This window comes from Vigna unguiculata, chromosome 1, assembly GCF_004118075.2.
Source record: "Vigna unguiculata cultivar IT97K-499-35 chromosome 1, ASM411807v1, whole genome shotgun sequence".
NCBI lineage: Eukaryota > Viridiplantae > Streptophyta > Magnoliopsida > Fabales > Fabaceae > Vigna > Vigna unguiculata.
The window spans coordinates 19,150,673-19,214,933 of NC_040279.1; the positions used below are offsets into that span (position 1 = coordinate 19,150,673).

At 37.7% G+C, this 64,261-nt stretch overlaps 4 protein-coding genes and 1 long non-coding RNA gene across 5 annotated transcripts; 3 read left to right on the top strand and 2 right to left on the bottom strand.

Annotated features, from left to right (window-relative positions):
* Positions 1-21,754: 21,754 nt before the first annotated feature.
* On the top strand, positions 21,755-23,293 carry LOC114189213. The gene has a single exon (XM_028077928.1). It carries the CDS (start codon positions 21,755-21,757, stop codon positions 23,291-23,293), a length of 1,539 nt encoding a protein of 512 aa, XP_027933729.1.
* Positions 23,294-34,486: 11,193 nt separating this feature from the next.
* Positions 34,487-35,956, top strand: LOC114189221. Its single transcript, XM_028077938.1, has 5 exons — positions 34,487-34,491; positions 35,039-35,115; positions 35,281-35,455; positions 35,531-35,660; positions 35,735-35,956. The coding sequence occupies exons 1-5, from the start codon at positions 34,487-34,489 to the stop codon at positions 35,954-35,956; spliced, it is 609 nt and encodes a 202-aa protein (XP_027933739.1).
* Positions 35,957-36,293: 337 nt separating this feature from the next.
* LOC114189229 (probable basic-leucine zipper transcription factor P) lies at positions 36,294-37,031 on the top strand. Its single transcript, XM_028077951.1, has 2 exons — positions 36,294-36,373; positions 36,450-37,031. The coding sequence occupies exon 2, from the start codon at positions 36,468-36,470 to the stop codon at positions 37,029-37,031; it is 564 nt and encodes a 187-aa protein (XP_027933752.1). The 5' UTR covers positions 36,294-36,373; positions 36,450-36,467.
* A 3,992-nt stretch (positions 37,032-41,023) lies between these two features.
* LOC114182556 lies at positions 41,024-46,355 on the bottom strand. Its single transcript, XR_003604121.1, has 3 exons — positions 46,157-46,355; positions 45,836-45,951; positions 41,024-41,193 (listed from the first exon to the last, which is right to left on the bottom strand). It is a non-coding gene; the product is annotated as an uncharacterized LOC114182556 (long non-coding RNA).
* A 1,113-nt stretch (positions 46,356-47,468) lies between these two features.
* Positions 47,469-48,213, bottom strand: LOC114182545. Its single transcript, XM_028069439.1, has one exon. It carries the CDS (start codon positions 47,950-47,952, stop codon positions 47,746-47,748), a length of 207 nt encoding a protein of 68 aa, XP_027925240.1. The 5' UTR covers positions 47,953-48,213; the 3' UTR covers positions 47,469-47,745.
* Between the last annotated feature and the right edge of the window lie 16,048 nt (positions 48,214-64,261).

Consider the following 64,261-nt stretch of genomic DNA (forward strand, 5'->3'; position numbering starts at 1 on the left):
AGGCCAAGTTAAGCCTAAAATTGATTGACTGAATAGGCCCCAGAGGGAGATTAGGTACTTTAATTTATAATTGATGGTTTTCAACCAAAGGTCTTGTTGGTTTAGGAACTGTAAGCCTTATGCCTTGTAGTGTTAAAGGCTTGGGGGTTGTGTGGTGTTAGGCTTAGATTCGATTGGGTCCATAAGCCAAAGGCTGATTTATGCCCCATGTTAATTGGTTAATGGGCCCAACGTCGAGGTAGGCTAAAGACCAATTGAACTAATAGGTCTTTCATTAGACAGGGTGATACGAAAAAGGTCGATATGTTTTAGTACCCTTGAGTGGGTTCATCCATAGAAGGGGGAAAGTTTATAATAAAGGACATGTGTTTAAAGTGTAACTGGCGATAATACATGGGGAGTTTATGAATGATAAATGCATAACGAATTTAAAGGGACTGAATGGGGGAAGTGATAAAAAAGAGATATGAGGAAGGGAAAATAGACAGACTATAACATCTTAGCCAGATATTACTTATTTAAATAAATTTAAGAAAAAAATACCTAAAGACCACATTTATTCAATACATTTTCCCAAAAGGCAGGAAAAATTTAACTTTATTATAAATGCCAAAAATGTCAAAAATATAAATTAAACTCGAGTTTACATCTCCAAATCCAATAACAAATCCAGATTACAAAACATAGTAGTAATAAAGTGTAGAAATAAAATACCCCAACTGCCTCGCTCTGATGCTAAGTCTGACCGACACCTCCTACATGATTGTCGCCAAACACACATAAATAGGGTGAGCTTAACAGGAAAAAAAATGCATTACAATGTATAATAAAATAACCATTCAATATCCCAAACACTCCTAATAACCCCAAACAACACGGTCAAATCTTCCCCACTTCCTCTGGACGTCTCTTGATCCTACACCCTTTGATGATTACATTGGTCGATACTTGCTGCCACGAGTGTCTACTCACCCCTTCGACTATAGGCCACCACCTATAGTCCACACGTGGGAATGATCTTGTTACGGCTAAAATTCGTAACACCAAGTGGAGTTTCCTAATACGAACCACAATCCATATTTCTCTCAAGACTACCAAACTCGTCGGCTAACACCAAGGAGGGCAATCTTCTGAGACCCATCCATATGAGCCATGATCTCGCGCACTCCATTGGACTTCCAAAACCACCAGGCTACAACCTTGAGTGGTCACGTGTTACCCCAACACAAGTTTCACTTGTAATTGGACCTCCAACAAATCATCGCCTCAATAGCTCCATCCAAATTAATTGTTGCCTCTATAATTGCTCTACGAAATACAACAGCAACAATGAGTGAGTTATGGTTGGAATGAGTGTGTTGTGATGAATAAATGTATGTGTGTTTACTCTGTTTTTGGCTCCTAAAAGCACTCTAGTTCTAGCTATTGCTTATTAGTTATTACAAGTGAAAATAACTACCAAAAGATCCCCTATACACTAATCAAACTAACTAACTTCACTTGCCAATTGGGTAGTAAGTCTTCCAACAATTGCCAAGGGTCACAACAGGTCACTCTATCCACTTTTCTTTGGCTCTTCACACTTGTAACTTGCTCCAGGTAGTGGCCAATCCAGCTGGTTTATGACAGCTAAATGTCACTTTCATTCCAAGCCTAAGCTCATGAAACTTCCCTTCTCGTTGACCCTTGGATCACTTCTTCTAGTCTCAGCAAATCTCTTAAAGGATCAAGATCAAATCTAGCAGCAAACTTCGTCTAGCGGAGCCTCCCCTACCACCAGGCACCACGCGAATCTAGTGGCCACTGTCACTGCTTTGGGTCTCTATCGCCTGGTGGCTCGTCTCGCGTCGCCAAGCGCTATACTAGTAGTGCAATGCTACTGGTTTTTTGGCACTCTTAAACAGGTTCCAATGCACCCCAATCATACAACACACAACTCATACTACACTACAGTTATGCAGTCATAATCCCTATGACTGAATCACAATGCACACATCCATTTACCAGCATTTCATAATTAAAACATGCATTTATACAATTATCTATGACATTTACCACACCCTTATTCTCTTACCCAAATGCAACAGGCCACACTGCATTTCTGTAAACATCATAGATTGCACCTAATAACAATAACCAAAACAGACACTTTATCACATCATAATCATAGAAACCTTTACTTTTACATGCATTTGGTCCTAATCATCACACATTTACATATATAACTAGTTGTCTTATATAAATTTACTTCATACTTCCTTTGCCAATTAACCTACTGTATGCACAAAATTACTAGATCAACCCCAAAGAACACGAATCACATAATAAAAACTATGAACGTCCCGCTGTCCTGATGTGTCACCTGGCAACAGTTCATGCGCCGCCAGGCGGTGCATACAATTCTAAAAAACTCCCAGATTGTTCTGCCCTGCGTAAACCCTAAAACCTCAAATCAACAATTCCAGCATGCGTTTTGATATAATTTTTAATGTTCCAACATCATAGAGAGTTCATGCTTATTTAATTTAGAATAATTTCCATGAAACATATTATAATCATAAGCAAAGACCATGTTTACTCATCCCTAAACCCCACAAGAACCCTAACCCCAAATTAGATCACGATTCATCCCATTTACATATAAAACATAAGTCCAAGCCCTTAATCATATCCAATTCATACATTAAATCATCCCAGACACTGAACATAAACAATATTATGGCTGCAAATGATCAAAACACCAACCAGAACATATAAAACTCAATTTCAAACTCGCGTCACCTGGCGAGCAACACACAGCCGCTAGGCGGTTCATAGAGAAAGCGCAAAAACTGGGTTCTGGAGCATGCGTTGCCTGGCGGGTCACACATGACTGCCAGGCAGTTTCTGGAAATTCTAGAAAACATGAACAAATTGTGCAAAAATTGATAGAATCCAAGTACCACAAGCATACTTAAATCGCCAAATCATTTATCAAAAATAGAAAAAAGAGATGCAGCTCCCCTAACCTGGAATTCCTTCTCCCAAAAGTGCTCTTAGAATCCTTCCTTGCACCACAATTGATCTCCCATTTGATCTCCACCCTTGAGCACTCCTTCTAGCCTTCTAACACTCCTTAGTTTTGTTTTTAGGGTTCTAAAACTCCCTTTTTAGTATCCACATGAAAATTCCTTCCTAAGAGCCCCACTCTCGTCCCTCCCATCCCTCTTAATTACCCAAAACGAAAATAATAATTAACATCATTAACAGGTGAGTTCATTGCACCGTAACTAGGGTTTCTAGGTTTTCCCTAACATTGCATAACCAAAAAAAATAATAATAAAACACAAAGAAGTCGAGGCTAAATCATGCTAGCCAAGGTTCGAACCCACCACAACTCAATTACCAAACAATGCATAAACAACAACCAATTCATGTTTTATGATAATTCTTATACCTTTAGGATTATATTATCACACACCATGGTCAAGCATATTATTAAAATAATAAAATAATAAAATTAATACGCTAATGGCATACACAAAGCTCAAACCCAAGCCCTCTCATAATAGCCAAGTACTCTTAACCACTTAAGTTACCATTGCTCCTTGTCTTCTCTCTCCATATTAACTAACTTAGAGATTCTCGCCCTCGCATTTATTAAATCAATATTTATTTATTTATTTTATTTTCCTGGGTCTTACAGTACCCTCAAACTACCAAGCGCCCCAATGACCTCTCTATTTGTGGCTATCGCCTGGCGGAGACATACCCGCCGCCAGGCACCACGCTAGTAAAGTGGGTTTTATTGGTTTAGGCACAACAATATGTTTTCTAGCTTGTCCAAGCATTGTAATCATACAACCAGAACGCCTATTTCCTATGATTACAGTTCCCATGACACAGAATTCATCTTAACAATTCCTAGGTACCAATCACACATAAGCACTCAAGCATTCCAACTTGAAAATAAGACATCACTTTAGTGTAGCTAAGAATGTACATCATATGGTGAATCTTTATACCAACATTCTAAACATACATGCAATTTCATAAACAGCATAGTATCTATACTGCCACTTTCATTTTGATGCATCACATCCTAAACCAAGATTTATCAAGCCACACAATTACAATCCCACACATAAGTGCCTTTAATAGTTATTTGACATTATTAAGAGGTCATGCCTACATTTTAAATATTTCCGTACAACAATCTTTAAAATTTCCCAATCAGGTAGGTGATCTGGTGTTGTGATTAGAACCTATTTTAACCCTTTTCTTTTCATATCTTAAATTAATTCAAGTTTCAAATCAATCCCCAATTCTAACTCATGCATCAACACACCCAATTGCATACTTAGACATCAAAATGTTTGATTCTAGATTTGTTAGAAGTATGTCCTTTTTTAATACAATAAAAACATGTTAAGCAAATAGCAGTTCTAGAGTATGGTTTTTCATTTTCAACCTATATTCTAAAAAATCCTTTTATTATTATTTGTAAAAGATCCTACATCCACTTGTTAATCACTCTATTAAGTGAGAGATTAACTAAACACTAAAATAAACTTATATTACAAATATTACAGAAAAATAAAATCTTCGGGTGCATATTTATTTTTGGTTGATAATAACTTTCATTTCATGTAACCTAAAGACCAATGCAAAATGTTGTTGGCAAAAGCAGAAGACAAGTTAATGTTGACGAAAGATTTTGATGATGATAAACAAACTTAAAAGCCATCTGGAAGACAATCTGAAGACATGTGTTTTATGTTTAAAGTTATCTTGTAAAAGTGTTTTAAAGTTCTTAGAATAGCTTAGAATCAACAGCCAGATCGTAATCTTTCTGATTCTTTTATTTTTGTAAAAACCAATGGGATAATCGATTATCACTTAGGATAATTGATTATCCTAAGCTAAGTTCATTTTTCAGAAATGCACTGGAATAATCGATTATCACTAGTGATAATCGATTATATCTAGCAGTTTGAACATGATTGTTCAATTTTTGATCTAATTTTCGAAACCCCTATTTAAGGAACTGCAGTGCTCCTTCGAACTTACCTTTTTGAGAGTCAGAGTCTTAGTGTTGTGTTTGCAAATAAGTTCTCTGGTTGTTCTTAAAAGAGCTTTGAAAAGCATAGTGTGGGTAGAGCGATAACTTTTCCTAAGAGGGTTTCTAGGAGATTGAGTGTTGTTGTTGTTGCTAGGAAAGCTATGTCAAGGTCTTTGTGTGATTCAGAGAAAGTTACTTTCATCTCTTGTGTCTTTAAGAGAGGTGTTTTCTTTTCCCTATTCTTTTGTTATCTAATTGTAATCTGATATTTTTAGTGATTGAGTTAATCTCTTTGTTTAAAGAGATTAACAACTAGAAGTAGGATCTTTTGATCTGAACCGGTATAAATACTTGTGTTAAATCTTCTTCTCTATCTCTTTATTTTATCTACTATTGCATTTAAAGGAATTGAGATTTAAATTAAACAGTAAAATTTTGGAAAAATTTTAAAGTATTAATTTTAATATTAAAAACCAATTCACCCCCCTCTTGGTTTTTGTCCATTGAGATTTAAATTAAATAGTAAAATTTTGGAAAAATTTTAAAGTATTAATTTTAATATTAAAAACCAATTCACCCCCTCTTGGTTTTTGTCCAAACGATTAATCATTCTGTTGCGCGATACCGATAAATGCTAGCAAAATTTCGTGAAATTTGGGGTATGTTTATTAAAATTAGTACGTATCAATAAACTAAAGAAAGTGAATCTTCTTGAATGGGATAGGGCCACCACACCTTGAATAAAAAAGCGAGGTGATCATTTTGTTGAAGATTACTAAAATTGTTCACACAATTTCAGTATAATGATGAAGTGAAGTTTAGGTTTGAACTCAAGAAAGTTGAATGCAATCGAAATTAGGGAACACCTGAACTGAAAATGTTGTGGCGACTTGAAGAAGACAAATTAGAGAACATGATCCGTGATGTTGGCACTAAAAATGTTATGGCAACTTGAAGAAGACAAATTAGAAAACATGATCCGTGATGTTGGCGCTAAAGCTTTTGCCCAAACTCATGTGTATGAGAAAATGTTTACTGATGTGCAGACTCCGTTGTACGTCGATTCAACCAAGTTCACAAGGTTATCATTTGCACTTATAACTATCAAGTGAAGCAAGAATTTTTTGAAGTGGGACTTGGAATGAGAGAGTGAACTTCAGCCATCTTCATTAAAGATTCAAAAAATCTAATTAAAGAGGTGAAACAAGCCATCACAGCTACCAAGCTTCCTCACAAAACTCACAGCATGACCATTGCAAGAAGAGTTTATAAAGACTTAAGAGAAGCAAGATTTGAGGGATGTGAGACTGAACTCATAGGCAGTGCTCCTACCTTGTGCAACTACACTTTCTAACTTTTAGTTCTATATCCCTTATAGGCAACTCCGCTTTCCTTTTTGTACCTCCATGCACATGGATGTCTACCAGCGAGTCCTGCAAGTTAGGAACCACAGTGTTCCCGGCAGCTTTAGCCTTCACCACCTTCTCCTAACGAAGGGCTTGAAAAAGTGTCAAGTTCTTCTTACCAAGTTGCGCCATATGCCCTGAAATACACAACACACAAATCGTCAAAATACTCCAATCAATAACAATGCTCAAAGTTACAATAGGGTGAACTGAATTATACACCCTAACTAAGCCCTTAGTGGGCATCTTATCGCTAAATTGCATCAAAGTATTCACCACCTCCTTCTCACCAACCGACAGATCTTCCCTCGAAATCACCTTATATCTCCAAGGGTTGTTGGTCCAGAAGAATGGAAACTTAGTATTACCATCAGCGGTATAGAAATGCGACCGACCAACCGGCTTTACCACAACTTTGAAGAACCCATCTTTGAAATGCTTGAACGATTGAGTGAAGGCCTCCAATTTGTTGAGACCAGGCCAACTGATTAACGATAACCATGTTATCGAACTCTTCGGCCTTGTGACAAAGAAGTATAGGAACGCTCGGGGAGATGGTTCCAAATACAACGCCATGCACAGTAATCTGAAAGCTTGCAAATACGCCCAGTTGTTCGGATGAAGCTGAGTAGGGGCAACATTCAACAATCGCAGCACTCCCATAGTGAATTCATCAAAAGGTAGACGGATGTGCAGCTGTGAGAAGTGGCACATGTACATATAAAAGAATTCTTCGGCTGCTCCTTCTCGGCCATGGCACGCGCATTCAACGGCGGTAACCCGCTCTGGAGCAATTATGTCCCTTCGCGCACCCTTTTCGAAAATAGGCGTACAATTCAACCACGATTTTAGTAAGCGCGACCATCGGAACAACGACCGCTGAGTCCGCACATCTGCCGCTACCCATTCATATCCGGTCGTCGCCGGCCAATTGCTCTCAGCCAGCTCCTCAGGCGGATCTTCCTTAATTTCAACCACCCTCTCCACTGGAATTCTCCCTACACTACCCACTTCTTCCCTATCACTACTATCACCTCGACTACTCCCGCTATCCCTAGACCGCTCACTACCCGAGTCTGACAACGAAAACCTATCGCTACTACTAGACATACCTGATTTCTCTAGAAAAGATGATGGAGGAGGAAGAGAAGATATCAGACAGCTCTATACGCACGCAAACGAATTTTTTGCAAATGAAATAGAATGAATGAAATGCAACAACATCTTCATTTATACACACGAATTTCAAGCGTCATAACCCTTTCCTGCCAAAAACAAAACTCTTTTCAATCATCGCAAAGTACCAAAATGGCGGCGCCAAACTTCCCTAAGTCAGCTTTCTGACGTCTTTTCAACTGCCACAAACCTTTTCACCTGCCACAAACGTCTTCTAGCCTTAGCACTGTTCATCACACTTAAAGGTTAGGGGACTGGTGTATCACACCTAGCCGATCTCGACTAGCATATCAATACATATCATCCTTCACCGACACATCGTATCGGCAAAGGCTGGGGGACTGGTGTACCGAACTTGATCAACTTAACCATATAAATGACAACCCTCACATATATGCCGGAAACAACCCAAGTACACGACTTGGGCCGGCATGGACTCAAACTCATAACTGAATAAAGGCTAAAGTAACAACAAAGCGTCCAACCTAGGACAGTGTGCGGCCAAGGACGACATCCGACAAGTCAAGAAGTAAACGGATTAGACCACTCTTGAAGACTTAGTAAAATGGAAGCCCCCACATTCAATAGGCCTTAAGGGCCTGGATTAGGGCCCAGGCCCACTCACAGCCCAAGCTAGAGCCTAAGTTAAGGCCCGGCCCACGAGATAACCAGACATCATTAATGCTCTATAAATACGCGTGGACCACAGTAATTAAAGGTACGCATTCATTAATCACATATTTGACCTTTTTGAGAGTTTTGACTCACTTGAGCTTCAGAGTCCCTTCTGCAGGTAACCCCTTCTGGGTCCAATCCGACATGTATCAACCGGGAAGAGGCCAACTGAGGAGATAGCGGACTACATGGTAAGGTGACGCTTGTGCCTAACTCATCTTATTTGTTTTCTCATTATTTTACTAGAAGTTTACTATGTACTTCGATGCATAATGTTATATATTTATTGAATTGTTGAGTTAGTGGTTAAAGATTAGTTTTGCATCATTTCTTCTTGTTGATTATCGTCAATCTTAGATGTCTCTATTCTTTGTGTTTTGATTTGTCTAAGTTTAGTTGTTTATCTTTGTCTAACTATTGTGTCTGTCTCTTTTTGCATCTCTTATTTTTCGTAGTTATGAAATCTGTTCTGTTCCTCTATAATACTGGTAATCTAAAATTGTTGGGGCATGTTTCTTTGTGTGATACTCTTACGTGTACATCTGTCTATTTGAATATAATTGTGTATTTTTTGTGACAATTACATTAATAGGCTTTATTCAACATCGATAAATTCAACACTTGTATATGTATTTATTTATAAAAGTTGTCACTATAACATAGAATTCGCATGTGCTTAACTATGAACCAAGTGGCTAAAGCGTTTTCGGTAATAAACAATAGAACGGAACATCTGCTGCCAGAAAAAATATGACGTTGATCATGCAAGAGATGAGATTGTATTTGTTGTTGAGTTTTATTGAATGTTTTGGATAAATATTACTATATATTTGAAGTGTTACGTACACACTCAAAAAGAGATAGTTTAATTCGATGATAAATTTGAATGTTTTTAATTAAAATTTTATTAATTTTTAATTTACTGAGTATTCAAATTTTTTATATTTTTAATTAAGTTTTTATTATTTAATTTTTATATTGCCTCGTCTTGTTTACTTCTCTCTTTTCACGTGATAATTATGTACTGGTTAATATAAAAAAAGATATTATGATGAATATAAAATTGACGAGTAGCTTTTATGATTATTCTTTAGATAATAATAGAAACAATCATATCACTTAATTAATGAAAACATTAAAATTTAATTGAAAATATGAAAATTTAGGTAGTTAATATATATATATATATATATATATATATATATATATATATTAAAATATTTAAAATGAAAATATTGAAATTTTTGTGAGGTATTCTAACACAATGAGGCATGTCTTACCTGTGAGGTATTCTCTCAATTTTTGGGCAAGATCCTCCACTGTTGCATTCCTCAATGAAGTTGATCCAGGAGGATCTGCCAAAAGTATGTTTTCTTTAATTTGCCTTATTGGGTACAAAGAATCAGCTTGAGTTCGAGGCATGGTTATCCATACTCAAAAGTCAAAATCTTTCTTGTGTTTCTTCTTCTGCTGGTTCAATTTCGTTTGCTTGTTATTGTTGTTGGTATAATTGTGGTTGTTAACCTTATAATTGTTTATAAGATGTTTTTTCTTTTTCTTTTTCTTTCTCATCACCTTTTTCTTTTTATTGTGTGATACAAATTGTACCACACCTAGCCAAACTTGACCAAATAAGTAAACAATGTGCACATCAAGGCAACCAAGTATCCAGCCTAGGCCGATGATGAAGGATTATCTTGTTTCATTTTAAGATTATTGAATATGGTGTGAGTTGATTAAGAAAGCTAAGTGAAATCCCCACTGGACATTAAGATAGCAAGCTATCTAGATGTGAAGGTTCCTTTCACAAAGCTCAAGAGAAGAAGTTGATGGATTGATTCAAAACAAAAAGGACATGGAAAGCACATAAACCATAGAAAACCAAGAACAATTAAAGGAAGAAGAAAACATAAAATGGAAAGGAAAGAAATGGTAAAAATGTGAGAAGCACGCCACTACAAGGCTAGGCTAGAAGCCATGGCAACCTTGAAGATGAGTGGATGTGTGCCGCCACTTGCTATGCAAGATAAGGCTTAAAAGTATTCACTCCCAAGGGAGGAAACTCTCACAAATGGTTGAGACACAAGAGTGTTTTTACTTCAAAATGTTCAACCCTTTTACATGTCTAGGAGCACCCCTTATATAAAAGAGTTTAGGGGCCTCTAAGCAAATAAAAGATACCTAAGGATGTCTCTACAAAAACCTAACCTAGCTTCTAGAAGCTAGGTCAAATAAGGTTACAAAAATGAGAGACAAAAGAGACAACTATGGTGTGTGCAAGGCTAATTTCGTTCTAGCACAAAAGGAGACAAAGAATGTGTCTCATATGTCTCCAAAAAGTGGCCAAAGTGTGCTAAAAACAAAGGAGACCAAAGGTACATAGGTGCACTTGCTTCATGCCTTTCACTTTATGCTTTATGTCTTTGCTTTACTCTCTCCTCCACATCATTTATGCTCCCCAATCACCATGCGCCACCTAGCATTGCTTTCTTACTCCTAATTAACCTACAAAGCAAATAAACATAGATTAGCATGTTGGCTTAAGTCAAGTCAACTATAGTCAACAAGTCAAACCTAGTCAAAGGTCAACAAGTCAACTAAAGTTGATTCAACTAAGTCAACTTAGGGAATCAAAAATAATAAACACAAATGAAAGGGATGAAGGATTAGTGAACTTCCTTTCTAAACATACTTAGTCTTCTTAAGCATGTGCCTCCATCCTTGGTTGGGGTCAATCCTTCATCAGCCGACTTAGCCTAACTTATACTAGTCTTGACCTAAACTAAACATCTAAACGGACAACCTACACCAGCATAAGCCATCAAGACAAATAGCCGGCCTAGACTGACTACTCCAGCATATCCGCTAAGTTTAGAACCTAAGCCGACCACTCTAATGAACTCAACATATTGGAAGCGTCCGCGTCCAATAAACCTTAAGGGCCTGGGTTAGGGCCCTGGCCCACTCACAAGCCCTACCTAGAGCCCAAGTCAAGGCCCAGCCCATGGAATGGTCAAACGTCATTAATGCTCTATAAATACACGTGGACCCCGTCATTTAAAGGTACGCATTCATTAACCACTGATTTGACTCTCTGAGAGCTTTGACTTACTTGAGCTTCGGAGATTCTTCTGCAGGTAACCCCTCCTGGGTTCAAGCTGACATGTGTCGATCAGAGAGAGACCAACCGAAGAGATAGCGGACTACTTGGTAAGGTGACGCATGTGCCTAACTTATCTTATTTGTTCTGTAGGAACAATTGGCGCCCACCGTGGGGCACGAGACGAACACCTTTAGTACCCGTTTTTTTTCTGAAGATGGTTTCCACCCGCAGCAGAGTTAGAGCGAACAAGCAAGCGGATGCTGGTCCCTCTGGACCTCCTAGCATCACCCCTGATTTGGCCGCCATCCTAGACGGCCAAGCAAAGATGCAACAGGAACTTGCTGACCTGAAGAAGCGCAGTGCTGAAGAAATGGAGGCGTTGAGACAAGAGAACTCCTGCCTCAGGCGAAGGATCGAGGTGGATCCCAACCTGAAGGGAAAAGCCAAAGAAACCTCTGAAGCTATGAAGTCTCCGGCTTTCCAGCGTACAAAGGAAGAAAGTGAATACAATCCCTCCCGCCACACCTTCACCTCCACCCAACAGACACCCGTTACCTCTACCCATCCCCATCACTTTCCATCTGGTCAACCGGGCCTTACCGCACCCCCAACCCCCGCCCCCACCCTCCCCACCACCCATATCCCCTACAACATACCCACCGCCCTCCACACCACACATATTCCACCATATAACCCACAATATCTTCCCACAACCCACATTCCTCCTCACAACATCACCTCCAATTTTCCTGCTATGATCAACCACCCACCCCCACCTCACATGCCCCCTCCTCACCAGCCCAGACGCCGCCACCCATTCACAGATTTTATCGCCAACACCCCTCTCCCGGCCCAGTGGGAACCATTCACCCTTGATCGCTATACCGACGAAACCGACCCTGATGAGCACCTGAAAGTCTACGTCACCCATGTCGCCTTGTACACATCCCAAGACGCAGTCTTTTGCAAAGCTTTCCCCACCACCCTCAATGGCCCTGCCCTAGAATGGTTCACAACTCTCCCGCCCTACTCAATCGATAGTTTCGACATCCTCTCCCACATGTTTTCCACCCATTTCGCCGGAAGCCGTCCCCATCAAACCACCACCATATCCCTACTCGGTATCAGACAGGAACCTAACGAACCACTCAGAGCGTTCATCGATCGCTTTAGTAAAGCCGCCCTTCATACACCGCACCTCAACCAGGAGATGATTCTCCAGTGCATGACTCTTACCCTACAACCCGGCCCCTTCGCCAACAACGTCTACCTCCACCCACCTGCCTCCATGCACGAACTCAAGCTGTGTGCAGCCGACTACGTCCGCATGGAGGAAATGCAAACACTTCACACCAAATTCTGCAACAACTACGCCGCCACCACCTCCAACCCCACCCCATAACCTAACCCACGCCCTGATACCTGCCCACGTGAACCCCGCCAACCTCGCTTCATTAGATACGCCCCCCTCACAGTAGCCCGCTCCCGCATTCTAGACGAAGCCCTCCAAGCCAATTTAATCCCTCCACCACGCAAGACAACTACACCTCCCAACGCCGACATGACTAAATATTGCCGCTACCACCGCAACCATGGTCACACTACGGAAGAATGCAAAGCACTCCAGGATAAAATAGAAGAACTGGTCCGTGCTGGCCACTTTCGTCGCGTCATCCGTAGGGATGACCATTCCTCCTCATCTCAATCCCGCCACCCCCCGCGACCTGACCACAAATGTCAACCAAATGACTCCCATCACAATAGCCACCCCACCCAACCCAACAATCAACAACCAGAGCCCGCCCGCACCGACATCACCCCTGCCGACCCCCCCTTACGAGGCACCATTAACACCATCTCTGGTGGCTTCACAAGTGGAGGCTCCACCTCGTCTGCCAGAAAGAGACACCTCTGCCATATACAATCCATCAACCATATCACCCACTCCCACCACAGACGCCGTATGCCCCCCATCGTATTCACAGATGATGACTTCCACGGCCTCGACCACCAACAGGATGACCCCATGGTCATCACCGTCGAAATCGAAAATTATGCTGTTAAGAAAGTCCTTGTGGATCAAGGCAGCTCAGTTGACATCCTCTACTGGGCCACATACCAAAAATTACAGCTTCCTGACACCGCCATGATCCCATATGATGAGCCCATATATGGCTTTTCCGGCGAACAAGTATCCACCCTGGGCTACATAGACCTCCACACCGTCTTTCGGGACGGAACCCAAACCAAAACCATCCCAATCTGCTTCCTTATTGTCAATGCGCCAACATCTTACAACATACTCCTGGGTCGTCCTTCCCTCAACACACTTGGCGCAATCGTCTCCACCCCTCACTTGGCCATGAAGTTCCCTGCCCCGTCCGGCGACATCCTAACCATACACTGTAACCAACGCTTGGCACGCGAGTGCTACATGGCAAGCTTACGACCACAACTCCCAATTCAACAAACCAACCATATCGAACGACCCCCTGGTTCCAGCATAGCCCTATCCGGCGAGGACCTTGACCCCAGAATAGGTCGGGATGTCCGCCTCGAACCAGTCGAGGACACCACTCCTCTGGAGCTCCCCAATCGCCACTCCATTAACTTAGGCACCGGTTTAAACTCCGACGAGCGTGCCACAATCACACCCATCCTCATCAACAACACAGATCTTTTCGCCTGGTCGGCCGCCGACCTCCCTGGAGTAGACCCCCAGGTGGCATCCCACAAGCTGTCTATATATAAAGAAGCCCGCTACGTATCCCAGAAAAATCGCAAGCTTAGGGAAGAACGCCGACAAGCAGCCAAGGTGGAGGCCGACAAGTTACTGAGCGCGGGATTTATAGAAGAAGCTCAATACACCACTTGGCTTTCTAACGTTGTCTTGGTGAAGAAAGCCAATGGCAAATGGCGGATGTGAGTAGACTACACGGACTTGAATAAGGCTTGCCCTCGCGACGCCTACCCCTTACCCAACATTGATCAACTCGTAGACGGCGCGGCAGGAAACAAGGTGCTTAGCTTTTTGGATGCATATTCAGGTTATAACCAAATCCCCATGGCCACAGCAGATATGCATAAGACCGCCTTCATCACGGACTATGCCAACTACTTCTATAGGGTCATGCCCTTTGGCCTCAAAAACGCCGGGGCAACTTACCAACGACTAATGGACAAAGTCTTCAGCCACCTAACAGGACACTGTGTCGAAGTATACGTCGATGACATGGTTGTCAAGTCCCCAAGCCATCATCAACACGCTGAAGACCTAGCGGCAGTGTTCTTCGCGCTACACCGATATAACCTCCGCCTAAATCCCGACAAATGCGTATTCGGCGTCGACCGGGGTAAATTCCTTGGTTTCATGTTAACCCAACGCGGCATACAGGCTAACCCTGAAAAATGCAAGGCTATCATCGAAATGCGCAACCCCACTACTGTCAAAGAAGTCCAACGTCTCATTGGCCGTCTCACAGCCATCTCTCGCTTCCTACCCAAACTAGCTGAACAAACTCAACCCATAATCCAACTCCTAAAGAAATCCACCCGGTTCACGTGGACTGATGATTGTGAACAGATCTTCCAAAAACTCAAAACAACCTTAACCTCACCGCTATTCTCCACAAACCAGACACCAGCCAACCCCTGCTGGTATACATCACGGCCACCGACTATACCGTCAGCGCAGCGCTTGTTCAAGAACTAGAAGGCACACAACATCCTGTGTATTTTATGAGCAGAACACTGCAAGATCCTGAAACCAGGTATCAGATGGTAGAAAAACTAGCCCTATCCCTGGTCCACGCAGCATGCCGCCTTCGCCCATATTTCCAAAACCATACCATAACCGTTAAGACCGACTACCCAATCCAAAAAATATTACAAAAGCCGGATCTAGCCGGACGCATGTCATCATGGGTCGTGGAACTGTCAGAATTCAACATCCGCTATGAACCTCACGGCCCCATCAAAGCCCAGTGTCTTTTAGACTTCGTCAATGACCTACAACAAACACCCATTGAGGACCGGTGGACGCTTCATGTAGATCGCTCCTCAAACCCAAGGGGTGCCGGCGCCGGCATCGTCTTAGAAGTCCCCAACGACATCCTCATCAAAAAATCCCTTCACTTTGCTTTCAAAACGTCAAATAACCAAGCCGAATACGAAGCCATCCTCACCGGCCTTTCCCTAGCCCTTAAAGTCGGCGTCAAGAAGTTAACATGCAAAATCGACTCCAAACTCACTGTAGGTCACCTAAATGATGAATTCCAAATCAAAGACCCCATCCTCCTACAGTATTACCATCTGGTCCGTGCGATTATTCAATCCACTTTCGAACAAGTCCGTGTCGAACACATACCGAGAACCGACAACGTCAGAGCCGACATCCTTTCCAAATTGGCCAGCACCAAGCTCAAAAACCGTAATCGATCCCTACTACAGCAAACACTATCCACACCTTCCATCACACACACTTGCCAAATATTAACCCACACCCCAGCTAACAACGTCACCCCCTCCCAAACCCAAAACTGGACCACCCCCTACATTCAATACCTCAAAACCGGCAACCCCCCCCCCTTGACGCGGACAAAACTTGGCTGGCTAAGGCCGCCAGGTACACTATGATTGGCGATGACCTCTACAAACGCGGATACGGCCAACCCCTAATTAAATGTGTCATGGCAGAGCAAGCCCAATATATCATCGAAGAGCTACACAAAGGAATTTGTGGTTATCATTCCGGTGCACGCACCATGGCTACAAGAGTTCTCAGAGCCGGATACTTCTGGCCCACTATAGAAGCAGACTGCCAAGATCATGTCAGGAAGTGCAAGCCATGTTAGAAGCACGACAACCTTATTCATCAGAAACAGGAACAACTACACCACATACTATCCCCATGGCCATTCGCTAAATGGGGAATGGACATCCTCGGCCCCTTCTCACCTGGCAAGGGGCAAGTAAAATTCCTAATCGTAGTCGTTGATTATTTTACCAAATGGATCGAAGTCAAGCCGCTAACTACCATCACGGCCCAACAAGTCCAGCAGTTCGTGTGGAAGGACATTATATGCAGATATGGTGTACCACATACCATTATAACATACAATGGCCGACAATTCATGGACAAGGAATTAGCCAAATTCTACACCGGCCTAGGCATCAAACACATCACAAGCTCTGTAGAACACCCACAAACCAACGGGCAGGCAGAGGCAGCAAATAAAGTCATCCTCATAGAGCTGCGCAAAAGGTTGGATACCGCCAAAGGCCGATGGCCTGAAGAATTAATAGAAGTACTATGGGCTTACAAATGCACCCCCCAATCATCAACAAACGAATCTCCATTCAGCTTAGTCTACGGCGCAGACGCCATGATACCGGTAGAAATTGGCGAACCATCCCTGCGCCAGGAACTATACGACCCAACCCGCAACCACCAAAACATGGCCTTACATCTCGACCTCCTACCCGAACTCAGAGGAAAACCCCAAATACGCAACTTAGCTGCCAAACAACGAGCTGCCAGGAAGTACAATGCGAACCTACACCCACGATCATTTGTCGTCGGGGACCTAGTATGGAGAATGGCCAGCAGTGCTAGAAAGAAGGATGGCAAGTTCTCCGCCAATTGGGACGGTTCATACCGCATACCAGAAGATGCTGGAGGGGGAGCTTATCATCTAGAACAATTGTCTGGGGAAGAGATTTCCAACACATGGAATATATCCCACCTCAAGTTCTACTTCAGCTAAATGTGTATTGTAATCAAACCAATACTTGTAACCCCGGGTGTACTCTTTTTCCTCACTTGGTCTTTTTTCCCTAAGGAGGGTTTTGGCCAAGGAGGTTTTAATGAGGCACCCCCCCTTTTTTGATAAATAAAAAGAAGGGCTCCCTACTTCACGACTCTCTATGTGTCTTAAATCGTGCTTAATTCGTTTAAGTTCCCCACCCTTACCACAAGTAAGCGGCCTGGGTCGAACACCCTTAACTCGTGCTTAATTCGTTTAAGTTCCCCACCCTTACCACAAGTAAGCGGCCTGGGTCGAACACCCTTAACTCGTGCTTAATTCGTTTAAGTTCCCCACCCTTACCACAAGTAAGCGGCCTGGGTCGAACACCCTTAACTCGTTCTTAATTCGTTTAAGTTCCCCACCCTTACCACAAGTAAGCGGCCTGGGTCGAACACCCTTAACTCGTGCTTAATTCATTTAAGTTCCTCACCCTTACCACAAGTAAGCGGCCTGGGTCGAACACCCTTAACATACAATCGCTTACGCCATACATAACATACACCACAAATCATCAAAATCCGATATACACAATAACATACAGAAATTAATCGCATTAAGCATAAACGTGAAGAAATGTACCAACGCAACGAACATATTATACCAGTTAATACAGACATAGGCTCAATAATACTTTTACATCATTAAGAAATCAATGTCCTATTCTGCTGAATCATGGACCACCTCTGCAGCATCATCCACCTTCCTCTCCTCCTCTGCCGCCTTCTCTTCCACCTCCTCATCATCCCCCTCGTCCTCCTTCACCAACTTTCCGTCAACTACGTCCTTATTCACATCGAACTTTGAATCCGTGACGTCCACATCTTGATGGAAGAAGGCCGCCTGCCGCAACCCCTTCTCAAAACCATTTATGTGCTCCTGGATAATGTTGTTCTTCAGATCATTAAGTTCTCCAACAGCCCCATCATATTTGTCCCTCAAGTCCTCATAGTGCTCCTCCAACTCCCCTATACGCTTGTTCAGCTTTTCCTCAGAATCCAAGCAACGCACCTTCCATGTTGCCAGCCTTTTCCTCTCCGTTTCCCAGCCTTCTTTCTCCTTTTCCAAAGCTGCCTTCTCCTCCTCTAACTTATCCACCTTACCCTGCAACTCCCCCACCTCCTTTACTTCCCTCCTATAAAGAGACCCCACACGCCGGCTCAGAACTAAGGCCTTGCTCTCAAACTCGACCATTGTTCTCACAATATGCTCCGCGTCCATGTTGTCGATAGAATTAACAATGGTATCCGGGAGGGTGATCGAAATATCCTTCCTAACGGATATCTCCGGCAATTCGATCAACCTGGCTTCAGGCCCCTTCTCCCCACTAGCCGACCCCGCCCCGCTAGCCGTTCCAAGAAGAGCTGCCCTTATCTTCTTCACATCTTTGCCCTTCCCGGGTCGAGGCGGAAGCTCAGCCTTCCTTTTCGTTTCGCCATGTACGTGTACCTCCACCACCGATTCCTGTAGGTTGGGAACATCAGCTTTCCCAGTCGCCTTGGCCTTAGCGGCCATTTCCTTCCTCAATGATTGAAAGAGCGCCAGATTCTTCTTGCCAGATTGCGCCATATGCCCTGCAATAACACGTCACGACTCGGATCAAAACAACTTAGCATCATTAACACAGCTTAAGTAATAAACAGATACCTTCAATATCTATTATCGGGTGCACCGAATTATAAACCCTAACTAGGCCCTTAGTGGGCAACTTATCAACAAACTTCAACAACATCCCCACCACCTCCTTATCACTAGCCGACAACTCCTCTATTCCCATGCCATTATATCGAGAAGGATTGCTGGTCCAGCTAAAGGGAAACTTGGTACTCCCATCTGCATTCAAAAACTGAGGTTTACCCCCTTCCTTGACGACGACTTTGAAGTACCCATCCTTGAAATGCTTGAAAGACTGGGAGAAGGCATCCAGTCTACTGATGCTAGGGCGACTTATCAAGGATAGCCAAGTAGCCGGCTGCCGAGGTCTAGTATCGTAAAAATATAAGAAAGCGTAAGGAGTAGGCTCTAATTATAAAGACTAGCATAGGATGCGGAAGGCCTGCAAATAAGCCCAACTGTTCGGATGCAGTTGTGTGGGTGCCACATTCAGCGCCCGTAACACGCCCATAGTAAAATCGTCTAGCGGCAATCGTACATGAAGTTGAGAGAAGTGGCACATGTACATGTAGAAAAACTTTTCGGTAGCCCCCTCCTGCCCGTGGCATACCCGGTCGATAGCGCTGACCCTCTCCAAAGAAACAATGCCCCTACTGACACCCTGGGAGATAACAGGTGTGCAATTCAACCAAGAGTTCAGTAAGCGGGACCACCTGAACAGAGACGACTGATCACGAACATCACCAGCCACCCACCCGTAGCCGCCTTTCGCCGGCCAGTTGCTCTCGTCCAACTCTTCGGGGGATCCTCCCGAACCTCCCTCATAACCTCCATTGACATCCCACTGGTACCAACCACAGAACTCGTACCCTCGTCACCAAGCCGCCTATCTTTACTCCTCTCAGACTCAGTACTCTCGCTACTACTAAACGTAAACATGTTATCACTACTAGACATACCTGGTTTTGTTTTTTACGAGAAGATGTCGATCGAAAGTGAGGACTAGTCGGACAATATTACGTGCACAAGATATCTGGATTCAGAATTCTCGCAAATGAAACAAGTAACCCCCCATCTGTTTTCAAACCCACATTTATAGTCCACGATCCCAAACGACGAAAATCTTCCCACCAAAATAATACCCCAGACCAATCGACACCATCATCACGAAGGATATGACACTTCAAAATGACAACGCCAAAACTTTTTCGATTTGACCAACTGACACCCCTTCACCTACCTTCTGACGGTTACAACTTCTTAGCCTTAACACTGTTCACCACACTTAAAGGCTGGGGGACTGGTGTATCACACCTAGCCGGTTCCGCTAGCATATTAACACATATCACCCTTAACCGACAACTCATATCGGACAAGGCTGGGGGACTAGTGTACCACACCTAGCCAAACTTGACCAAATAAGTAAACAATGTGCACATCAAGGCAGCCAAGTATCCAGCCTAGGCCGACTTAGCCTAACTTATACTAGTCTTGACCTAAACTAAACATCTAAAGGGACAACCTACACCAGCATAAGCCATCAAGACAAATAGCCGGCCTAGACCGACTACTCCAGCATATCCGCTAAGTTTAGAACCTAAGCCGACCACTCTAATGAACTCAACATAATGGAAGCGTCTGCGTCCAATAAACCTTAAGGGCCTGGGTTAGGGCCCTGGCCCACTCACAAGCCCTACCTAGAGCCCAAGTCAAGGCCCAGCCCATGGAATGGTCAAACGTCATTAATGCTCTATAAATACATGTAGACCCCATCATTTAAAGGTACACATTCATTAATCACTGATTTGACTCTCTGAGAGCTTTGACTTACTTGAGCTTCGGAGATTCTTCTGCAGGTAACCCCTCCTGGGTTTAAGCTGACATGTGTCGATCAGAGAGAGACCAACCGAAGAGATAGCGGACTACTTGGTAAGGTGACGCTTGTGCCTAACTTATCTTATTTATTCTGCAGGAACACAAATCATATTTAAATTTTATAGTTTCTTATTCTCGATTTCCTTGTTATATTGTTGCAACAGAGGTTTCGAAACTTGCGGTGTCTATTGGTTGTATACTTGTTCATTTAGGGGAAGATTGAAATACAAGGTTAGCAAATTTATTCTACTCATTGGTGATATAGGAATAATAAAATTATTAACAAAGCTGATTATGGTATACATGATAACAAATTTAAGTTATATATTTTGTTGTGATAAATAATTATTGTTTTTTTATTGATTATGCTTCACTTATTTTTTATGCTATGTTTTATCTATGTTGTTTTGGTAATATATATATATATATATATATATATATATATATATATATATATATATATATATATATAGTATTTATTTTCATTCTCTACAAACAATAATTTGAATTTATTGCCTGTAAATATTTTATATTGTTGACTAGTTATTCTGATAAAATATACAGTACTTATTTTAATTGTCTACAAACTCTAATTTTAGGATATCTCAAATGCTCTATTATAAATATATAAAATATTTCTATATAAAAAATAATAATAACGAGTTGTCTATTTTTCTTAAATTTAATATTTTTAAAATTTATATATTAATAACAAATTGATTTAATCAATAAACAATGAGAACATAATTATTGATATTTTTATAATTAAAATCTACACAGCAGAATAAGATTTTTTTTTTGTCACGGTTAACACATTTAGAATCATATTTGTACATCATAGGAATAGTTAATCATAATAAGTTGTTTTTAGTACCAAAATCTGCATACTCTACACTTATATATTTCTGATTTGGTTGATGGTATTCCATCCATAGTTAGTTTCACTTCTTCTTTATCTTTTCTAGAATGTGGTACCATTTTGGTTAGGTATTCAATTTGTTTTAATTGCTAGCTTAATTGAAATAATTATTGTTTTAATGTATCACACCAATGACAAGTCATGAGACCTAATAGAACATGGATGTTACAAAGAAACGATCAATCTGGCATGATAAGTGGAGAATTTAGAGATGGAGTTGATGATTTCATTCGAATAGCTACTAGAGACCTAACAATTCCAGATGTAACAGGATGCATTCCTTGTCCTTGTACAAGGTGTAGAAATCGTTATTGGGAGACATCATTTAATGTGGAGAAACATTTGTATCATCATGGATTTGTTGATGGTTATGTAAATTGGACTCTTCATGGTGAGAAGAAATGGGAAGATAAGTCATCAACATCTGTCATCCAAGATTTTATTGATGAGAGCAAAAGGCCATATGTAGATATGATTATTGATGCTTCTTTGGGTAGAATCAATTCTGAAGTGGAAGAAGATCCAAATCCTTCAGCTGCAAAGTTTTACAACTTATTAAGGGATGTTGATGAACCTTTATGGGATGGTTGCAAAAAACATTCAAAATTGTCAGCTACAACACAACTCCTAAACTTGAAGTCAGAGTTTAGCATGAGTGTAAATTGTTATGATCGAATGATTTCCATAATTAAAAGCATGCTTCCAGAGTCAGAAAGGTTGCCTGAAAATTTGTGTAGATCAAAGAAAATGGTTAGTGAGTTGGGATTAGGATATGAGAAGATAGATGCATGTCCTAATCATTGCATGTTGTATTACAAGGAAAATAGTGACAAGAAGGTTTGTTCGATTTGTAAAGAACCACGATTTAAGATGAAGACATCTACAAATAAGAAGGATGTTCCTTGCTCGATATTGAGATATTTTCCCCTTGTTCCAAGACTTCAACGCCTACACATGTCTAAGAATACTTCAAAATACATGCGTTGGCATGTAGATGGAGTACGTCAAGATGAATCAGTGATGACACATCCATCTGATGCAGAGGCTTGGAAGCAATTTAATCGTACACATCCTACATTCTCACAAGATTCTCGGAATGTTAGGCTTGGGCTTTGCACAGATGGTTTTAATCCATTTAGCAATACAGGTACCCCATATTCATGTTGGCCTGTTTTTGTCACACCGTATAATCTTCCACCAAGTATGTGTATGAAAAAGGAATACATATTTCTTACACTTGTGATTCCTGGACCAAAGTCACCTGGTAAAAGTTTAGATGTGTATCTCCGACCTCTAGTTGATGAATTAAAGATGTTATGGGATATTGGGGTAAACACTTTTGATACATGGAAAAAACAAAATTTCATTATGAAAGCAGCATTGTTATGGACAATAAATGATTTTCCAGCATATGGAATGTTGTCCGGGTGGAGCACTCATAGGAGACTTGCTTGTCCATATTGTATGGAGAATAGTAAATCATTTGGTTTGAAGTATGGTAGAAAGCCTTGTTGGTTTGATTGTCATCATCAACATTTGCCTATTGATCATCCTTTTCGTCATGATCGATACTCTTTTAAGAAGTCTGTAGTAGAAAACTCTTTACCTCCAGAACACTTGAGTGGTATAGATATCTTAAACAGAGTGAATCAACTTCAAGAAATTAACTTTTGCTTGTAAATACTAGATTAGGATTTTATTTTGGGCTTTGTATTTTGGGCCCAGTAGAATAGGATTTTCTTTGGGCCATGTATTGGGCCTTAGAGAAAAGTGGGCTTTAGAAGTAATTTTGGACCAAAAAGGGGAATTGGGCCAAATGGGCCAAGAGTAGTGTGTCTACTCTAGAAAAGCCTAGAAGCTTCTCAAACTTGCTCTCCAAGGATGAGAGTTAGCTTCCCATGGCAAGACAAGTGTGACTTGCTTAGGTGGCAAGTCATACCTCCTACATGCTCTTTTTTGGCTCCAAAATTCAACTTTCTAGACTCCTTTTTCCCTCCACTTTTTGGAGACCCCTTGGTCTCATTTTAGCCTATAAATAGAAGGCTTAGGAGATGTATTTTTCAGCTTGAAATTGAGTAATGAATTGCTGCCCAAATTTGTGCACAAATCTCTTTTGAGCTCACCTTAGAGTAAACTCTTCTCTAGTTTACTCTAGTCTTCTTCCTTAGGAGTTGGTCTCACCGCTCTTAAGAATCCTTTCACCTACACCAAACCAAACACCTTAAGCTTCTTTCCTTCATGCTTCCGCATCCAACACCATCCATGGAGCCTCCATTCTTCATGCAAGCTTCAATGGAGAAAAGAAGAAGCCATCATGTGGTATCATGAGCCTTGGTTTTAGTGAGCTAAGTGCTTCTTCTCCATTTTTTTTTCAATTCCGTGTTGTTCATCACTTCTCCTACTTGTCTTGTTGTTTTTGTTCATTTTATTTTGAGTATTAATGTCTTTTTACTTTGGTTCATCTTCATTTGCTTCATCTTGAACCATCCTTGTGTGTTTTAGGTGTTCTATTTGGTTTCTACCATTTACTTTTCATTTTAATTGAGTATTTGTTTTTTTTGTTCAGTTCATTCTCTTGATTCTTGAGTTTATTTTGATTTTAAGATCCATATGTTTTGTCTAGAGTCATGTTTAGTCCATATATGTCATTAATTCCTTGTTTAGCTTTTAATTTTCTTTGAATTTGTTGGTGATGTGTTGCTGAATTTTTTTTCAGATTTGAGTGCAGTTTTTAATCCTTAAAAATTAACACTCTCTTCTCTCTTTGAGCCTTGGAAATGAACCTTCACATCTAGATAACCTTAGTTATCTTAATGTCCAGTGGGAATTTTCCTTGTGCTTGCTTAAAATCACCATAAACCACACTAAATTTCCTTTCAATTAATTGTGCTTTGGTGCTTTTTCATTTTTGTTTTTGAGTTCAGATTGCTATTTAGATCTTAGCAATGTCTTAGAGTCAATTTCCATTGTGTTTCATTGTGTTTCATGATCTTCTTTTGATTCCTTTAAGTTTCCTTTTCCTTTGTGCTTTTTGTTTCCATTAAAATGCAAATGATCAAGCATAGTGTGGTGGTGATTCTGTTTTGTGGTGGAAACTAGCTGTTGTAAGAGCTATAAAAAGAAAGAAAAAGAGCACAAAAAGAATACAAGCAAGTGCCAAAAAGAATCAAAAGAAAAGATCAAAAGAAATTGGCAAAAGAAGTACACTAGAATCACTACCATCACTTGAGTTTGAGAGCATTATTTTGTTGCATTTTACTGCTGTTCCAGTTTCTGTCTGACTGCACACTGTTTGTATTTGATTTATCATAAAAAATCGGCCGGTGCAAATCCAAAAGTGAAAAAAAGTGAAAAAAAGAATCATTGAAAAATGTTGAGAAATGAAAAAATGAAAAATATCTGAAGCAGAGGCCTGAATTCACGTTTTTGGACTGGCAGTGAGTGAAAAATCAAATTTCAGTGCAGTTTTCTAGCTTATTTTGGTTGTTTTTCATCCATTCTAGTGTCATTCATTAGGTAATTCATTTGAGTGCTTATCTTGTTTCTTTACCTTATTTCTAGTTTGTCATTTCTTTGGTAATCCTTTGAGTTTGTCATGGCATTATTCACTTTTGGTTTAACAATTATAATTTTGTGCTTTTCTTGCTTTATTTCTTGACCTCTTTTGGTTTGGTTTCTATATTTGGTGCATACTTCTTTTTGGAGGTGATCTAATTTTCATAAGGTAGCATCCTAGGAGGTGGAGTACCTAGTCCCGAAAGAGAATCCTCTTTGGTGAGATCAAGAGGAAGTGCAAGAGTGAAACACTTGTGAGGACCAAGCCAAGAAGACAAAGCCAAGAAGACCTTTTACATTTTGTGCACTTTGATTGTATTCAAATTGAGTTGTAAAATTGTAATGCTTTCCTTCTTGTATTCATGGCCTAGTTAGGTGTCTTGGGGGAGTCTTAGGTACTCAATCCCATATCCTAACTAGAACCTCTTCTATACATTAGTGAAACGCTTTTAGTGATGAAGTTTGAAGGTTCCAAGTGCCTTCTACTTCTACCAAAACTTAGGCTGCATATAGCTTATAATCTTTCTTGTTTTTAATTTTCTTGTTTGATAGTTTAGTGTGTGTCAACTTAGTCTTTGAATTAATTTCATTTAAGAAGTTTTGTACAAAAGTTTCAAGTTCCCTTGGCTAGGAAAGACTTGGTATGTAAGCAATTCAAGTGATTCACCTCTCTTTCCTGGAGGAGAACTAAAAGCTTTTGCTATCTACTTCTTCTTTGAAATTTTCTTTTAAAGACTAAAGTCTTCTAAAATCTTAAAAAAAAATGTCTCAACCTCCTTCTCAATGTATGAGTGCTTCAAATGAAGAAGAAATAAGTTTGAAACAAATTGTCTTTGATTTGAGAGCACTACTACGTTGGAAGGAAGATGAAATAATTGCAAGGGAAAGGGAAAAACAAGAAAGAGATAGGTTTCATCAACTTTTAGATGAAGAGAGGAGGGGAACAAGAAATATGGAATGGTTGCATGAGAGGATGAGTAATAGGAGTCAACATTTGTACTCCCACACTCCAACACTAGTCACACACTATGAAGAAGATAGTAGACTAGTTGACAACTTCTATCAACCTCCTCCTCCTCTAAGAAGAGAAAGAAGAGAGCCTAGGGAACCAAGAGCCATTAGAATAGACCTCCCTCACTTTTATGGGAAAGATGATGTTGAAGCTTATCTTGATTGGGAAATGAAGGTTGAGCAACTCTTTGCTTGCCATCAAATAAGTGAGGAGAGGAAAGTACCCTTAGCTACCCTTAGCTTCCAGGGCAATGCTATGTATTGGTGGACTACCCTCGAAAGAGATAGGAGAATCAATCAAAGTCCCGAGGTCAAATATTGGAATGACCTCAAAGGAGCCCTTAGGAGAAGACATATTCCCTCCTATTATCATAGAGAGCTAATGGATAAGCTCCAAAGACTTCATCAAAATAAAATGAAAGTGGAAGAATATAGACAAAAGATAAAGTTATATATGATGAGGGCTGGGATTAGGGAGTCCGAGGATACCACCATTGCAAGGTTTCTTAGTGGCTTAAGTCTTGAGATAAGAGATAGAGTAGAATTGTTGCCCTACCAAGACTTAAATGACTTGGTTCAACTTTGCATAAAGGTAGAGCAACAAATTCTAAGGAAAAATTTTCGAAATGACTACTCTAACTCTTATACCAAGAAAGAATTCAAGAGGGAGGGTAAGCAAGTCAAAGAGGAACCCTCCAAAAGTTTCAAGGAAAAGGAGAAACCAAGGGAAGGCACATCTTCACACACTCGCACTAGTGAAATCAAATGTTTCAAGTGTCTTGGTAGAGGTCATGTTGCATCTCAATGCCCCACCAAAAAGACCATGATCTTAAGGGGTGTTGACCACTATAGTAGTCAAGATGAGCAAGAAAGTGAGAGTGAGACTTCTAGTGAGGAGTCTAATGATGAGGCTAAGGAAATTGCCTATCCTTGTGAAGGAGACCTTCTAATGATTAGAAGACTTCTTAGCAACCAACCTATTCCAAAAGAGCCAACACAAAGAGAGAACATCTTTCATACAAGATGTAAAATTTTAGAAAACACTTGTTCTCTCATTGTTGATAGTGGTTCATGTTGCAATTGTTGTAGTACAAGGTTGGTTGATAAGTTGGCTTTAACTATCATTCCCCATCCAAAACCTTACAAATTGCATTGGCTTAATGAAAGTGGGGATTTGACATTCCAACATCAAGTGAAGGTCAAGTTATCCATAAGGAAATATAAAGATAGTGTGTTATGTGATGTAGTACCTATGGAAGCTTGCCATGTTTTATTGGGAAGACCTTGGCAATTTGACAAGAAAACCATGCATAATGGTCTTACCAATGAAATCACCTTCACTCATAAGGATAAAAAATTTGTCTTGCATCCTTTATCACCATTCCAAGTGGTAGAGGATCAAATCCAAATGAGAAAGAAGTTGGAAAAGGAGAGAAAAGAGGATAAAAAAAAGTCCTCCCTCTCTCCCAAAAAAGTAACTAAAGATGAATCTGAGGTGGGAGAGATTGGTGTTCCTTCTCCCAAGGTCATTCAACATGAGAACATTTTGACTATAAAATCTTTGAACCAAGTTCTCAATGATGAACAACCTTCATGCCTCTTGTTGTGTAAAGGAACACTCACATGTACTGCCACAGCTCTTGAACTTAAGAATCTACCTCCTAAAATTGAAAATCTTTTGAAAGAGTTTGAGGATATATTCCCTAAGGAAGGGCCTATTGGGCTTCCTCCCTTTAGAGGAATTGAACATCAAATAGATTTAGTGCCTGGGGCTAGTCTACCAAATAGACCAGCCTATAGGACAAATCCTCAAGAAACAAAGGAGATAGAGTCTCAAGTCCAAGAGTTGTTAGAGAAGGGTTGGGTTCAAAAGAGCCTTAGCCCTTGTGTTGTGCCTGTTTTGTTAGTACCTAAAAAGGATGGGAAATGGAGAATGTAAATAACATCACCATTAAATATAGGCATCCAATCCCTAGGCTTGATGACATGCTTGATGAGTTGCATGGGTTCCTCATGTTTTCTAAAATTGATCTAAAGAGTGGTTATCACCAAATAAGAATCAAAGAAGGTGATGAGTGGAAAACCGCTTTTAAGACCAAATTTGGACTATATGAGTGGTTGGTGATGCCCTTTGGGCTTACTAATGCACCTAGCACATTCATGAGGCTAATGAACCATGTCCTTAGAGAGTTCATAGGAAAGTTTGTGGTTGTCTATTTTGATGATATCTTGATTTATAGCAAGAGCTTGCATGAGCACATAGACCATCTGAGGTCTGTCCTTACCATCCTTAGGGTAAATAGTTTGTTTGCTAATAAAGAGAAATGTACTTTCTGTGTAGATAGTGTAGTTTTCTTAGGTTTTGTTGTGAACAAAAATGGGGTCCATGTTGACCCTACAAAAATAAGGGCCATCCAAGAATGGCCTACTCCTAAAAATGTTGGAGAGGTTAGGAGCTTCCATGGTTTGGCAAGCTTTTATAGGAGGTTTGTTCCTAACTTCTCTACTTTGGCTTCACCCCTCAATGAACTTGTCAAGAAAGATGTATCTTTTAATTGGGGTGAAAAACAAGAGTCTGCTTTTCAGCAACTCAAGGAAAATCTCACCAATGCACCCATTCTAGCTTTACCAAACTTTTCAAAAACCTTTGAGCTAGAGTGTGATGCATCCGGTGTAGGAATAGGTGTTGTGTTGTTGCAAGGAGGGCACCCAATTGCTTATTTCAGTGAAAAACTTCATGGTGCCTCCCTCAACTATCCCACCTATGATAAGGAATTGTATGCCTTAGTTAGGGCCCTTCAAACTTGGGAACACTACCTTGTGTCCAAAGAGTTTGTCATTCATAGTGACCATGAGTCGCTAAAATATTTGAAGGGCCAACATAAGCTCAATAAAAGACATGCTAAGTGGATGGAATTCTTGGAACAATTTCCTTATGTGATAAAGTACAAGAAGGGCAAAAGTAATGTGGTGGCCGATGCCTTGTCTAGAAGGCACACCTTGTTTTCAAAATTGGGAGCCCAAATTCTTGGATTTGATCACATTCCAGAAATGTATAATCAAGATTCTGAGTTTTCCTCTACTTATGCTGAATGTATGGAAAGACCTCAAGGAGGTTTCTATGTGAATGAGGGGTATTTGTTTAAAGAAGGAAAAATTTGTATTCCCCAAGGTTCACAAAGAAAACTCCTTGTTCAAGAAACACATGAAGGGGGATTAATGGGTCATTTTGGGGTAGAAAAAACCCTAGGTCTTTTAAAAGAGAAATTCTTTTGGCCCCATATTAGGAAGGATGTCCAAAGGCATTGTAATAGATGTGTTTCATGCTTACAATCTAAGTCTAAAACAATGCCTCATGGATTACCCTTGCCTGTTGCTTCAGCCCCTTGGGAAGATATAAGTATGGATTTTGTCTTAGGACTCCCAAGAACACAAAGGGGTTTTGATTCCATTTTTGTGGTGGTAGATCGTTTTAGCAAAATGACACACTTTATACCCTGCCACAAAGTGGATGATGCTAGCAACATTGCTAGGCTTTTCTTTAGAGATGTGGTCAAGCTTCATGGTATACCCCGCACCATAGTTTCTGATAGAGACACCAAGTTCCTTAGCCACTTTTGGAAAACACTTTGGTCAAGGTTAAGAACTAAGCTTAATTTCTCTACTTCATGTCACCCACAAACTGATGGGCAAAATGAAGTTGTTAATAGGTCTCTGTCTACTATGTTAAGGGCAATTTTGAAAGGGAACCATAAATCTTGGGATGAATGTCTTCCCCATATTGAGTTTGCCTACAATAGAGTAGTTCATAGGACTACTAAAATCTCTCCATTTGAAGTTGTTTATGGCTTTAATCCTCTCACTCCCATGGACTTGCTACCACTTCCTACATCTTTTGATTTTATTCATAAAGAAGGGGTGGCAAAATCTAATTTTGTTAAAAAGATGCATGAAAAGATTAAAAGCCAAATCCAGCAACAAACAGAGAGGTATGCTAAGTACAACAATAAGGGGAAGAGGGAAATGATTTTTGAAGAAGGGGATTGGGTGTGGCTACACCTTAGAAAAGATAGATTTCCTAAGCAAAGGAAGTCTAAACTTAGTCCTCGAGGTGATGGTCCCTTTAAAGTGCTGAAAAGAGTAAATGATAATGCGTATAGGCTAGAGTTGCCTGAAGGCTATGATGTGCATGCCACCTTTAATGTTGCTGACTTAATACCTTTTGCAGGTGGTACAGATGATGAGGCAGAGACTATAGATTTGAGGACAAATCCTTCTCAAGAGGGAGGGGATGATGAGATACCTCGAGCCAAGGGACCTACAACAAGAGCCATGGCTAGGAGAATACAAGAGGAATGGGCCTTAAATGCGCATGCAAGGCCCAAGATGAACTTCACATGGGCCAAGGAAGATGTGAAGACCTAGCCTAGGACATTTTGCTTGTAAATACTAGATTAGGATTTTATTTTGGGCTTTGTATTTTGGGCCCAGTAGAATAGGATTTTCTTTGGGCCATGTATTGGGCCTTAGAGGAAAGTGGGCTTTAGAAGTAATTTTGGACCAAAAAGGGGAATTGGGCCAAATGGGCCAAGAGTAGTGTGTCTACTCTAGAAAAGCCTAGAAGCTTCTCAAACTTGCTCTCCAAGGATGAGAGTTAGCTTCCCATGGCAAGACAAGTGTGACTTGCTTAGGTGGCAAGTCACACCTCCCACATGCTCCTTTTTGGCTCCAAAATTCAACTTTCTAGACTCCTTTTTCCCTCCACTTTTTGGAGACCCCTTGGTCTCATTTTAGCCTATAAATAGAAGGCTTAGGAGATGTATTTTTCAGCTTGAAATTGAGTAATGAATTGCTGCCCAAATTTGTGCACAAATCTCTTTTGAGCTCGCTCACCTTAGAGTAAACTCTTCTCTAGTTTACTCTAGTCTTCTTCCTTAGGAGTTGGCCTCACCTCTCTTAAGAATCCTTTCACCTACACCAAACCAAACACCTTAAGCTTCTTTCCTTCATGCTTCCACATCCAACACCATCCATGGAGCCTCCATTCTTCATGCAAGCTTCAATGGAGACAAGAAGAAGCCATCATGAATGGATAAAACAACTGAAGTTTCCATATGGGTACTCATCTAACCTATCACGTTGCATTAATCTAGATGAAGGAAAAATATACGGAATGAAGAGTCACGATTCCCATGTTTTTATGCAAAGACTTATTCCTTTGGCATTTCGTGACATGTTGCCAAGGCCAATATGGAAAGTTTTAACTAAACTGAGTTTGTTCTTCAAAGACATTTGTGCAATTGGAATACGTGTTTCTGTCATGGACAATGTCATACTTTCCATCATTGAAACAATTTGCAAGCTTGAGAAGATTTTTCCACCAGTATTTTTTGACTCAATGGAACATTTGGTAATACATCTCCCATATGAAGTTAAGGTTGGAGGACCTGTGCAATATAGATGGATGTATCCATTTGAGAGATGTATGTTGTACTTGAAAAGGAAGGTTCGAAATAAGGCAAAAGTTGAAGGATCTATTTGTGAAGCATATATTTTGGAAGAAATTTCTAACTTTGCTTCATTATATTTTGATCCAAGCATTCAAACAAGGTACACTAATGTTCCTCGTAATGATGATGGTGGTGAACAAAAACTGGATGATAAATTGTCTATTTTTAAACATCCATGTCGCCCTATTGGCAAAGGTCAACATAGATTCTTAACAGATGAAGAACTTCATATTGCTGAGACATATATCTTGGTGAATTGTAAAGAATCAGAATCTTATCTTCAGTAAGTTTTCTTTTTAATTTATATGTTTATGCATTTTATAATTATATTAGTTATGTTATTAATTATCGTATTGTTAGACAATTCGAGGATTCACTAAAGGAAAGAAATCCTAATATATCTGAGGATGAAATACTCATAGCTCGAGATAGAGATTTTAGTAGATGGTTGAAACAACAAGTAAGTAGTCTTTCCCATACTCTTTATAATGTACAATTTAATATTTATTAATTATAATAATAATATAATTATGTGTTTTCACTTTTCCAATAATTCATAGGTTAGTACAGGTCATGTCCAAGATCAAAAGATTTGAGAGATTAGTTATGGCCCATTGAAGGTTGTGACTTCTTATAATGGTTTGATTGTCAATGGATATAGATTCCATACAAAGGATTATGGACATAATAAGTCCACCATGAATAGTGGGATATGTGTTCGAGGAAACATATATGGTGAAAATGATTTGGACTATTATGGTATTGTTGAGGAGATACTAGAATTATCATATGTTGGATTTGAAAACAAGGTGGTTATTCTACATTGTCACTGGTTTGACCCTGTCAATGGTGTTAAAGTTGATAATGTCTATGGGTTGGTTGATATCAATCATAAATCAAAGCTTCAAACAAATGAGCCATTTGTATTAGCTGGACAAGCTCAACAAGTCTATTATACAAAATATCCTCAAAGTGGGACTAAAAATACTAGTGATTGGTGGGCATCTTGCAAGGTTAGAGCAAAATTGTTTATGGTTGAGACACTGAATAATGAAGAAGATTTTTCAAATGAGCACATTGCTATTGATTATTTTCAAGATGAAGAGTCCACGAGAATGAGTACTATTCTTATTGACAATGAGATCATACAACTATTTGACGCACATGCTCCAATGGAAGAAGTAAATATGGATGATATACAAAGTTCAATTGAAAATGTAAATCATGATGAGGTCAACAATGAACACAATGAGGATGATGGGTTCATGGATGAAGATGAGAAGTTAGATGATTTAGATGATTCAAATATGGATTTAGATGAATCTGATGAAGAATGGTTATGATTGATTCTTTTCCATTTCATTACCTTAATATTCTTCCTAGTAATTTAGATTCTGGAACCTGCTCTATTTCTTTTATATTTTTCAAGCTTTTGGTCAAGTTTTTTATAGCTGCTTCTTCACTGTCTTTTGCGGTGCAGATTAGAGTGGGAAATATCATTGGAAAGCAAGGTTCCTATGCTCTTGGGTTATTGAATTTTACTGTGGTTTCAATTCAACATGTATGCTTTCTAACAGATTCATTTTGCATTCTTATTGTGTTGGTCGTGCTTGCTTCCAGGGCGCATTTACGAGGTACATACTATTACTACTCAATCAATTTATTGCCAAATAGGATCCATTCAATCTTGTTATCCCACACTTTCTTTCGTGATGCAAACCTCATCAGGTTCTTAAAGTCGATCACTCTCATGAAGGAAGAGGAAAAGCCACAATCAAGGTTTGTCCTAAGATTTCCTTTTTTTTTTGTCATACTGACCCTCCCTAAATGCACACTTGTTCCATAATTTTATAAGTGAGCATGCTTATCTTTATTTACTTTTGGACGAACTTTTACATAAGCTAAAATGCATAAGCTAATTTGTAGAAGCTCTTTCTATCTTCTTTTAATTATTATTTTTGACTTGTACATGAGTTAATTTTAGCTTATGGAAAACTTAATTTCATTTTTTTTCTTCTTATTTTTCTCTCTTGGGAGGACATATGGTGAAACTTGTTCAAATAGATCCTTGGAATGGAATAGTGTACTATATTGAAAATGCATTAAATTAGGAAAAGAGTATTGGTGTAGTGAATGCCATCATGTAATTTGTCTTTTGAAGGAATTACTATTATATATATTTCTAAAGTAACTAATTGTAAGTCGTTTGGCCATTGTGTCCAGGAAACCTGCTTTGCTCATTTTCTGCACTCTCTTTAAGATTTTTCTTGACACTCTAAATCAACTCCTTGGTGCACAAAATAGTATGCCTTAATTTTATACTGCACATCCTATTTGGTAGAGGAAATTTTTCATCAATAATTTTGATAGAATGTCTGAGTGAAAATGAAAATTTGACAAATTTGTAGGATAAAATGCCTGAGCGAAACTAAGATATGAAATAGATTATGACAGCAATTGGAACACACTTGAATCAATACATCAATGTAATTAACGACTTCAGAATCAGAAATCTAAACTAAAACAACAAACTGAAACCAGTAAACAAAGATAGACAACAAACTAAAATGAAACTAGTGAGTAGTGTATGTGACTGAAAAATAGACATTGTGAAGATTGATATGCAAAACTGAATTAAGATGCAATAAAATGGTTTGAATCATGAACACAACATGCAATTTATTCAAAAATCATACTAATTGAAAACTAAAACCGAGAATTGATACTAAGAACAAGTACAAAATTAGATTTCTAAAATGGGGAAAACTAATTAAACTAATAAACCTAACTTTCTAAAATGGGGTAAAAACTGAAATATGCAATCAAAACTGAATTAAAGTCATGAACAAGATTCAAATGATGAAACTAAACTTAAACAATGCATAGAACTATAAAATGAATTCAGAAATTGAAATCTAATATGCAGAACTAGTGATAAAATCTGAAAATAAAAGATCAACTATATTAACTACCATAACTATATTACCCACCATGATGAACAAATGAGAACTCTGAATTGAAATGTGAATTATGCAATGGAAACACAAATTAAATCATGAAAACAGATTAGGGACCAAGTTAACCGGTTCAATATTTTACAAGTTGTTCTTCAATGATTGCTTTTATGTGTATGAATGTGTATATAGACTTAAGAAGGCAATTTGGTAATGAACTCATGGTGATTTTATTTAATCATTAAGTTGACAATAAAAATTTATTTTATATATTCAATAAGAAGTAGATAAGTTTTCAGGCTAGGTGGATCAATTCTTTAGCTACAAATAATGTCACAATTATATTTCCATGACAGGAACTAAAATGACTATTCGAGGAAGAGGTAGAGGTCAAGGTACACTCTAAGTCAACTTAGGCCTATTCAATGTCATGTTGGTCCTTCAGAACTAGATCCTATTTTGCAATCACCAGGTATAATTGTTGAAAGCACTCTAAATTTTTGTATGTATTTAACAACATTTATCTTCATGAAAAACAAATGACAATTCATTTTGTTTAGATTAAGAGAAAAAAAAAAGAAGAAAAAAGGCAATAAATTAGCTTTGTCAACAATTTATAGTTTCAATGTTTTTTTAGGTGCTACTTCAATTGATGGTAATCAATCACCACCTACCACCTCAGTGTTTGATGGTGGTCAATCAAATGTCAATTCAACATCTAATGACGTACCTACTCAAGATCCTTCAAGTGTATATTCTCATAATGAAGTTGATAGGAGATTTGTCATATCTGTACAAAAAGTTAGCAGACCGTAAGTACATCCAATCAAATATTCAATTCAATGTTGCTAATTTTTTGTTTGTAAAATGATTATTTGAACATGCAGAAGAAGGTTTGTTCCTGATTCTGTGACTCGAGATATCATATCTGAAGTATTGATGAGAATGCCTAATCCAGCTGAGAAATGGAAAACTTATTCTGCTGATATGAAAGAAATATTATTCAATGATTTTAAGGCAAGTTACTATAATCTTTTATCTTTATATTACATTTACTTATCGTTAATTTTGATAAATTTGTATTGGTGTAGAATAAGTACCGATTTGCATCAGATTATGATCGTAGCATGGCAAGAAAGGTTTGGAATTTAACATGCATGGATCGCTATTCTGACTCTTTAGCTAAGGCAAGAAAAAAGGCAAGAGAAAGAGCAAACTCAGATAATATAGAAGACTTAAAAGGTTTTGGGCCAAGAGGAATAAGGACTGAGATGTGGGACGCTTTAATTGACATATGGATGACACAAGACTGAAAAAAGAAATCTATTGCTGGTAAAAACAATAGGGCTGCCAAGCCAGAGGCTATGGTGCACACTAGAGGGTCAATAAGCTTTGGACAACACTTGAAAAAGATGGTATTCATTTTCTAGTAATATCTATGACTTTATAATAATACTTATATATTTTATACATTTGGTGGATATCATTAATGCATCAATCATATATATATATATATATATATATATATATATATATATATATATATAAACATACTTATTATAAATTTTGATATACATTTGAATTTTGATAGTATTCATTATCTAGAATTACATATTATTTTACAGGAGGCGGAGCGTAATGGGTCTATTTCTTATGGTGAACTATACAACAAAGTTCATAAAAAAAAAAAAGACGGTCAATATGTTTCCAATAAAGCAAAAAATTTCATTGTAAGTATTATTACATGTGTAAGAATTTATTCACTTATTTAATCTTATATTACAAAATGATTGATTTACTATATAGGAATCATATGAAAGTGCTATGGTAGAAAAATATGGAGAAGATGTATCAAAGCATCCTAAAGTTGATTCTGAAGTATGGATCAAAATGGGAGGTGAAAATAAGAAAGGTAGAATTCACGGTATCGGTCGTAGCTTGGAACTTGCCATCATCAATGTGAATGGTTCATCTTCATCAGTTGTAGGTCCTTCCACAAATCCAAATCATGCATCTCCAACTGAAGAAATCACTGCAATAGCTACACAAATGTCTCAAATGCAACAACAGATGCAGACACAGTTAGATTTACAAACTGAATCTCAAAAGCAACTACAGATAGAGTTACAAGCACAAATAGAGGCACATGCACAACAGGTGCAAGCTCAGTTGAAAGCACAAGCAGATATGCATGCACAATTTCAAGCACAATTCCAAGCACAAATACAAGCACAAATGCAAGCACAAGTAGAAATGCAAAAACTTTTACAACAACAAATGCATACACAGATGCAAACACAGATGGAGTTTTTCAAGACACAAATATTTCCTACTTTAAAGATATCATCACCACCGTCTGTCAAGAAACATGGCGAGAACAAAATATGAAGATGATGTTTTGTTTTTAAACTTAATGATGTATGATGACAATTGTAAAGACTACTTTTATTATGCTCATTACTTTTAGTATTTTGAATGTGATTACATTTGACATGTTTCATATAAAATGTTTGGCAAGATTTATTACTTTATTTTATATTTATGTTAAAATGCATTTCATAAGGTACAGGTAAAAAGCATGGAATATTTTGGAATGATGCAATTTGCTATGATTTTGCTAGGGATTAGCTAGAGATAAATTATTCAATTCGCGAGGGATTAGCTAGGGATTAGCTACAACCTATTTGCTAGGGATTAGCTAGGGATTAGCTACAAGCAGTTTGCTAGGGATTAGCTAAGAATTAGCTACAACTTTTTTGCTAGGGATTGGCTAGGGATTAGCTACAACCTATTTGCTAGGGATTAGCTACAACCTATTTGCTAGGGATTAGATAGGGATTAGCTACAACCGATTTGCTAGGGATTAGCTAAGGATTAGCTACAACTTTTTTGCTAGGGATTAGCTAGATATTAGCTACACCTACTTTGCTAGGGATTAGCTACAACCACTTTGCTAGGGATTAACTAGGGATTAGCTACAACCGATTTGCTAAGGATTAGCTACAATTATTTTGCTAGGGATTAGTTAGGGATTAGCTAAAACTAGTTTGCTAGGGATTAGCTAAGGATTAGCTAGGGATTAGCGACAACGTGGTTCTCTAGCTACTTAGCTACCTATATTTTAGCTACGCCATAATGTCTTCGCTAATTTCTCGCTAATCCTTCGCTAAATCGTTTTGCGAGGGATTAGCGAGGGATTTGCTAGGGATTATTCCCTTGCTAATACGTAACTTTCTTGTAGTGTACTCAAAAAGGGACTTTCATATAGCTATAATTTAATATCTTGGAGAATTTTTGCACAATTTCCTTTTCTACCCTTGTACCATCGATTTTACTTTTATGGTAGTTAACCATGACACCAGTTTGAAACTTATTAAGATAGTTTTTATGACCATGATATTTTTCATGTTAGCTTCACATACAAATAAGGTGTCATCGGCCAACTATAATAGGTTAACCTCAAATTGCCTTATTCTCCACACTAACACCTTTGTACAAATGTTTCTTTGTTGTCTGTCTAACCATCCCTACCAACCCCCTACTACTATTAAGAATAGAAATGGTGTAAGTTGGTATGTTTGTCTCAATTCTCTTGTTGGCTAAATTTCCTGAGTTAGGCATTACAACTCCTAAGTATTTCCCCAAATTGTTGGAATTAGTTCGCAACTTTGATTACATATTATTTTATAGTCTCCCAATTGGTTTTTATAAAGTGAAAATTAAATCCATTTGGGTCAAGGCTCTTTGCACTCCCACATTGATTTATTACTTCGTTTATTTCAATCTCCTTTATAAAAGCAAGCTTAATTTTAATGTTAGTTATTGACTGAATCTCTTTTCAAAAAATTCCTTTACCATGCATTTTACCTATTTGGTTTCTCACACCAATTACCTTATATCTCTACCTCTTTTATCCCATTCTTTATTTTTCTCCATCTTATCCTATAGTGGGTAAATTTAGAATTGGTGTCTCCTTAACTAGCTAGTTGATGACACACCCCCTAGTCATGGTCAAGCACACTCAAGAAGAGTTGGAGTCATATGTGAAAGGTAGGCCCAAGCTCTTATTTTGACCTTGTATAATGGGTCAAGTAGTCTAGGTCTTCTTTTGACCTTGTATTTGGGCCTAGGGTTGTAGTGAAGGGTTTTAGGCCTAGAGAATATGAACCCTAAGGAGACACTTGGATCTAAGGTAAAAACCCTAGCTTGGAGCACAAACCTTCTAGAAGCTTGTGGGTCCTTGGCTAAAGTGATCTCCAAGTTGCTCTCTTTTTTTAGACACATGCTCTTGCTCTATGGCATGCTCTTAATGGAGAGGATTAGTGGCCATGTGTCACGGTCTAAGTGGAGAGGATTGGTGATCATGTGTCATTCTCCTAATGGAAAGGATTTTTTCCCTTGGTGTCCAAGTTTGTAGATTAGGGTTTTGCTTCCCCATTTTGTGAGACACTTTTAGGGTTACCTAACTTTATAAATATTAGTGTATCCCCCATGTAAAAACTAACTATGAATTGAGTAAAGTTATGTTGCCAAATTTGTGTCATACAACTGTTTTAGGTTACCAAAGGCTAGAACACCCCTTCTAGGTTTCCTCTAGCCACCCTTTCTTATGAATTGGCCAACCTCTCTTGAGAACATTCAAATACCACCATCTCATCACCATTACACCATCAAAAGCAAGCCATATCACCCACCTTTCCATAGCTTTCGCACACCACTCATTCTTGGGTTCACCCACCTTACTTGAGTCATATAGCTTAGAGGAAGAGCCTACGATCTCTAGCCTTTAACTTTTGTATTATAATTGAATTTTCTTGATTACAATCATGTGCTCCAATCTCATATCTTCATCTAAATTGCTCTCATAATCTAGCTTATTAATCCCTCCAATCTACCTAATTGATGAGTGTAAATTTGAAGCCTCATTTTGCCAATAATGGAGAAGTTAATTTGATTAAAGGTTAAAACTTTAACAAGAATTATTAAGAAGTTACTTTGGTAGATTATCTTTTTACAAAAGAGGAAAATAATTGATATGATTAGGCATAGTAATATATTTAACTGAGAAGTTGATTTGGTTAAATGTTTTATGATTTATCTAAAAAGTTCTTGCTTTTAATTGACAAGTTACTTTGGTTAAAACTAAGGCCACCAAAAAATTAAATGAAAAGTTACATTGATTGATTTGAAAATCTAAGACAATAGTCAATTGAACAATAATCTTTAGATAACCAATGATAGATCATATTTAGAAACTAGTAATGGAATCAACCTTTTTCACCATCATTATTTTAAAAACCTTTTATGTATTTGTTATTCACTTTATTACTATTTGATTTGATTTAATTTAATTCGTTTACCATAATTGCATACCCAAACCTCATTGCTATAAAGTAGTATTAGGCATATTCATATTATTAGCATATCATAAACATTTGCATTTTAATTCTTTTAGGTGCATTTTTTTAGATCTTTAGCAATATTATCTTGTGGATATCTTTGTATCTCATTCATATTCATTCATATTGCATTAGGTTAGTTCTTTAGTTTTATCTTTTATTATTTGTATATTCCTAACCATTCTTATAGGTTTCATAAGAATTAACTAGTTAAATTTTAATTTTGTGTTTGATGAGAAATGACTTTGGATTGAATTTACTTTTTGTTGTTTATTGGCTATGAAATATGGAAGTTACTATAGTTAATTTGCGTTAATTTCTTAGCAATGACAACTCACTACTAGAAAAAAGTATTTTAGCCACCGACGAAATCGGTCGCTAAATGGATAAATAGTGGTGAAAATTGTAGTCACAAAACAGTTAGCCACCGATTTCAAAATTGGTCGCTAAACTGCCACCAAAATTTCGGTCGCTAATCGGTCACTGAAAATTTGGTCACCTTCAAGTATTGGAGACCAATTTAGCTACCAAAATTTGTGTCTCTAATTCAGTCACTAAACAAGAAAAATTTTAATTTAATAAAATAATTTTCGGTCACTAATTCAATGGCTAATAAGTATGATTTTTAATTTAATTAAAATAATCATTTGTGGTTAAATCAAATATCTAACACAATGGTTAAACAATGGTCAAATCGGTAACTATTTTAATGACTAAATCGGTGACTAAATCAGTCACAAAATAAAAAACATTAATAACCAATATAATTTGATATTAAATAACTAATTTTATGTACATGATTTTACATATAAATAATATTTTGAATTACCTGTAAATAATTTTCTAACCTTGGCATAAATGCTACAAATTTAATTATGTTAAATAACAATCAACTCCATGATATAATATGCTAAAAATTAGTATAAAATTCATATTATATGATCAATATAAAATCAAAATAGAAATAACTCTTAATAAATATACAAGTTTAACATAACTAGTCTTCATGTGATTTATCATCTTCATTATTAATCAAAAGAGCCTGACATGGTCATCTACTCATGGTCATCTTGTTGGCATATGCATTTAATGTCTTGCTTCATGAATTGCTCCATTTTTCTTCAAATGTCCTCTTCTCGAAAGAACCACAACTACAAATAAAAACATTTATAAATAGTACCAAAATGCAAAAGGATAGGCTTGCAACCATTATATAGTTCTCACAAATAAGAAAGTTAATACGAAAGTTGAAGCATATTATTCATGGAACACTGTTACTATTATTCATCAATTAAAATTGGTGACCTAACATATAAAAATGGCTAATTAACAGACCATTGTCCTATTTTTTTATCAAAGTGTCGCAACAAGATTAATTTAATAAATTCAATTTTCCACCAGTGGTTCAACCCATTAAATTTACCTATTAAAGGGAAAACTTATGAACTGAAACTAAATAAAAGGACAAGGATAAAAAAGAAGGTAAGCAAAACTGAAAGAGAAAAGTTTTCATTTGAGTTTAAATTGAATATGAGCATAGATTGGCAAAGTTTTCACTAAAAATAAGAGCATATTCTACTTCCATGGAATAATTGCACACTAGCTGATGCCTAGATCGGTGTTAGCAATCAGACCACAGCCCATTTGACTAGCGTAAGGCTCAAAAGGATTACCACCATACCAGCCTATCTGAAAGATTACATCCCATAAAACTCACTACGTCAGCTTGTTTCTAGAAGTGTAAGTCACACTATTTCTTTGCATAGAATAATTTAGTTATTATTTCTGTTTCGTAGATTCCTTTTCCTACAAATGAGGAGGACCCTCTAATTGTAACCAATTTTGGTTTTGCATGGCTATACATAGCCTTGGAAAGGAATGAAAAAGCAGGCTAAAAATCAAAATATCTATTTCTCTCTCCTATCTATTCTTAGGGGCTCCCTTAGCCATCAATTAAGGAAGAAAATACTTAACAATTTGGTGCTTTCATTAAGTACCTTTCCTCCATGGCCAACCGCCCTACCAATGCCGAACGTTTGGATTATTTGACCGTCAAAGTTAATTCTATCCTGGAACAACTTTCCCTTTTGATGGTTTGCCCACCCTCCCCAACACCATACGTTTCACCTTCAATCCACACCTCCCCCGAGAGTTTTCGTCACCCACACATGAAACTTGAAGTTCCCCGATTTGATGGGATTGACGCCCTTAGTTGGATCTTCAAAATTTCCTAATTTTTTTATTACCACAATACACCAGAATAGGAACGCCTTCAGGTAGCCTCCTTTTATATGGACGGACCAGCTCTTAGTTGGTACTAGTGGATGTATCAGAATAATCAGATCAATACTTGGTTCGGGTTCCTCCCTGCCTTGGAAACCCATTGGCAGTATTGGCTCATCCACCATACAGCCAAGGGCAGATTGGCAACAAACTTGTTTCCATTCTCGTTGACGGTGGTTGCAAGTCCATGATCCAAACAAGTATGAGTATGTTTTCTTCACCGGTCCTGCTAGTTCGCAAGAAAGATGGGTCTTGGCGTTGTTGTGTAGATTACAGGGCCCTTAATGTCGTCACTATCCGTGACTATTTCTCGATGCCTACCATTGATGAGTTGTTGGACAAGCTCGGTGGTGCAACCTGGTTTTCCAAGCTCGATCGTTGACAAGGCTTCCACCAAATATTGATGCACCTTGATGATATCGCTAAGACTGCCTTTCGTACTCACCATGGACATTATGAGTACCGAGTGATGTCGTTTGGTCTCTGTAACGCTTTCTCAACGTTCCAGACTACCATGAATATCCTCCTCGGCCCTTTTCTCCGTCGTTTTGTTGTTGTATTCTTCGATGACATCCTTGTTTATAGTTCCTCTCTTCCACAACATGTTTACCATTTGGAACAGGTATTTCAATGTTTGTTGGACAGTCAGTTTTATCTCAAACTTTCTAAATGCTTATTCGCACAAAGGCAACTGGAATATCTAGGCCATATCATTTCCGCTGCTAGGGTTCAACCTGACCCTTCCAAGATTCAAGCAGTGCTGACTTGGCCTCCTCCTGCCAACATCAAGGCTCTTTGTAGCTTTCTCGGTTTTATTGGGTTTTATCGAAAATTTGTCAAAGGATATGCCACTATTGTCTCCCCCCTTACGGCTCTCCTCAAAGAGGATGCCTTTACCTAGACTTCGGAAGCCTAACATGCTTTTACCATTCTGAAGCAAGCTATGACCCAGGCCCTCGTACTCGCTTTGCCAGATTTCTCTATACCTTTCACTACTAACGCAGACGCATCTAGAACAGCTATAGGTGTCGTTCTAATGCAACGCAATCAGCCAGTGGCATATTTTAGTAAACCATTCAGCCACAAACTTCTACATTCATCTACTTATGTAAGGGAACTACATGCCATTACTTCGGTCGTCAAGAAATTGCGCCAATACCTTTTGGGATACCCATTTGTTATGAATACCAATCATAAGAGCCTCAAAGAGATTTTGTCACAGGTTATCCAGACTCCGAAACAGTAACATTACCTCTCTAAGCTACTGGGGTATGAGTACACGATCCATTACAAGCCGAGCTCTCATAATGTTGTTGCGGATGGCCTCTCTCGAAGCCCGACTGTTTCCTCTGGTGTATGTTATGTCCTTTCCATGCCTAATTTCATTTTTATGGATCAGTTGAGACAATCGGTGGCAGCTAGTTTTGCTTACAATACATTACTTTTACATATTCAAACTGACGTTGCTGCTCTTCCTGACTATACGTTGCATAATGGATTGATTTTATACAAAAATCATTTTTTGTTGGATTTCGGTAATGCCTTCCGCCTCAAGCATATTGATGAATACCACAGTACTCCAATTGGTGGCCACATGGGCATAACCAAAATTGTTACTCGATTGTTGGCCAATTTTTATTGGGATGGACTCCGTAATGATGTTAAAATTTTCATCCGACATTGTTCTATCTGTCAACAAGTGAAGTCTGATACACAAAAACATGGTCTTTTGCAACCTTTGCCTGTACCTACGGCTATATGGGAAGATTTGTCCCTTGATTTTATCATTGGCTTACCATCTTCTCAAGGCTTCACCGTTATTCTTGTCATTGTAGACTGATTCTCTATGGGAGTTCATTTAGGACCATTACCAACACAATATTCTGCTTCTAAGGTGGCCCAACTTTTTCTTGATATTATCTGTAAATATCATGGCATACCATGTAGTCTCGTATCTGACTACGACCCTATCTTCATTAGTAAGTTTTGGGGAATTGTTTCGCTTGAGTGGTACTAGACTTTGCATGAGTACATCTTATCACCCAGAAACGGATGGCCAGACGGAGGTCTTTAACAGAGTTTTGGAGCAATACCTCCGTTCTTTTGTCCATTCCAATCCCCACCAGTGGTCCAAGTACTTAGCTTTGGCTGAATGGTCTTATAACACTTCTACTCACTCTTCCACTAGGTATTCACCCTTTCATATCATTTACGGCAAACCAGCTCCATTTATCTCTCATTACTTACTGGGTTCATCCTCTATGGAAGTTGTCGATACATTATTGACATCACGCCAAACATGATTAGCACAATTGCAGCGAAAACGCCTTAAAGCTCGGGCTACTATGAAGCATTATGTTGACACCAAGCGTCGTGATATATCTTATGATGTGGGTGACTTGGTTTATGTCCGTCTCAGGCCATACCGGCAACGGTCTCTCTCTAGTTCCACTTATCACAAACTTTCCAAGAGGTTTTATGGACCTTACAAAATACTTGCCCGAATTGGTACAGTTGCTTATCAATTGGATTTACCACCTGAGTCCATAATCCACCCTGTCTTTCATTGTTCATTGCTGAAACATCATCATGGCCCTACCCTGGACCCCACTCTAATTCCTTCGGAGGCTTTCAACCACCAGCCAATAATTCGCCCCCTAGCAATTTTGGCTACTCGCATGGATAAGTCAACAGATCCCCAACCAAAATGGTCCTTGTTCAATGGTTCAGACTATCACCAGACAATACTAGTTGGGAAGAATGGGCACAGCTCAAATTCGATTATCACCTTGAGGACAAGGTGATTTTTCCAGAGGCGGACATTGTTAGCAATCAAACCACAGTCCATTTGACTAGCGTAAGGTCTAAAAGGATTACCACCACACCAACCATCTGAAGGATTACATCCCATAAAACTCACTATGTTAGTTTTTTTCTAGAAGTGCTAAGTCACACTATTTCTTTGCATAGAATAATTTAGTTATTATTTCTGTTTCGTAAATTCCTTTTCCTACAAATGAGGAGGACCCTCTGATTGTAACCAATTTTGGTTTTGCATGGCTATACATAGCCTTAGGAAGGAATGAAAAAGTAGGCTGAAAATAAAAATATATGTTTCTCTCTCCTATCTATTCTTAGGGGCTCCCTTAGCCATCAATTAAGGAAGAAAATATTTAACACTCGTTGAAGCTCTTGATCTAGTTAGGTAAGCTTTAAATGACTACTTTCCAACGGTTGAATATAAGCCTGAACACTAACTATAATATTTCGTTATCAAGTGTTGCATTTTAATGGCCAAGTGGGGGATGCAAACACATTTATTTCTAAAATCCATCAAAGAGATAAAAAAAAATATAAACAATACAAGTATCAGAGTATACAATGACGATATGGGGCTAAAGTACAGATCCAAGAAATAGTTACCGGAACAAAGGAATGAAGTTCACAAATAATTGCATGGAAAGTGAGACCTCTTTTACGTGTGAGCAGCATAACATTACAAACTCTTACCTCTTTGAGAAACGATTGGAGCTTGAACCTTGGGTTTTCAAATCCCATTCATAGCACCCCCAAACCCATTTCTCCTCTCCAGTGTCATAGTAAATCCCTTTCTCCTCCACTTCCGCCTTTAAACCAAACACAAAAATTATGGTTTTAATTTCGTTCAAGACCACAGAACAAAGCAGATCCAATTTACATTTGTTCAACACAACAATCCGTGGTCGATGTTTAAATTTAAATACATAACAAGCCATAACCAAGTAGATGTCAATGATGAAAAACAATAAATAATCGATAGTGATAGAGTGAGAGATATGAGCAATAACTTACCAAACATAAGCCCAACGATGGTAAAAGGGTGGAACTAGTGAGAAAGGGGAAGATAAAGTGTGACAATGATTAAAGTGAGGAGGAATCCGGCAGTGAAAAAGAAGACAAAGACGAAGACGACAATGTGGTGTGATAAGGAGGAAGATGACAGTGTAGTGTGGTGTGGTATGGTGAGGAAGAAGTTGGTCGTGAGAAAGAAGACGGGAGGTTAAAACTTTCAGAATTACTTTTTTTGTTTTCATTCTATACCATGTGAAGAGGTGTGAAGAGGGAGGGAAGTATTTTTTATTCAAAATTATTTTAGTCTTAGGGAGGGAATTAGAAAATTTTGGGGGATTGATGTTTTCAACTTTATTTCTTAAGCAATATTTTTAATTTTAAAGAAAGTAGAGAATAAATTTTTTTTTAAAACAATTAGATTAGAACATTATAAATTTAGTAGAAATAAATAATTATTTATAAAAAATTTGAAGTAATGTAATAATATAATTATTTTTAAATATTTGAAATATATTAAAATATATAATAATATTAGATGTTAAATTGTACATGAATAATTTGATAATATTTTATTTGAAATACAGAGATAAATATGAATAGTTTTGATTTGGAATATACATCTAAATAAACATATATTTTTTATTATTATTAATTACTAAAAATATAGATTCTAATTATATTATCAAATTTTCGATAACTGATATAATATTTATTTCTAATTAGAAATCAAATAAATAGTTTCTAATTTTATTCTTTTTACTTATCAAAATTTAGTTATGAGAATAAATTAATAGTTGTTAAGAATTAAATACTGCCAAAATTATTTACAAAAAAATATATTTTGTATGATGTTAATTACTATAAATATAATTTTAAATTTTTAGAACTATATTTAAATTCGGAGACAAAGAACCTTGAAATTTTAAATTTGGGACTTTATGAATTTTTCAACCAAAAAATTAGAAAATAGAAACTAATGAAGGCCACAAAATTTGGAGTATTTTTTAAATCCCAAAAACCTCTCCCTCTCATGACTTTAATTCAAAATTCCTGCAACCTCAACGTTTTGTCGAGAATTTGCAATTTTCCAGCTATCAACCAAAACTCTAAATATTAAATTAAAAAAATAAAAAAAAAACAAAAAAAAAAAACTAGGAACTGGAAGAAGCAAGCAAGTGCCATTTCTTTCGTTTAGCCTACCAGTCAAACTCTTTACTTCATTCTTCACACCTTAAATAATTTCATTCATCTAAATCCAACACATAATAAATTAAGAATCGTTGATGAGAGGGATACAAAGAGAGAAGGAAGGAAAAGAAATGTATCATATGAAAGTAACATAACAACCACTTTCCAGTTGCTATACGAACATCATGTGAGATGCTCTACGAACATAAATAACTAGTATTGGATAATTACACAACACTTCCAATAATACACAAATAGCAGATTACTCATGAAAAGTCTCAGTAACCAAAGAAGAAGACAAATCAAGTGGAAATATGTCAAAAGGGGCACATACACATATATAATGGTTTATATAAGAAGAGTGTACAACTAGTTCAAAAGAGAAAGCAGCTTGGTGGTGCTTAAATATACAGATGAACACTAAGAACAACGAAGAACAACATGAGAAGCAAACCATAAATTACAGTGTGCACAAACATGGATGCAACAGTGGTCTTCATGTTCATGAACTCAAAGGGTGCATTCTTCCCCGGCAACTGAAAGATCATTCCTGGGGACAAGAGCCAAAATAGTGCTGCAGCTATGAGAGGAGGAGCCCAATCGTTCATTGTACACTTCAAAGAATCACTGCCAAAGCTTGAAAGAACTAAGAGCAAGTAGAAGAATAGATGCTAGAGAAAGATCAAAAGCACTAAACTAATGTTGTGTTCTATATCCTCAAAGGGGAATTGGAATTGGAATCCTATAAAGTTTGGCATAAAAATAATGAATCATTCGTTCACTTTAACATGTGAATTCTGGCCTCCTTTTTATCCGGGCCTCTTTGTGGCTTTTTCTGGATAAGAAAGGCATCGTTTTCTTTGGTGGTCATTGGTCAACAATCCCACGAGGCTTTTTCTAGGGAATGGTTACTGTAGAATAGAGAAATAGATAATAAAATTGGGGCTTCATAATTGTGTTGAATTGAAGTAAACAGAGGTAGTAAGTGATGATGATGATGATAATAAAACATATCATTGTGTATTTAGTGCCCAATGACAAGCCTGGTTTCTTTATTGTCCCCTCTTTGTGCAAGGATTCATGGGAGTTGGACAAAACAAAATTAAAAGAAACATGAAAGAAAAAGAAGCTACAAAAGCAGAATACCAATCAGCCAACCACACATAAAAAACACATACATGCGCTAAATGGAGATTTTTAGTTTTTTTTTTTTTCTAAAAGAACTTTAAACTTCCATTTCCCTTTCTTGTGTTCTTTTTATTCTTTAGCTTTCCTTGTGTTGTAGTCGGTCGGAGTGCTCATAGATAAAGATAAACACTAATAAAGAGAGGCTTTACTAAATATTAAAAAATAAGTTTAATTTTAATGCATTAGATAGAAATTATTTTGAATATTGTATATTGTCACTATAAGAAAATTTTGTCTAAGAAAACTTTTTTTCAGTAACCAATTTTAACAATAAAAAAGAATTAGTCACTATACTCACTAATTATTTTTTGTTATTAAAATTGGTCGCTAATAAAAAATTTATTTTGTAGTGTATCATTTATATTTGTTTATAATTTACAAATAGTACATTTATCAATATTTGATATGATTGGATTTTAAATATATTTTAATTATTATATGGATTTGGCGTTTATTTTAATTATTAATGAAAGTGGCATAATTGTCTCTACACTTCACAAGATGGTCATAAAGTTCTTAGGAGAGAACAAGACTATTATCGTTGTAAAAACTTAACTACAAGTAGCAAATGATTGTTATGCTCAAAGTTTGAAGATAATCTCTATTATTTAAAGGGTTAAATATATTTGTGTCCCTTAACTTTCAGTGAATATTGAAATTAGTCCATCTTTAAAGCTTTGGTCCAATTTAGTCCCCCAACTTTAGAAATGTGTAGATTTAGTAATTTTAACCAAATTTTGTTAAGTTTATTTGACGATTTAAACTTGACATTTTAAACGTCAAATAAAGCGCTGGACTCGATAATACACCTTTCAAAAATCAACCAAAGTCATACCCGATTCATTCATTTTGGCACCACTCTTATTGTCAATCCACTTGCATTTGAACACTAGAATAGTAAACATAGTGTAACCAACCTCTCATATCTCTTTTATTGTACCTCAGTACGTCATTGATCGAAATACAAGATTTTAATCTTTAGATGTGAAAAATTGTAGTGACTCAACTTCTAGATTGACTCCAATATTTAGTATTGTGCTTTTATCATCCAAAGACTTCGTATAGAATATGCAATTATTAATTTCATAATCTATACAACGTACAACGTCAAACCTCAATCCATTTTCTAGTCACATCAAAGTCTCAAAAGATTGTGAATCTTTAAAAATCTCATATTTAAACCAATGCATGGAAGTTTTGTTATGCTCCATCAATTGTCATTTCTCTAATTGTATTGGATTGTTCTCCTTCACAATGGCTTTGTGATAGCCTCCTCCTCCTCAAGCTAGGTTGGGCCAAAGCTTGAAATGGTGACTATGGTAGATGGTGGATTCGCGGAAGCTTGGTGTTGAGAGAAAATAGCTCTCGGTTTGGGTGATTTAATGGTGGGATGAAGGTGGTTTGTGGAGCTCTAAGAGAGGTTAGGCCAACTCTAGAGAAAGGGGTGCTAGAGGGACCTCTTGGGATACTCTAGCAAGTGACTGAGAGAAGAAGTATGGCTCAAAAATAATTTTGGCAACATAACATTATCATTCTCAAAGTGCCAAATACATGGGGGGACACCTCTATTTATAGAGTAAGGTGTCTCCAAAATGGTCCAAACCCTAAAATGCTAACATGTACCAAAATCTTAAAAATGCTATCTTGGTGAAGGAGAGTTTGACATGTGGCAATCTTCACTCTCAAAAAACAAACCACTCATGTGTTATCATGTGGAAAGCTACTTTTTGAAAAGCTTCTCCAATAAGACAATGACACATTGCTTCTACCTTTGTAAGAGAACTCTCCATTAAAGAGCTTGCCATGTGGCACGTGTGGGATTCTCTTCCTAAGCTAGCTTGATTAACATAATTAAACATCAAATAGTTGCTTAAGCTAGGAGCATATGCTCTCTACATAAGCAAAATTGTTTTTAAAACCCTACACCACATGGCCCTTAATACAAGGCCTTCAAATAAAAACCTACACTACATGACCCTTAATACAAGGTCTAAAAATGCTCCATGATGGCCCAAGTGAAAAGGAGTTTAGCTTCACCATGACTAGATGTTGTTAACTCTTCTTGAATTTGCTTAGCCATGCTTCTTGTGATTGGACCCTTAGCTAAGGGTGTGCTATCACTTTGTGTGCAGATAAGTTAGGGATCATCTAATTTGTGTTGTTGAATATGTATAGATGTGCTTGCAATAGTTCTTCACGATCTTTGGTTACCACATTCACACCTTGGATGCTCTTACTTATAGAACACCTATTCAACCATGATTTGCAAGGAACTCCTATCGAATTTGCTTTAGTCATGTAATCTGAACAAAACTCAATACTTTCTTCAACAATATACATTTCAATTATTGAAGCTTCTGGACGATATTGATTTTCACTTACTCTTTCAAAATCTTCATATAACGTTTAATAGAATACACCTATCTTAGGTATACTGGTCCACAAATCTTGATTTCTCTTACCAAGTGAACAAGTAAATGTACCATGATGTCAAAAAAGGATGGAGGGAAAAACGTCTCCAATTGACACAAGATGATAACAATCTCGCCTTGAAGTTCATCTAACTTTACAGGATCAATGGCTTTGTTACAAATTGAAGAGAAAAATGAACACAAACGAGTTATAGTTTGTCTAATATGTTTAGGTAAAATTTCACGAATAGACATTGGTAACAATTATTACATTAAGATGTAACAATCGTGGGACTTCAGACCTACAAGCTTCAGGTACTGTATTGAAACTAAACATTTAATATTTGAAGAGTATCCTTGAGGTACATTGACACTCTTTAGACAAAGGTAAAAACTTATCTTCTCTTGTTTGGAATAGTGTAACATATGGGGGCAAATAAGTATGTTTACCAACCTTCCTTAGTGTCAAGTCTTCTCGGATCTTCATTTCAACCAAATCCAAACGAGCACTTACTTCATCTTTCGTCTTTTCCTAAATGTTAAGTAATGTATAAATTAAGCTATCATACACATTCTTCTTTACATGAATTACATCTATGCAATGTCTAACCTCTAACTTCGACCAATATGGAAGATCAAAGAATGTTGATGTTTTCTTTCAAAGGCTTGTTACAAATGACTTCTTGGATGTTTTCCCAAATACATGATGTATTTTATTAACTTTTTCGCGAATTTAAACGTCAGTCAATGGAATTTTTGCATTAACATTTTCTTGATGTCCATTGAATGTTTTCTTTTAACCTTCGATAAGGATGATTAGATTGTAAAAACCTCTGATGGCGCAAATATATTGCCTTCCTTTCGTTTTTCAATTTATGAGATATAATGTTTTCTTCACATATAGTGGGGCAACTCATGATCATCATTTTCTATTGCATTGAATCAGCTGGATTCCGAACAATCTGTCACATCTTCTCTCATCTGCATGTCATTTAAGGTTTTTAGTGTCTTTTGGATTCACAAACAAACGCTTAAGTCTGGGCATGGTTGGAAGGTACCAAACAACTTCCAAAGTTGGGTCGTCCTTTTCTTCATGTAGGTTTTCTATTCGTATGGTGATAATGCACACTTCGGACATTTTTTCAAACCTTGAAATTATTTCCTGTATATTATGCAATCGTTAGGACATGGTTGGCATCATAATTACAAGTGGGTAGTGTATTTCCATCTGGAAGCATTTCATTCAACAACACCAATAATTTTTTGAAACTCTTATTTATCCACTCATTGGTAAGATTCAAATTCATAACCCTTAACACCACTAACAACCATGTGAACTTAGTTGAATTAACATACAACGAAGTCTTTGCATTAGTGGACATCATTTCATACACATGCATCTGGGCAATTACTTATGTGCCCACATCATGGATCATGCGCTTTAATTTGTCTTCTTCTAATTGATCTTCCATGGTGGAATTGACAACATGTTCAGTTCGGGAGATAGTTGAGAAGTCTATTAATTCGTCATGTCATGTCCATTTTGTATAACTTTGAAGGAAGTCATCACAAATAAGATGTTCCTTAATTCCAATTGCATTCAACTTTCTCCCATTCAAACAGTTAACATAAGGACATCTAAATTTCATTTCATCATCACTTCTACCCTCATTACGTTGCGCAAATTGTATAACTTCTTATACTCTCTCTCATACTCAACACTAATGTGTGGTGAATTAATCCAATATTAGTCCATGCGTATATATACTGAAATTACTTGAACAATTTCAATAATCTTTAAATGAATCTTGATTTCACTATGGTATTTAAGGTGTGACCCTATCCCATTCAAGAAGATTTACTTTTTCTAGTTTATTGTACATATCAATTCTAAACAACATATGTTAAATTTTACGAAATTTTGTTAGCATTTCGCATTGGTCTTTAGGTTTACACAAAATGAAAGTGATCATCAATTACAATCAAATATGAACCCAAAGATCAATACAAAATATAGTTGAGAAATATTCATGAATTTTAAGACATGTATATTAAGATATATATATATATATATATATATATATATATATATATAAGTACTACTAAACTATGAAAAAGTTATTAATCTTGTTAAATTGTCCAACTAGACAATTGAAGATTCAATACTTACAAATTATTAGTATTGACTCCTCTTATATTAATTTTTAAAAAATATAATTTCTTCAAAAACATTGGAGAGAGTAAATAATTTTTTTATTGAATATCAAACAGAAAATTAAGGCTAACTCAATGCAACAATAATTTCAAATCAAACAAAATAATCAATATATTTAAGCATATAATTAATCACATATCTAAGATACAAAAAAAAATCATTGCAAAAAAATAATTATAGACTCATTAAAAATAAATTTTGAAGATAATAATAGTAACCTAGGAGTGTGAAACGAGAGCAATGAGAAACAATGAAGGAGAATGCAATCCTTGACACGTTTGGAAAGCTACACAATCTCACCACAATGCAACACAGTACTTGGACATCAATGGTAGCAAAAAAACCTAGATTTTACCAATAATGAACAAAGAATCCAAGGAAGACACACAAAAAATGATTGTTACATTGTCTCAAATGGTAACATTAAGATGCTAATGTATGGGAACATGTAGAACTCAACCAAAAACCAAAAAAACAATCATCAACAACGTTAAGTGGTACGAGGGTAGATGTGCTCAACAAGTAAGGTTGAGTTGATGAAATGGAGATTCCCTCCTACTTTTACAGCAATGATGACAGATAGTAGGGACATCTTTGAAGGGGCATAGACGGAGGCGAAGGAAGCTCCAGCGAAAGCTATGGCATTTGTGAAAGGAAGTGCAATGGGTTTTGGGGAGGATTTAACAAAATGATGGTGGTTCAATGGCAAAATGAAGGGTTCACACTAGAGGAATGAAGGAGAAAATAATAGAAATGAAGGTGGCACCTCTACAACTTTTGGAAAAATTTAACCTAGGTCGACCTTTAGGCTTTGGTTATTAGAAACATTGAAGCCTATAAGGCTTCAACTCTCGGTCTTTCTAATAACCGAAGCCTAAAGGTTTGCGCTCAGTGGCAATTTTGAAATTTTAGGGAACCTTTAGGTCTCAATTCCATTGCAACCGAAGCATATAATAGGTCCTAGTTCTGCAAAAACTAAAGCCTATACCTCTCTACGCTCAGATAAAATAATTTAAAAAAGAGTGATAATTTTGAAAATTTGCAAACTATTAGGCTTTAATTCCTAGGAAGTCGAAGGATGAAGTTAATATAGGTCTCGATTCTCCAACAACCGAGACCTAAAAGTTCGCAAAAATTGAAAAAATATTACCACTTTTTTATGTTTCGGTTGCAAAAAAAATTAGAGCATATAAGACAATTTAAAAACCAAATCTACACTAGTAAACGTTTAAAGGACTGTGGGAGTTGCTCTAACATGACTTATAATAAAATAGTGGTTGCTTATAATATGACTCAAGGAAGAGATTCACAATACATATAACAATTATATCACTGAAATAAAAAAATAATATGTCAATTGATTAATCATTAAAATCAAATCCATATTTACAAAAGTGAAAACTATTGAATTTTATTAAAAAGCACTCCAAATTGAATGAAACTAAAAGTACAAAAATCCTAATAAAAATCAAACACGTAGAAAAATAATTCTTGTACTTTTTGTGACAAAAATTAAAACATCAACAAAAATTAAATTTAAAAACACAAAAATTAAAAATTAAAAATTAAAAATTGAAATAGAAATAGAATTTTAAAAAAATCATAAACGTTAAAAAAATTAGAGCGGACAAAACGGATCACCCAATCCGACTCGGTTTGGCCCACCACGGGTTAGTCACTTAGTGAACCAACTAGGGATGGAAATAGGGCGTGGCGGGGTGGGGACGAGTTTCGCTATCTCATACCCATACCCATAAAAAAATTAATCCTCATCCCCATACCCAAACCCAATGGGTATCAAACTTTTGTCTCCTCCTCATCCCTACTGGATAATAGGTAACGGGTAACGGGAATGAAGGATAAAACTTGTACACATACTCGTACTCATTTTCCTACTATTTCAACATTAATTAATTAATTTTTATAAAATAATAAAAAAATTACAGTAAAGAAAACATAATATTATCAAATATTCAATAGTAAGAGGAGAGTTATTTCTTTGATATCAAATATTTATAAAGAAATTATAATCGTATGCATTACAAATTAGAATAAAATCGCTCTAAGGAAAACAAATGTATAGTTAAGAGTATGATAAGATGAAAAATACCTTGAAGATCTAAGAAAACTTTTCAAATATCAACATAGCCAACGGTTGAGAAATAACGAAAATTATTTTAGCGAAACAAGAGTTATTCAAAGAAACAAAAACTAATAATAATTGAGTAAAGAATATAAATTTTTTATATTACCTAGTAAATGAAAGGTTTATTCTATTGAACAATTCAATTGAGAGTATTAAATATTTTCATGTGAAAGGAAAATATATAGTAAATAAAAATATTTAAAAAGTGAGAAATATTCAAATGTGAGACATAAAAAATATCTAATTGACATACATCATTTGACAATAATTACATAAAGGTTATGATAAAATGAAATATATATATATATATATATATATATATATATAATATAAAATGTTACTTAATTGACTATGAATATTTTAATAATTTAAATGGGGACAGGGATATGGTGGGGACAAGTATTATTGCGGGTATGGGGATGGAGACGAGGAAGATATGTACATCCTCATACCTAATTGAAAAAGTCAGAGATTCCCCATACCCATACACATACCCAGTCAATGCGAGGATTCTCCGTCAAAACGGGGATGGCTCGGGCAATACCCACGAAGGCGAGTTTATTTGTCATCCCTAGCCAACCCAACGTCTTACTTATTAGTAAGCCTAAAAATTTTGAATCCAGCCTAGCCCACCATAAGTTAGTGGGTTAATCGAGTTGGCTCACTTAATTAAAAAAATTATAAATTTTTTTCTTCAATCCTAAAAAAAAAACTAAATTATAATTTTGATTAAAATCTAAATAAATTTAAGGCATATTATAGGTTCATAGGTTAATAGATGCTACCTTCAATTCAAAGAAAAAGTACTAAAAGCCAAAGGAAAATGACATTAAGTTGATAACAATGACTTTGGTATATCATTTTACTTTTTGAATTTTTATTTTTATACATTCTTACACAATTGTATTTGTTCTAAATATCTATATAAAGTTGTATCATTCATTTAAGCAAAAAAAAATGGATCAGTTACACTAATTTAGAGAGAGAAGAGCATTTAGAATTTTTCATTTTTTTAATATAATTTAATATTTAGAATTTATGAGTGGGTTGGTGAGCCAACTCGACTCACCACATGTTCATCCTGGGTGAGTCGGGTTCTTAGTGGATCGGGTTCATTATTGGCCTGTACCAAAATTTGCAATTTTTTTTTTAACCCAACCCGACCTGAACTCGTGGTAGGTTGGGTTAACTTGTAAGTTATAATCTATTTTGACATCTCTGAAAAATATAAAACAAGAAAAAAGCAGCAGACAAAATAAATAAAAATAGAAAATAAAATAATAAAAAAATTGAGGTCAATAATGTGTCCCACCAATGGTGTCAATTTTAATATTCATTAATGAAATAAAAAAAATTTAAACTTCTCTAAATTTTGTAATATAAAGCACAAGGTCAATTGTCAAGAATACATATTTAATCGTATTTGATCTTTAGGATTTTTCTTATATAATATAATTTGTCATTTAGGAATTGAAAACATAAAACAAAATTTGAAAAATAAACTCAAAGATTAAAAATGAAATTAAGAAAGAAAAAACATACCAATCCACACTTTCTAAGAATCAAATAATTCGAAAATTATAATACTCTAAATCCTAGTTTGAAAAATTCAATCAATTCACTAAACTGATTATACAAGTTTAATTTCGGTATCATTCAATCCAATTTGTATTTAATTATTAAATCAAAATTTGGTTGATTCCTAAATTGAATTCTAGAAACAAAAAGTGATATCACAAGGTGTAAGGCCCACTTATATTCTAACCCTTTATTTTAAGGGTTACCCCAATCTAATGGGCTAAGGGTTGGCCCATAAGGCATACAAGGCCTCTAAGGCAGTCAAACCCCTTTCACTCTTGTCATTCTTACAAAACAGTGCTTGCTTACTCCTCTTTTTCTCTCCACATAGGTTCTGCTAGGGTTTAGTCCTTAGTCCAGCTCAAGCTAGCTCAACCCCTACTTTACTTCACATAAGTTAAGTTAACTCTCAGCTCATACTAGTTCCTTTTAAGTCTCCTTTTCGTATTTTCGATAGAAGTCCACTGTGGTAACCTCGTTCCTTTCTGTGCCGCTGTTCTAGTTCATAAATCTGCTCTTTGAGCTACTGGGTTCGTTGGCTTAAGGGTCAAAGTCAGATATTAGCCCTTTTCCAAGTAAGGGAAGTTAGGGTTTACTGTTTCTTGCGATTTTCTGCTTGCTCTGGTTTTGTTCCGTGAGTTTGATGCTTGGTTTCCATTATAATGTTTGGAAGCTGTTATGAATATTGTTTGGTTTGATTGAATGCATGTTGCCTGCGCGAATAATGGAGGGTTCTAGTTTTCTCGCCCAAGCGAGCGTGTCTCGCCTAGGCGAGATTAGCAGCAACTCGCCCAGGTTGCTTACACGAGCTGTCGCTCAGGCAACGGGCTCCTATTTTGAGCGAGAGTTCATCTCGCTCAGGCAAGGAGGTCTCGCCTAAGCAAGAGGACGTGACAACACCATTGTTCCTGGTTCGAGCTCTCGTCTAGGCGAAGGGAGCTCGCTTGAGCGAGGGAAACCTCTCGCCTGAGCGAGACCCTTCTGCCTAAGCGAGAAGCTGGGCGAGAGCCGTGGTTGTTAAAATTACAAGGGTTGATAAAATTACATGACCCAAGAATTGCACCTCATCCATCCAGAATTCACACTTGGATAACTTAGCATATAATTATTTCTCCCTCAGAACACTAAGCACCAACCTCAGATCTTTTGCATGTTCCTCCTGCGTCCTAGAGTAGATGAGTATGTCATCTATGAAGAATACAACAAACTTATCCAAGAATGGCTTGAAGATCCAATTGATGTAGTCCATGAACACCGCGGGAGCATTAATCACACCAAAAGGCATAACCATATACTCGTAGTGTCCATATCGGGATCTAAAGGTCGTCTTCTGCACATCATCTACCTTTACCAATATCTGATGATATCCCGACCGTAAATCAATCCTCGAGAACACCGACGCACTGTGCAACTGATCCATCAGGTCGTCTATTCTTGGAAGGGGATATTTGTTCTTGATGGGGTCATCTTGTTCAGCTGTCTGTAGTCCACACACCGACATGAACTCCCATCCTTCTTCTTCACCAACAACACTAGTGTTCCCCAAGGCGAAGTACTGCATTGAATGAATTATTTCCCCAACAACTCCTCTATCTGATTCTTGAGTTCCACCAACTCGGCCAGAGCGATACGATATGGGGTCATCCACACTAGACTGGTTCTTGGCACCAGGTCAATAGAGAACTCCACCTCTCTATTGGGAGGCAACCCTGGTACTTCCTCCAGGAATACATCTCTAAACTCGTGCACTACCGGTATAACAAACGTCCCTTCTTCTTTCTACACCTCTAGATGTGTGAAGATTATGAAGCATTGTACGCCACCTTGTATCTCCTTCATAACTCCTTGTGAAGATAACAACTCAGGCTTCTCTGAGTTGGGAACAACAACTTTTTCTCTCGACAATCTATAAGAATGCGATTGGCAGATAGTCAATCCATCCCCAAGATCACCTCCAACTCTTGTAGAGGTAGGCAGATCGGATAGGGTTTTCTTCCACACCTTCACGAGTGTATCACGCATCACGCAACTCACATTTTAAGCTAGGGTTCTATAACATTGTCCATACCTAACCTTAGCCTAGGATTCTCCCTTTCATCTTTGCTGTTAGAATTCTTTGTGAGACGACTTTCCCTTTTCCGTTTGCTTTTTCGTTTCCTTGTGGTTGCCCTTCAATCTATAAAAGGTGCAGGCCAATCTCTTTGTAAGCTAGCTTAGATGAATGAGATATTGGTTGAGATTACTCCCCCATTCGTCACCTCATCCTTCACCTTAGATGAGGATTTCTCCTCCCAAGGTTCCAACACCATGAGTGTTGTGAGGATCTGTGAGAGAACGAGAGTGATTCGATCTGATTGTGAGTTTCCACTGCATTTTCAGTTGATTCCACCGAAGGAATCAACGTTAGGAGGTCGTTTCGACGATTTACCGTCGTTTGGAGCAAGTTCCCATCGATTAACGATGTTGACGACCTCATCAAAACTCGACGTCAAAGTAGATACCACAAGTTCACACTACAACTCACACACCAGCAGACCCAACTTTTTTACACAAGCATTTGACACAAATGAGTGTGTCGCTCCGGAGTCATACAACACACACTAAGATTCACCAGCAATCATGCAATGACCCATAATAAGATTACCTGAGCCTGCCACTTCTACTCTTGTCATGGCGTAAACTCTGCCCGCTGGCTAAGGCCTGTTGCCTACTCTTCTCTACTAATTCTGCGCAGGAGTCTGAATTGGAGGTCGTGCCACTACCCTAGCAAGAGTGGGGCAGTCCTTACCGAAGTGGCTTTCCTTGCCACAATTGTTGCGCCTTCTGAAGCCTTCCATCTGAGGGCAAACACTCCTCAGATTAGGGCCTCCGCACCGGAAGCACTGTACCTTGTTCTACTGTGAAGGAAAACCTCTAGACCTATGAGACTGATGGTGAGGTCTATCATACGGTTTCCTTCTCTCCTCATGCCTCGGTTTGGACCCAGATGGTCCACTCGTCCTCTAATGTTGCGGGCATTGGGCTTCCACCTTAACCTTTATCTTCTTCATCACTCTAGCCTTCTCCACCAAGGTCGCAAAATCCTTAATGGATAGCGAGGCAACCATATGACGAATGTCTCCCCGGAGACCATTCTCAAATTTTTGGCATCTTCATTCTTCATCGAGTGGCATAGTGTAGAATCGACTGAGGTGTTTAAACCTCTCTACATACTCAGCCACAAACTTGGTTCCTTGAGTTAGTTGGAGGAACTCCACCTCCTTAGCGTATCGGACGCTGTCTAAAAAATATTCAGAGAGGAACTTCCCCTTGAAGCCCTCCCACGTGACCGGTTTCTCCCTTTCTTCCATGATGGATTTCATGCTGATCCACTAATGATCTGTCTCGTTGGTGAGCATGTACACTACAAAGGCCAATCTGTTATTAGCAGTGCACATCTTGGTGTCAAAAATCCGTTCCATGTCTTTCAACCACTGATCTACAGCATCAGGGCTGGTTTTGCCATTAAACTTCACTGGATGTTGTTTCAAAAAGTCCTCCAAACTCCACTCCCTGGGTGGAGGTCGTGGCTCAAGCTGAAAACAGGGGTAGTTGTCATGTTCTCCTCCAATTGACGGAGGGCCTCCATGTGTTGTATGTGAGCATCCTTAGTAGTCACTCTTGCAGCCTTCATCTGCTGCATCCCTAACTACTGTTGTTCCAACGATGTTGCTTGGCGTTGCATCGACGCCTCGTGTTGTTGCATCATAGTAGTACTTTGTTGTGTCATAGCCGCCACCATAGCTTCTATTTCTCTGACGATGTCGGGTACGTCGCCCTAAGAAGATTGAGGAGTTCTACAAGAAGGTGCCATATCACTGGGCACATAGGAAAACCACTAGTCAGATTTGATCAGACAAGAACTTAGCTAAAGATACTAAGAAGACACAACGAAAGCTAAGTACACACACAAGTCTACAAACTCTAAGGAACGACCGCTCTGATACTATAAATGTAACACCCCATTTAAATAATAACCTTAATTAAATGAAATGTCACACAAAATAATATAAGAAGCAAAGTCATGGAGTATAAACGCTACTCCTTACAGTTATCCTAGAATACTTAGAAGGAAACTAAGACACACCACGATGTCAATAACAAGTCAAAGAAAACAGATTAACAGTATTACAGTAAGTTCTCCAAGAGCGAGGAAATACATGGGCTATAACCCTAAAAGAGAATTCAAAAAAGGGTGGGATCTGACCCAAGACGAACTAAGCAATGGAATCTCCACTATCATGTTGATCACGAGGAGTTCTCGTATCTACTCACATAAATAAATTGATGATCATCGTAAAAAGAGAAAACCACACATAGAACATACAAACAAGCAAAAAGGGTAAGCTAGAGTAGAAAAACGTTTTATCATACAATTTCATACAATTTCATAGTCAAAGATACATACATCAACCAATCATGTGATGACTCGCAAACAATACACTAAGACTCATGACACGACTTATCTGGATACATATAATTAGTCGGATTCACCGGATGCTTGCACTTGTGGTGGCCTCTACTGCTCTGCAGAGCCAATTGCCAATGAGTTTCACCCTACCACTCACAAGGTTAGCCTTCAAATATCTAAGGCCTCCTGCTACTCTCATCACTTGAGTTAGTACGCTCTACGTGAGACTAATTGACTCTTTAGAGTGTCAAGATGCAATCCTTTCTTGAATCCTTACTAAATTATATAATGAGGCACCACCACGAACTTCGTGGAATTACGTCCTAAGTATGAGGCACCACCATGAGCTCCAACTAATAGGGGTCATGGAATTACGTCCTGACCACGAGGCACCACCACATAACCATCGTGGAATTAAGTCATGACCAATGAGGCACCACCACGAAACTTTCATGGAATTACGTCCTGACCATACCAACATCATGTTTCTCCAATAAATATAAAGTCATTATACATACCAATTCCATGTCCACATTTATAACCAACCATCCCATTCATGTTACATACCAAGATCATACCAAACTCATCAATCCAGCCCATACATTTAGAGATTTCATACATATTCACATACTTCATACTTTAAATAGAGCAAACCAGCCAATCATACCATCAATAACAATCATGAGAGAAAACAATGCAGCCTGCGTCAGGGCTCGCTCAAGCTAGGAGCCCTCGCTCAGGCAAGAGGAGTGGTCTCACTCAAGCTGCAAGCTCTCACTTAGGCGAGACCAAGAATAGAGGTCCTGGGGTTTCGCGAACTCTCGCTTAGGCGAGGCCATCTCGCTTGAGCGAGATGGTCTTTCGCTCAAAACTCAGTTTTCTTGATTGAGCGAGTGCTCGAACAAAACTCCTGGGCGAGCTTCTGCTACTCTCGCTTAGGCGAGATGAGCTCGCTTGGGTAAAAATAGTGGTTCTCGTCCCCTGTTTCATGCATAAATGCTAGCACCCCCATCCAAACAATATTCAGTTCATTCTCATCCTAACCAAAGCATCATCCAAGCATATTAATCACAAAACAGAAGCAAAAGAACCAACATACTACCAAAATATGAAAACCCTAGCTTCCCTTACTTGGAAGGAGCTAGCCAAACAACTCGTATACCCAACCAGTGAGCACCACAGCTCCAAGACAGCTAATCAAGTTGGAAACAATAGCGGAACTGTATGGAAACGAGGTCATTAAGATGAGCCTCAAAGGAAACACGAAAATAAGAGTAGAGGAGAACTAATATAAGCTAAGAAGCAACTTACGTGGAACGGAAAAGCTTAAGCTTGCTTAACAAAGAGTTGGGACCAAACCTTAGCAGAGCACGACTGTAGTTTCTAAGAGCAGGGAGGCTGTTCTTTTTTTTGAAAGTGAAATGAATGAGGATGTTAGGACACTTTAGAGACAACACTAGACCCAACTGATTTAAGACAAACCCTTAAATATAGGAATAAAAATAATTGGGCCTTACATTTCCTATACAACTCATTACAAATGAAAAAAAAAAAAAAAACTAATATTTTCGTAATTTTAAAGTTGAAAAGTATATGAAAACAAATATAAATATACTTGTCTTCGATCTCAACCAAATTCGAAATGCAGATAAACTTCAACAACTATTTCAAATCCAAGCCATTCCAGCATGACATCCAAGCGTGGCTACACATTTTACGAGTGCACTGGGAGTTGTGTAGAGGTTCTTGGGCCCCAAAAGTGCCATACCCATGATATCGATTTTGGAGTTGCTTGTTTGTTAATTTGAGAATTAAAATGTAATTTTAATTTAAAATTTTATCTAAAAATTTTAAAAACAACTACTGATTATTAAATAATATAACAAGATATACAGGTATAAAAACTTAAGTCATATAAGCTCTTTGTAGTGATATATTGTTATGATAAAAAATTATAGATTTTATATTTAAAAAAATTCAAAATCGTGAAAATAAAATAATATACTTTAGTCCTAAAATATACATTTTTTACATTAAATAAAATATTAATTGGAATGTAAATTTTGTAAAACTTTTGAATAAAAATTGTAAAAGACCATAAAAGCAATTGGTATAATAAAACTAAAAAAATTAAGAAATTTATAAACTAATAATTCCTATAATATAGATAACCTCCAATTATTATAAAAATTAAAACATAAATAATAAAACAAAAATATAATTGTAGAATGATTACCCAAGTCATAACCCAACCATACGAAAAAGGATGAGTGGGGAAAGATCAGTTTCATCACATTTATTGGTGGGTCCACCAAACCAAACCCGATAAAATCCGGATCCGGATATCTACGCGTATTCAAAAAGTTAACGTTATTATACCAATTTCCTAGTATCGGGTACAGACAAGCATAGCCACCCATGAATGAGGCAAAAACAAAAGCTCAACCCTGCAACGCTTCACTTGTGCTTCCAAATTCCCTAGCGTCCCTTTCGGTGATTTCTTCATTGCTCTTCATTATTTTCAAAGCACCGCCTTAAAGGCACCACCTTTTCTCTTGCCTCAACCGACAGCCATATTTTTCTTTTCTGGGTCCCAAAGATCCGCTTTCCTTTCTCATTTTCCGGGAAAATGGCTGACTGGGCACCGGTGTTAATCGGGGTGGTGCTGTTCGTGCTGCTTCAACCGGGTTTGCTTTTTTCCTTTCCGGGAAACGGGAAGCAACTTGAGTTCGGGAGCATGAAGACCAACGGCAAAGCTATTTTCATCCACACACTCATCTTCTTCGCACTCTACTCGATCCTAATATTGGCCGTTAAAGTTCACATCTACACCGGCTGAACCGGTTGCCGGGATCTGGGTTCCCTTTCTCCTCCAAGGTATACTATTTGTTCACTGAGAAAAGAAATACCATTGTTGTCTTCTGCTTTT

Bases quoted from the DNA above. Each gene is read 5' to 3' on its own strand.
- LOC114189221 (XM_028077938.1), top strand. The intron at 35,456-35,530 runs GTAAGTACATCC...TTGAACATGCAG, and splicing joins GTACAAAAAGTTAGCAGACC to AAGAAGGTTTGTTCCTGATT. The intron at 35,661-35,734 runs GCAAGTTACTAT...GTATTGGTGTAG, and splicing joins TATTATTCAATGATTTTAAG to AATAAGTACCGATTTGCATC.
- LOC114189229 (XM_028077951.1), top strand. From the start codon at position 36,468: ATGGTAGAAAAATATGGAGAAGATGTATCAAAGCATCCTAAAGTTGAT.
- LOC114189213 (XM_028077928.1), top strand. From the start codon at position 21,755: ATGAGACCTAATAGAACATGGATGTTACAAAGAAACGATCAATCTGGC.
- LOC114182545 (XM_028069439.1), bottom strand. From the start codon at position 47,952: ATGAACGATTGGGCTCCTCCTCTCATAGCTGCAGCACTATTTTGGCTC.